Source organism: Rhineura floridana, chromosome 11, assembly GCF_030035675.1.
Source record: "Rhineura floridana isolate rRhiFlo1 chromosome 11, rRhiFlo1.hap2, whole genome shotgun sequence".
NCBI classification, from domain to species: Eukaryota; Metazoa; Chordata; class Lepidosauria; order Squamata; family Rhineuridae; genus Rhineura; species Rhineura floridana.
The window spans coordinates 6,288,927-6,361,015 of record NC_084490.1 but is presented as its reverse complement, the minus strand read 5'-3'; the positions used below and the strand labels follow the sequence as shown (position 1 = coordinate 6,361,015).

General features: G+C 42.7%; 1 gene segment (V, D, J or C); it reads left to right on the top strand.

The window, feature by feature from the left end:
• Positions 1-43,005: 43,005 nt before the first annotated feature.
• On the top strand, positions 43,006-65,369 carry LOC133366828 (Ig mu chain C region secreted form-like). The segment is given in 5 exon segments: positions 43,006-43,069; positions 60,632-60,943; positions 62,024-62,353; positions 63,056-63,391; positions 64,757-65,369. Coding segments are annotated over 5 exon segments (1,437 nt in total).
• The last annotated feature ends 6,720 nt before the right edge of the window (positions 65,370-72,089 follow it).

The following is a 72,089-nucleotide window of genomic DNA, read 5'->3' as shown; positions in this document are numbered from 1 at the left end:
GCCACCATCTTGGTTGGTGGCAATCTTGTGCCCACAGCATGATAGGCCTGGCATGCGTGGCACCGGCCCTGATGACCAGCATTTATGTGATGTCAAGGTGGAACATGTTGCAGGCAGCCATCGCGGGCCTATGTGGCAGTGGGGGTGGTGCCTCAAAGCTCCCTCCCACAATCTGCACTGCATGCGTGTGCAGGGGCCTGCCACTGACCCTGCTCACTTCTCTCACGTTTCTCACTTTTCCAGTCTTAAACTTAGTTCTCCACATTTCTGCAGTAGTTTGCATTCTTTTTTAAAAACAAGAATCGTCATGAAAATTCCTCAGCATTTCAGTGCAAATTTCTCCTAATAAACACATTTTGTATGCATGTTTACTAATGTACACATTTTGGCAAGCAATTTCGCTAAATAGAGTGCATTTTTGATGTTATTTTGACTAATATATTTATTTTTATGCACTCTTTCTCCTAATATAGCCATTTGTGTAAATGTTGTTTGGTTGGAGAACTGCATTACAAAATCCGAATAAGTGCTAATTTCAAAGGATGGCTGTGTTTGGGTTCTCATATTGTTTTGGGAAGTGCAAAATTCTTAGATTCAGCTTTAAATGTGAACTTGATTGAATTTCTCCACCATCACTAATGACCAGCCAGCACTATGGAAACCTGTGATATCTCACTTTCTTCTTCCCACACCCCAGCCCTTCCAACTCAGGATGGGAGAGATCCTTTCATAGAATCTTAGAATAGTAGAGTTGGAAGGGACAGATAAGGCCATCAAGTCCAATCCTTCTCAAAGGGACTTCCTGAAGCAAACAGAAGTATTATTTGGATCTTCAGTGAGTTGGAGGAAAATAAGCCACCAAATCTGTATGAAACCATCTTTTATTTGAAATGAAAATTATTATTGTTGTTGTTGTCTTTATTTATACCCCGCCGTCCTTCCAAAAGTGGAACTTGCGGCGGCTTCCAGATAAAAAACACATATGATTAAAACATACAGAGTCTAGATTAAAATAAAATTAAACTATTTCCAGTGTTAAAACCATTCATACTTATAGCTAAAAGGGAATGAGCTAAAATGAGCCAGGCAAACATTTCTTCCCTCCCTCTTTCATACATTTCCCATCATGTTACAGGTAGGTCCATCTGATGACTCGAGGCATGTAGTGGCTAAGAGTATGAGACAGATAGGCAGATGTGGTCATCTGCCCCAAGTCTCCAGCCCAGAAAGAAAGGACAATGGAATACCAATGGAAATGTGACATCACCATTGCCTCCAAATGCTTTGTGGAGCCGTCTAAATGGTCCAAGCAAATGTTTCATTAAGACCAAAGGAATAACAGCACAACTCAGTGACGGTCAGCTAAGCAACAGAAGCACAGAAAAGGAATCTCACCTGAAGACAGGCCTGATGTCCTCTGGGTGCAGCTACCCACACAGCCATGATGCTTTCCATCTCTTGGCCCCTAACATACCTCACAGGATTGTTGTGAAGATAAAAAGAAGAACCTTGGATGCCATCCTGAGCTCAGAAGGACAGGATACCAATGCAATCAATTGTTCAATATTCTTGGGCTCTCCCAGAGCAAAAGAGCTTTTAAATCCAGCCACTATTTTAAAAAGCCATCAGGGTGCAGCAAATGCATGTTAATTTACCTTCCTCTTCCTCTCAACTTCCACGCCTGCACTTTATTCTGCCTACCAATCTGAAACTCCATCTCCATATTGCTCTCTATCCCAAACTGTGCTTCGTGCGCCACCAAACTGCACTTCAAGTGCTCCTCAGAGTGCCTGTGAAGAACACTTACAATCTGAATTCAAACTGTAATACAGTGTAATACATTAAGCAATTAAATGCAGCCAAGAATCGTACAGCATCTAGAACGGCACTTTACAATGGCTAGAAAAGGCAAGGGAAAAAATCATTGTGGTCCACCAAGACCCTCCACAGTTTTCAAATGGTCCTTGGGGGAAAAAAGTTTGGGCAGCGCTGCTCTACATGACTCCTGACATAACTCAGCACTGAGTGCTCTTTTCCTCACCCACCTGCCCCCTCTGCCTTATCATTCCTCATCTTTAAATGTATCGGAGCTCCCTTGGTTGTCAAATGCCTGTCTAGAGATATGAAGTCAGCTTGCAACCTCCGAGAAGGCAAGAAAGAACAAAACTGTCATTTTCACCACCCATCCCCTTCTATTTCGGCATCCAAAATTAATCTTGGACAGGAAGCCTGTTCTATTTCTGTTTCCTCCCACTGTTGAAGCAGGAAGCTGGCAAAGACCCTGAGGTCGGTTGAGAAGATGAGATGAAGGAAATAATGAATGAAAAGAACATTTGGGGCACCACCCTCTCTCTTTTACCAACGATGAACCAAACTGATATCGGTGACTGCAGAATGAAAAAAATGGAGGGGAGCATTTAACAATCATTTTTAAGGAAAAGTTAGCATTAAGATGAGTTTCCCCTCAATGTTAATATTATGAAAGCATCAGAACCATCCACTGGGCCCAGCATATAAGCTGTCTAAGAGCTCTAGTCTACAATATATCTTGTTTTTTCTACTTGCATTTCAAGTAGAAACTGCTTAGTTTCTTTCAAGTTGTTAACTGCTTAGATTCTGAGATGTGTATACGCTAATAGATGAAAAAATCTGCATCAAAGGTAATTATGTAAATCTGGCCATATTACATAATTTCTTTTTACATTATTTCATTTTACATAATTACATAATTTTACATAATTTCTTTGGCTTCTCCTACTCATGAGGAGCAGCAGAAAGTTAAACCATGCTGCATCACCACCAGTAATCTAATTCAAAGCTTTCTCCATGCATTGGACACACACTTTCAAGTCACTTGTGCCAGGGGTAGCCAACCTGGTGTCCCCCCAGTAGTTGTCAGACTCCAACTCCCATTATTCCTTACTATTGGTCATGTTGGGGCTGGTGGGAGTTGCAGTCCAAAAACATCTGAGGACACCATGTTGCCTGCCCTGGACCTACACAGTCATAAGAGCTAGAAGCTTGCCTTTTAAAAACAGAAAAGACTGGATTAATATTGACAAATCCAATGCTGGCAATGGAAACATGAATGACATGCAGCTCTGCTTATTTTGTAAGACAGAGGAAGAGCTTGCAAATGAACAGACACATTTTTTTTCGTATATGACCAATATTCTTCAGTTGCAGAATTAATCATTGGTGGTTGCAGAATTCCAGACTCCCTCCTCCAGCATCCAATGCTTCTTTGTCTCAACTAGTGCTGATAAATGTTTTTGCACTAGCAGAAGTCATTGTGGGAGATATAGCGGGCACAGTGTTACATTCCAGTACAAAAAGTATCTATAAGGATGGGGGCAATGAAGGTGTTTTCCTGTACACAATCGCGCTCTCCTTTTCTCTGTTTTGGATTGGCATATAAAATTCAACTCTTTATTGCCATCACTTGCCCTTCATGACCATTATTAAAAGCACAGGAAGCTGCTTCAATCAGACCTTTTGTCCATCTAACTCAGTAATGTTGACACTGACTGTCAGTGGCTCTCCAAGATTTCAAGCAGAAGCCTTTCCCAGCCCTGTCTGGAGATGCCGGGGACCTTTTGTCTGAAAGGAAGCACTCTGTTGGCCTACAGTCCCATTGGTTTCATAGAATCATTCCCAGAAAAGGAACAGATAATTCACTACAGGAGAATGTTGGGGATAAAAAAGATCTGCTTTCCATAGTAGCCTTTCTAGATGACAGGGAGCCACATTTGAAAAGGAACAATTGGAAGCTCACTTTAAACTCCCCATTGTTCCTTCGTAGAAGCTTCTATTCCTGTCCCACATGTGATGACACATGTGGTGTGGGGCAAGAAGGCATACCGCATGGAGAACAGCCTCACAAGGCCAACTTGTGGGCCAGGCCAGATAATCATTAGATCCACAGGGCAGAGGTTGTACCACTCTACATTGTCTGCTCTTATGGCAGCAGATCCCCAAGATCACATGCAGAGGTTTTTCTACAGTCCAGAGCTTGGAAAGTTCATTTAAAAAAGGAACTGGTTGGTTCTAGTTCAAGTTCAACATGTCCAAAAAGGAAGTAGTTTGGTTCACATGCAGTTCACAGTTCAGTTTAAGTTCATCCAAATGTTCGGGGGGGGGGGATCAGCACTCAGAAAGTTCTGTTGAAATGTAAAATACTCTTTAAAAAACTAAGAAAACATCAAATCACATAGTTGTTTAAACAGTATTTAAAATCACATACACACACAGTAGGATGTGAGTTAATTTATTTTCCCCAACAATTGTAATCGTTACGCTTAAAGGCCTAAAGAATCTAAAGGTAAAACATGTCTAAGAGAATGAACATGAAGATGAACAAGAAATCAGAGCTTGGAAAAGTTACTTTTTTGAACTACAACTCCCATCAGCCCAATCTAGTGCCATGCTGGCTGGGGCTGATGGGAGTTGTAGTTCAAAAAAGTAACTTTTCCAAGCTCTGCAAGAAATCATTGGAAGCTCCATCCCAAATCGAGCTTAATTCACACTCATTTCCCCTCTGCAATTGTGGACATTGCTCTCAGTGAAGTTCAGAGATTTTTGAACTAATTCAGTGAACTTCAGGGATCTTTGGAAGACAAGGACTGAGACAAAGAGAGGGGGCCCTTAGGGCATTGAACCCAAGGGCTCCCCAGAAACCTGGAATTGGCCCTGGCATCATTGCAGAGAATTCTAGCAAAGAAATAGCAGCAGCAGCAAAAGCAGTAATAACAATTCATACACACACAATAGCAATCTCCGTCTTCTTCCTCAAGACAGAGACCTGGGCCACATTCATACCATACCTTTATTCCACTGTTATGCCATTTTAAAAAGTCATGGCTTCCCCCAGAGAACCCTAGGAAGGGTGATTTGTGAAGGATGCTGAGAGTCGTCAGGAGACTCCTGTTCTCTTCACGGAGCTACCATTCCCAGAGTGGTTTAACAGTAAGTCCCTCTTCCCAGAGAACTCTGAGAATTGTAGCTCTGTGAGGGGAAGAGGGTCTCCTAACAGCTCTCAACACCCTTAATAAACTACCCTTCCCTGGATTCTTTAGAAGAAGCCATGCCCAAAGTGGAATAATAGTGGAATAAATGTATGGAGTGAATGTGGTCCTGGTACACACATCATTCTAAGCCAGACCTTGGCTTACCGTGAGCAAGCAGGCTCCCAAAGAGGTTGTTGTTATTATTTATTAGACTTCTCACCCACCCTTCCCATGAGGTCCCAGGGTGGACTACAACCATTCAAGTTATGGCTCTGTAATTTAGGCTACAGCTCGTGGTTAGAGAGGAAACAGCTTAACCATGAGCTCTGGTTCGGATGGCATGCAAAGACAAACTTGAGGGCATCAAAAAGGGCAAGGGAGGATCAAAGCAGCTGAAAGCTCCTCTATGAGAGCCCACATACTTTTGCCCTAAGCCATGGTTTGGCTTACCATGACATGCAAACCAGGCCATAGTGTCGCTCGGGGAGAGCAACTTCAGAGCTGTTTGTTCCACACACTTCTTTAAAACCCCACCTAGCAAGGAAGGCTGGTTATTGTCCAGTACACCCCTAGAGATGTGAAGGCCCAGGGGGAAAAACTGGAAATATGTGATGGAGAGGGTTGTTCCCCCCACCCTGAAAAATGGGGGGGTCCTTTTTATTTATTTATTTTCTGAGCCTTCACATTCCGTACAAGCCGCTAAGCAATGCACTCTGTTTGAGACGAGGAACAGAGGCTGATAGTAACTCTGTGGATTCCATCAGTCCTGTAACCAAAGAGCTTGCTGGGACTTTATGCAAATTCCCTCACCGGCCCACACTTCAAACAGCGGTCCCAGCGGACTTTCAGCTTCACAGCTGTTCAGCTAAAGGTCTATAGTAGTGGCCCCAGTGGTTAGTTACTATAGTCCCTTCTCAGGTTAAAAAATGGCCACTTTCTCCATTCCTCTTTGCATGCTGGCTCTTCTCCCAGATGAGTGTCTCTTAAAACACTCTCAGCCTATTCTGTGCAAGTGGAAGCTTATTTTGGCATTAAACAGCATCTATATTATTATTTCTCAGAGGAAGCCAATGGTAAACCCCCTCGGAATTCCACTTACCATGAAATCCCTATTCATAGGGTGGCCGTAAGTTGGAATCTTGAAGGCAGTCCATTTCCATTTTTTCATGTTGTTATTGTCATCGTCATCATCGTCATTGTCATTATCGTTATCATCATCATCAGTGATTTTTAAGCAGTGAACATACAGCACCCTTAACAAACCATCGCTCTAAGGATTCTTTGGGAAAAGCCATGTGCTATAAATGAATGTTGAATGTGATTTAAAGGTGTGGAGTGGATGTGACTAGCTACATGAAACTGCTGAATGAGATCATCCGAGGGTATACTCTGAGGCTTCATCAGTACGTTTACAACACCTAGCTCTACTTCTGAGTCAGGTGATGCAGAGCAGGTGCTGAAGCAGTATCTGAAGCAGTTGCTATCATCATTATCATCAACAACAACATTTATTACCTGCCCTTCACCCAAAGGTCCCAGGATGGGTTACAACAATTTTTAAATACGACATTAAAACAATTTAAAAACAACCTAAAATCCCAAAATAGAGTGAGTTCGCATTTCATCATGATTGGGAATCACTCATTACTAAGATTATCTTCCAAGATAAGGTCTTTAACGGTGGGTCCGTAAGTGACTGTGGAGGCCAATTCTGGATCCACACAGCCTCCCACAGTGAGGACTTCGGTTTTCAGATGGAAGATGGTCATGATGAGGATTTGCTTGATGTGCCTTCTGCTTAGCTCATTTGTCCCTTTCGCCCTGTAGTCGTGCTTCTTCAAAGTCCATAGCACCTTTGATAATGGCCGACCTCCATTTGGGACGTTCATGGGCCAAGACTTCCCAGTTCTCGATGTTCATGGTAAAATATATGGCTTAAGTGTCAAAGGCCAGTGTAAAGAGGTGCATCTTCAGCATTCACCTAAAACTGTACAGTGAAGTTGACAGATGCACCTTGGTGGGGAGGGAGTTCTACACCACAGAGTTCTACACCACCCTCTCCTGAGCCACCAACACCCGAGCTTCCCAGAGTGGCAAACGGGCCCCCTCTGCTGATCTCAACACCCAAGAGAGTTTGTAGGGAAGGAGACAGTCTTTCAGATATTTGGGACCTAAGTAGTTTAGGGCTTGGAACAAACCAAGGAATTTCAGAAGGAAATCAACCTGTGCTTTATAGATTACAGCAAAGCTGTGTAGATCATGAAAAACTATGGAATGCTTTAAAAGAAATGGGGGTGCCACAGCATCTGATTGTTCTGATGTACAAGCTTTACTCTGCACAAGAGGCTATTGTAAGGACAGAATATGGAGAAACCGATTGGTTCCCTATCGGAAAGGGTGTGAGACAGGGGTGTATTTTATCACCTTATTTGTTTAATCTATATGCAGAACATATCATGTGGAAAGTGGGATTGGACCAAGATGAAGGAGGTGTGAAAATTGGAGGGAGAAATATCAATACTTTAAGATATGCAGACAATACCATACTACTAGCAGAAACCAGTAATGATTTGAAACGAATGCTGATGAAAGTTAAAAAGGAAAGCACAAAAGCAGGACTACAGCTGGACATCAAGAAGACTAAAGTCATGACAACAGAAGATTTATGTAACTTGAAAGTTGACAATGAGGACATTGAACTTGTCAATGATTATCAATACCTTGGCACAGTCATTTACCAAAATGGAGAGAATAGTCAAGAAATCAGAAGAAGGCTAGGACTGGGGAGGGCAGCTATGAGAGAACTAGAAGAGGTCCTCAAATGCAAAGATGTATCACTGAACACTAAAGTCAGGATCATTCAGACCATGGTATTATGTATGGATGCGAAGGTTGGACAGTGAAAAAAGCGGATAGGACAAAAATCAACTCATTTGAAATGTGGTGTTGGAGGAGAGCTTTGTGCATACCATGGACTGCGAAAAAAACAAATAATTGGGTGTTAGAACAAATTAAACCAGAACTATTACTAGAAGCTAAAATGGTGAAACTGAGGTTATCATACTTTGGACACATCATGGGAAACATGATTCACTAGAAAAGACAATGGTGCTGGGGAAAATAGAAGGGAGTAGAAAAGGAGGAAGACCAAACAAGAGATATTGATTCCATAAAGGAAGCCTCAGTCCTGAACTTACAAGATCTGAACAGGGTGGTTCATGACAGATACTATTGGAGGTCGCTAATCCATAGGGTCGCCGTAAGTCATAACTTGAAGGCACATAATAACAACAAACAAGCACTAGCATGAACGCCTTAAATTAGGCCCAGAAATGAACTGGCAACCAGTGCAGCTGTTTTAAAGCAGCAGTTACATGAGATCTAAAGGGATCCCAAGACAGCAATCTGGCTACTGCATTTTGGACTAGCTGAAGTTTCCAAGTCGTCTTCAAGGGCAGCTCCACACAGACTGCATTGCAATAATCCAATCTGGAACTCATCAGAGCATGGAGTACTGTGACCAAGTCATCTCTGTCCAAAAGGGGCCGAAGCTGGCAAAATAGCCGGAGGAGGGAAAAGCCCTCCTAGCCACTGAGGCCACCTGAGCCTCCAGTGACAATGTTGGATCCAGGAGTACCTCTACACTGTGAATCTACTCCTTCTAGGGGAGTGCAACCCCATCCAGAACAGGTCATCTCCCCACCTCCCGGACATGAGAACTCTGGACATATAACACTTTTGTCTTTTGATGGGATGAAAGCCAGTAAATTGAAGCTCAATCCCAAAAAGCTGAATGTGCTGTTGTCTGTCTTTTAAGGGAGGTGCTATTCAACCAGTTCTCATCCCACATCAGGTGCAGAGTCTGGAGGTGCTCATAAAACTCTCATTAAGAACATATGAACAGCTTACTGGATCAGGACATGGCCATCTAGTCCAGTAACCTATTCTCACAGTGGTCAATCAGATGCCTCTGGGAATAAGCCTGTAAGCAGGACCTGAGGACAATAGTGCTCTTCTCTCCAGCTGTTTCCAGCATCTGGTATTCAGAGGCATACTACACCTGACAGTGGAGGCAGAACACTACCGTCATGGTTAGTAGCCATTGTCCCTGGATCCTCAAGTAACTTCAGTGGTGGAGAGGACCTTAGAATTTTGACTTTTCCTGGACAGGGATGGAGTAGGCTTAGTCATCCATTATAGGGATGGAACGATGTGTCCATTTTGGTTCTCTCCGTTTCTCATTTTTCCACTCTTTCATTTGGTTCTCCACATTTCGGCAGCTTGCAATACTTTTTTTAAATCCTCATGAAAATTCTCAAGCATTTTAGTGTGAATTTCTCCTAATAAACATATTTTTGTAGGCAGTTTTGACGAATGCACACATTTTTGCAAGCCATTTCTCCTAATATGATGCATACTTGCATGTTATTTTCACTCATATATTAATTTTTATGCACCCTTTCCCCTAATATATGCATTATTGTAAACATTGGTTGGCGAACTGCATCACAAAATTCGAATAAGTGTGAATTGCAAAGGATGGCTGTTTCAGTTCTCTTATTATTTCAGAAAGGGCAAATTTGACAGAGCCACCTTGAAATGTGAACTGAATTGAAATTCTTGCCCATCCCTAATCCATTATATGGTAAATGTGATCTATGCGGGGCTGCCTTTGGAGACTGGAAGCTGCAGATTGCTAGAGGTGCTAGTTTGCTAACAGGGATGGGGGGTATGGAACTTTTTTATGCCAGGAATGAACAACTGCATTAGCTCCCTGTCTGCTTCTTGGTTCAAAACAAAGTGCTATTGCTGACCTTCACAGACATACAAGGCTTGGGATCCAAGTCCTAGTTAGATAGCTTTTTCCCATAACCATTTGACTCATGCACTGAGATTGTCTTGTGGGGCTCCCCTCCAAGTGTCCCTGCCATCTGATGCAAAGTGGATGATGACCCAAGAAAGAGCCATTTCAGTGGTGATAGCCCACCTGTGCATTTTCCTCCCTAGGAATCCCGCCTGGCAACTATTTTGTTCAATGCCAAGCAAAGACTATCCCCGCCCCCAGACCAGGCTTTCAAACTTTCTTAAGCTGCTATTGGTTTTCATATCGATTGTATCAATGTTTTTATCTTCTGTATTGAGCTGAACTACAGAGCTTAAAATAGAAATGCCATTAACTTGAATTCCAAACCTTTGTAGGTAAACATTGCCTGTACTTTGTTGATACCAATGTTTCAGCCAGGCCAGTCTTGATACACCTAATGTTGGGTCTACACTTCAAGGCCTAATTAGATGGGATGAATCACTCATTTGGATATGAGCAATTCAGCTGCCACTGACTTAGTCAAATCATGTGTCCGGTGCCAGTTTTGTTTCCTTAGCATCCGTGATTTTCTCTTCCTCCCCCCACCGTGCTAAAATGCTATTATGAGATGAGCACTGCATGTTCAAAGTTTTTCATTTCAAAGTGCTTTCTGGATAGCTGATACAGTTTGTGAATGTTAAGCAACTCCTGAAATTAACAGCACCGGGCAATCACCTTCTCCACAGACCAAAATGGAGATGCACCTGGCAGAACATCCAACATGCTTGGGGGGCTTCATCCAATTTGATGGCTCACACATTGCTCAGGCATGTTCCAGGGCAGCCTTCCCTAGCCTGGAACCCTCCAGATGTTTTGGATCACATTTCCCAGCATCCCTGACCATTGACTATGCTGGCTGGGGCTGATGAGAGTTGGTGTCCGAAACGTCTAGAGGGCATCTGGTTGGGGAAGGCTGCTCTAGGGATATATCCCATGAGACAGTTGAAGGGGAAGCTGGTCGTCCCAGCAACATAAGTCCTGCCAGAGGATCTTGCACAGCTGTGCAGCACTGTGTATAGATGGAGTAGCAGTGGCTACCACAGTAAAATGAAGCCTGTCAAAAACCTGGGCCCACTACATTTGTACTTCTTTGCAACCAAGATAAACAGGCAGTAAAATATATTGGCATACCGTTGCAACTGCAGCAATTTGAAATGGGGGTGAGGAATTGGCAGGGAATCAAATCTGAGTTTTGAATTCAACTGGGAGGGATCCTTTTTAAAAACCAAAGCTTAAATCAGACTTCCTTGCCAAATTCAGTATTTATACCCCTTGTTAGGTCGCTTTGCTTTTTAAATTCCCCCTTTTAAAGGGTGCGGGGAACCTTTGGCCCTCTCGCTGTTGCTGGACTCCAGCTCTCATCAGCCCTGCAAGCACGGCCAGTGCCAAGGTTGGTGGGAGTTTTAGTTCAGCAACAGCTGGAGCGCCAAAGGTTCCCCACACCTGCCTACAACCAACATGATCCATTATCAGTGAGGGCTTTCAAAAAGCAACCGCATCACTATCAATGTGAAATTCTGAAAGCAGACGTGAGTTAAAAGAATGTGCTTGTGAATGTTCTGTGCCAGCCCCAGCCCAAATAATCTGACAGTGGCCACCTTGTGAGCTTTTAGAGGGATAAAAAAATGGTGGACCTTCTCCCCTACTAAGCCTTGGGAAATCCAGTTTCAATGTCTCTCCACACTAGCTATGTATTTTGAAAGTTATGTAAATATTGGGTGTATTGTTTTACTTGAGACATGACAGGACATAGCTAATGAACTAGCTGATGTACTTACAAATGCCCTGCTGAGTCTCTGGTGGGAAAGCATCCATTTCACCATTATCATAATGTGTCTATAGGTACGTACCATAGTGTTTGCTGTTGAAGCTACTACAGTAACAGCATGCCAAAAACTATAATGAACAGTCCATCCACTCATTAATCCTACAGACTTTTCTCCAAGAATAGTATTCATGTACAGTATTTATCTCGTCCATCAGTGCTGGCTTTCTACAATGGAATTTGAAGGAGACACTTGAAAGCAAGAAAAGTGGTCCGATGATTATCATGAACTAGGGATGTTCGAGGGAAACCTTGGAGACCTCCATCAATAACATAAGCAAAAAAAGACCTATTTGGTTTCTGCAGAATCACACTGGAATGCATGGTACCATGCAAGCCTTTTAAGATCTCACCTGAGAACATCAAGTACCTTATTCCCATGGAAACATGAACAAATTTCAGAGCAGATTTCCCTCTCAATGTATTATACAGTATATATATATATATATATATATATATATATGAACAGTGTTCTTGCCAAGACACGTATCATGACGCACCATCATTCCAGCTTAATAGTGTGACGTTGGAGAACATTGATCATTTCCCCTATCTCGGCAGCCATCTCTCTGTAAAAGCTGACATCGATGCTGAAATTCAACATCGTCTGAGCCATGCAAATGGCGCATTCTCCCGAATGAAGCATAGAGTGTTTGAGGATCGGGATATTCGCAGGGAGACCAAAATGCTTATTTACAAAGCCATTGTACTATCGACCTTACTGTATGCCTGTGAAACATGGACCATTTATAAACACCACTCCCAACGCTGCCTCCGGAAAATTCTGCAAATTACTTGGGAAGACAGACAGACTAATGTTAGCGTTTTGGAAGAAGCAAAGACTACCAGTGTTGAAACAATGATCCTTCAATATCAACTTCGCTGGACCGGCCATGATGTTCGAATGCCTAATCACCGTCTTCCAAAACAGCTACTTTACTCCCAACTTAAGGATGGAAAATGGAACATCGGTAGACAGCAAAAGAGGTTTAAAGATGTTCTTAAAGTGAATCTAAAAAAATGTAACATGAACATCAACAACTGGGAAGTCTTGGCCCATGAACGTCCCAAATGGAGGTTGGCTATTACCAAAGGTGCTGTGGACTTTGAAGAAGCACGAATACAGGGCGAACGGGACAAAAGAGCTAAGCGAAGGCACGTCAAACAAATCCTCATCGCGACCATCTTCCATCTGCAAACCTATGTCCTCACTGTGGGAGGCTGTGTGGATCCAGAATTGGCCTCCACAGTCACTTATGGACCCACTGTTAAAGACCTTATCTTGGAAGACAATCTTACTCAGCCACGAGTGATCACTAATGACTCGCTGAGTGCTACCACACTGATGGAAGCTCTGTCAAAAACCTGCTGGGGTAGAACTTATTAATGGCAGTTAAATTGTTAGTAGCCAGAAAGTGGAATAGCCCCTAACCCCGCACCCCGCAACACTTAAGGAATAGTTCAAAACGATTTGGAACCAAGCCTTGATGGCCACCCTAACCAAATATGTTCACATGCAAGATTTTTAAAAAGGACAAAAGGAAACATTTGCAAAGATCTGGACTCCATTTATTACCTTTATTAATTACAAAATGGGTGTCAAAACACAGAAGCATTTTCACTGCTTTTGTAAATTTTAGTTACATAAACCTTTAGATTTTTTGAAGAAACTGATTTTGGTGCAGAGCTAAATATTGAGAACATTCCTGTATCCTTTGCTAAGCCTCTGTGGAGAAAACCATTCATCCCAACATAACTAATGTTTGTGTAAAGGATAACATGGTGCTGCCATGGGTATGGAAGCTACTTTCAATAACAGATAGCAGCAAAAAATGCCATCCATCCATCAAACGTTTGTCCAAGGAGACAAGGCAGATCTATTTAAACCGATGTTGCTGATTTTCTGCACTGGAACATGAAGGATAGACCTGAAAGAATGCAACATGACAAGAAGGAAAACATCAACTATGAATGTTAAGCCAAAATGTTCTTCTCTCAACCTGCCCCCAACCACCAGAGACAGAAGATGGTCCCATTAGCTTCATTATGACCATATTAGAATAAGTGATTTCATAGCCACATGAAGGAAGCCCATCTAAGATCAGGAAATATGCCTTGAGCAAAAGTCAGAATGAATGACCTCTCTTAGTGAAGAAATTGGAGCAGTGGTCCTGAATTGTGCAGATTTTGTCAAACCTTGTATCATGGTGTACTTAGCTGGAGCTCCCACAGTGATGGATGCCACATCAAAAACCTGCTCAGATGTCCAACAGACAGCTGAGGCAAATGATGCTGGGGGTTTCTTGTAAGTTCTTTATTGTGGTGTATATATGGCATGATCCCCTATAGTGGGCCACACTGAAGTGGCAAAGAGACATTGTCATTTTTTAAACATATGCTTTTTATCAAATATGCTTATACTGATTTTAGGCATGCACATATGCAAGCACTGGGCAGTTCCTTGCACTGCATCAAAGGCCAGCTCTGACATTTCCTCAAGTTTGCAGGGTGGCTTCTCCCACTGTGTGTGGATTGCTTCCAGAAGGAAGGGACTCAGATGACCCACTGCATGCACATACCAAAAATCCCTGGATGAGAAGTTAAGACTGCATACACAAAAAAAATGTATATCCCACCCATTCAATTGACATTATCAGGACAACTAACAACAAAATAACAATCTACATAAAATATCTACAATGATACAACTACAGTATAGTATGCAATGATCTCCATTTTTTAAAAATGAAAAACTCATATCAGCTTAAAAAGGTAAAAAGAAGATTAAAATTAAAAAGATAAAAAGTCAGGGAAACCAGGAAGGTCTTCAGCTGGAACAGAAATAATAGGCATTCCAGAGACAGGGAGCCACCACTAAAAGGGCTCTCTTGCCAATCACCAATACCTAATTTACTTTAAATGACAGGGACATCCAGAAAAGAGACTTAATATATAGTTCTCAGCACATGGGCAGATTGACCTGGAAGCCCAAAGGCTATGTGGATCCTAAGCAATGAGCATTTTATCCCAAGGAAGGTTTTTTTCCCCCAATCGAAGTTTTGATATGTGCATGCCTCACCATTATACTGTGTTGCCTGTTTGTGAATTCACAGCACTTTCAAGAGAATTCTATGGCCAACCAACTCTATGGAAAACTGTGAAACAATTGCTCATACTCTCCTTCCCACGTCAAGCCCTTTGAACCTTTTTCTCAGTGCACCAAGAGATTGTCTTTGCTGAACTAGGTTCACACTGGAATTAACGGTCCCATCTCTACCGTTTAGATTCCCATCTGACAATAAAAAATATTTTATGCCTATAGTACCTTGGGCAAAATCAGAGTGGATGAGCTAGCGGAATACTTATATTTGAGTAATAGTCTTCAATCCTTCACATTTTGTTAAGCCATATATCACGGTGCATATTATCCTGGGGGCTACCACAGTGATTGATGCTCTAACTGAAACCTGCTCAGATTATCAGTGGAACACTAGATCAAATTGTGTTTTCTCCAGTCACGTAGATGAAATAATACAAAAAGAGAACCTTGCAATGGAGAAGCAGCTGTTGGTGTTCTAACATATATGTTTACCATTTGAAGTCTAGTTTCCAAGTAAACACCTTTGAGACTGGGGCATAAATAGAGCAGTCTTAAATCTGAGATTAGAGTTAGGATGAAGGGTAAAGTTAAGTTTAAACTTTGAGGGTAATTATACATAAAATCAATCAAACTTGAGAGTAGCAGGAGTTGATTTTCTGTCAGGATCAGAGTATTATTATCAGGGGTTTGCCCAAAGTTCTCCTACCATGGCTTGATAGTTATTGAGTTCATTCACTCACACTGGTAAGTGTCCTCTCAAAATTTCCAAAACGATGGAAAACCTTAATAGTTTCATTTCATTTTGTTTAGTTTATGTACTATTTTTCCAAAGCAGGATTGTGCCTACAGCAATTCCCATAAACGTTACTTTATTATCAATATTTATGTATTTGTCATATCTGTATACTGCTTTTCAAGGGAAAAAAAAAGCATTCTCCCCCAAATAAAAATAATTTGGGGGTGGAAAAACAATGTAACAAAATGCCACCCTGGGCTTCTACTGGGAGGAAGGGCAGGATATAAATCAAATAATAAATAAAATATATAAATAAAGTTAACAAAGTCAATTAAGACTAAGGCTCCAATCCAATACACACTTACCTGGGAGGAAGTCCCATTTAACCCAATGGCGCTTACTTCTAAGCAGACATGGACTGCAGCCATAATCAGCAGTGAAGCCATCAAAATGTCTATTTCGATCATGAACACAGAACCTGTGGCCTTCCAGAAGTTGTTGAACTACAACCTCCATCATCCCTGGCCACTGACCCTGCTGGCTGAGGTTGATGAGAGTTGGAATCCAAAAACATCTATGAGGCTACAGTTTCTCTACTCCTGGTCTAAACAGAACATTCCAGTTGTTTCTCTCCTGATTTTGACTATTTGAGGGAACTAACAATCCCCTTCTGTCCAGGTCCCTCCTTGCACCAGAAAGAACTCCAGTCTGAGCAAGCTTTGTGAGGGTGTAGACCAATTGTATATTGCTGAAAATAGCATAGTGTACAGCTGCGCTACAGCAACAAATGACAAAGTAAAGCTCTAACAAGCTGTGTATGTTCTATTGTGAACACTAGGAGGAAACATAACATACTGTTATAAAACTGATCTAGAGCATGTTATCAGTTTCTTCAGATCTTTCATCTCCAGGAGGTAAAATATTCATGTATATGTGAAGCCACTTTTCTCTGCAAATCAGTGTTCTCTATGGAGCATGGTCCTTGAACCTCTCCTAGTTGTTTCCTATTAAACAGAGTTTTTGTATGGAAATGCATCACTGTGGCAACTGGGGTAACACGGTGGCAAACTTCCTTACAAATATCTCTCACGTTTGGAAAGGAAGGATGTCTATAAAAAAGAGGCAGACCAACAGACTGGTTGATACATCCACCTTAACAAGGCTAATATGTCAATTTTGAACAAATAAAGCAATTGTCTGTCAAACTAAATTGGCCCAAACAAATGTTTCTCTCTCTGTCTTCATAAACATGAACTTAAGCATGAACTCCAAGAGTTTATATAAATCTCCATAATCTTCCACAGAGAGCTATCTGGGAGCTCACCTGATGGGGAAAGAGAGATTCTTCCCAAGTCTTGTCCATAATTTAAACACATACTTATACTTTCCCAGCACACTAAGAGAGCATCTCAGATTTCAAAAAATGTCCTCCGAAGGGTACTTCTAACCCACCCTGGGACCTAGTAGTGAAGGGCAAGTAAGAAATCCAAATAATAATAATAATAATAATAACCACAATAATAATTAATAATTAATAATAATAATTAATAATAATGATGTAGTCACCTCACACAGAAAAACCAATGAGATCAAATAGGCAAAAGGAGGACAGCTAAGGCACCTCACCTGCTGGTTGGGCTGATGTCCTCTAGGTGCAAAAGCATATCATTGGCCTTTCCCCTCACAAAGCAAAATGCCTTTTTAATACAGTCACTGCATTATTGTTTTAAAGCTATCAAGCTGCTGATCCATATCGAGTTGACATTTTGAAAAAGAGCTGACAGGGGAAAATGTGCACATGCATATTATTACTCTTTCTTTCCCTCTCAAAACGTTTTCTCTCACACACACACAGACACACACACACACACACACACACACACACAGAGAGAGAGAGAGAGAAAGAGAGAGTCTATTTCTGTTATCCATCCATAAATATCTAGTGCTGTCTATGACTTCCTATGCAACTCAGGACCAAACATTCTCTTCCTTACACTCTGCTCTGCCTTATTGTTCTTCAACTCAAAACGATGTCACATCTTTATCGTATGTAGCTCTGAACATGTGAAGCCAGCTTTTCCACTACAGAAGCCCTCAGAGAAGGCACTAGGGAATAAAACTGCCACCTCTCTTTTTTCCCCTGTCCCCATTCTCAGCATCTAAAATTAATCCCAGACAGGAAGACTATTTCTATTTCTTTTTCCTCCCACAGTTGAAGCAGGAAGCTGGGGTCACTTGAGGAGAGGTGATGAAGGAAACAAGAATGTCATGAGAGGAGAGTATTTTACTTATTTAATGGATTTTTAAACCACTTTTCAAGATCCTCCCAAGGGCAGTTTAAAATTGTCATTAAAGCAATAGAACTAGATGAGACACCAATAACTAAAATGTTAAAATAACAGCAGCAAATAAATAAATCAGATACAAATATCAGAAAAAGTATCTGCAGCAGATTAAAACACAGCACCATAAATCATCCGAAAGGCAACTGCAATCTTGTTTATTTATTAAATTTATATCCTGCTCTTCCCCAGGAAGGCAAACACACAAACAATGAAACAATTAAAACATCTGGAAAAAGTTCCAATACAAAAACAGGCTGGGAAAGATCTCTACTTAAAAGGCTTGCAGGAAGAGAAAGATCTTCAGCAGACTCCAAAAAGCAAATAGAGATGGCACCTGTTTTGATATTTAAGGCCTCACCTGCAGAGCACAGTGATTGACTGGGTTTATAAGAGGTGAGACAATCTTTTAAGGTCTTTAAGACTGTCTTCAAGGCCAAAAAGGAGGGGTGCTAATATATTTCCCTTGGGAGGGGGATCCAGAGATGTGGAGCCACCAGTAAAAAGGTCCTATCTCTGCTACTCACCATAATAATAGATCTCATCAGTGGACCAGGAAGCAAGGCAGACATCTTTCTTTCTGGTTTCTCAAAAATTAAGCTAAATGGACACTCAGGTTTGCAAAATGAAAACTCTGGGGCAATTCATACAACCATTGTTGGGGTGGAAAACATAAACCACAAAGCTTTTTTCCCCTGAAATTTCACACAATGAGGACAATTAACCTAGGGAAATCAGTCCCTTGGGATTAACTGATGGCAAGCTGGGAACACTCTACCGGAGCTTGGAAAGTCCATTTCAAAAACTTGTCCAAAAAGAAATAAATTCCAGTTCATGTTTCTCCCTTTACAGTTCAGTTCAAGTTCATCCAAATGATCCTCTGTAAAAAGAAAAGCAAACCAACATTCAGAATGATACATGCTGCTGTCCTGGAGTATAAAATAAGAAGACTAAGAAAACATCAAAGCACACACACACAGTAGAATGTAAATAGTATAATTTATTTTTCTCAACAATTGTGATCTTTAAACTTAAAGACCCAAAGAATCTAAACCATAAAAACACATGTAAGAGAATTAACTTGAAGATGAACTAGAAATTGTTCAAAGTTCTAAGCCAAAATGAGCTTAATTCACATTCACTTCACCCAGCAATTACGGGAACTTCTTTCAGGTGTAGTTCAGAAATTTTTGAACTAATTCAGTGAAATTTATATAACTGAACTGATTCATTCCGAGCACTGCACTCGACTGCCAACCTTCTCCTTTTTTTCTACCCTTATTTCAGCTTTTATACTGGCCTGTATACTGCACCAAATATAATGATGCAAATTTAGCAGTTTGATATAATTTGAACTGCTTCTGTTATGAGCTGAGACAGGGCTACTCAGGTCACTCAAGTTCTGCTACAAGCTTTGCCCAAGCTTGTCCTCAGATTTTTGAGCCTACTGTCACATTCATAAAAGTCTAACATTCGACTGTTTTTTTAAATAAACTGAAATTCACAAATGCTAAATTCCAAATTCACTGCTGGCATGGAAATGTGGACAGCACACGCCCCTGCCAATGCTATAAAATGGGAGAAAGAACAGTGCCAGGAAGACAGGCAAAGGTTTGCCCATTTTGCTTTTAGGCAGAATTTATTTCCATTTCAGAATTTGCCATATGTGGTTTGCAGAATACCAGACACCTTCCCCTAACATCCATAATGATCCTGTTTGGCTAAATGAAATAGGAACAATATGTAGTCCTATTTCTTAGCAAAGTATAAATGCAACAGCGGATTTGGGAATAACCAGTCCCACACCTTCTCTCAGACATACTAGTTAATCAAATAAATCAACAGAGACAGTCTTCTTAGGTAAAAGGAATAAAAGAATATTTACTCACAACCTTCATATGTTTAAGAAAACATAGGCTCTAGCTGAGACAGAAATAATCTGTAGTCTCAGTCCATTTTCAGTCCTTGGTGAGGATGCTCCTGGAAGGAGTGTCTGCCTGCTCCCTCTGCTAGAGGTTAATGGAGAATATGCAAAAGGGATCAATGTCCCCAGACAAAGGAGGAGGAAGAAGAAGGTAAATAACCCCACCTTTTAATACAGAGATATCCCCAACACTGGTTAGAGGGAATATCTCCCTATCAAACTGGCGGCATGCAAACTTGCTTATTCCAACAGATCCTTCTCCAACTTATGTTTTGATAGAGGTTTTTGCACTAGAGGAAGCTGTTGTGTGAGACTATAACAGCTACAGTGTAACATCTCCACACAAAAAGTTCTTGGACTGCCCACAAGCAAAGACGATCTTACACAGCCAGGTCCTTTGTTCAGGTTGGCATATGATTCAACTCTTCATTGCAATCATCCCCTAGTCCTTTGAAATCCATCATGCGCTGTCAGAGAACACATTCTACTGCAACTTAAGTCACATCTGCACATTAAATTTAAAGTAGTATTATACTACTTTAACAGCCATGACTTCCCCCAAAGCATCCTGGGAACTGTACTTTGTTAAGGTCTTGCCTAGAGTTAGGAAGCCCCTATTCCTCTCACACAGCTACAATTCCCAGAGTTCCCTGAGAAGAGTGATTGACTGTTAAACCATCCTGGGAACTATAGCTCTTTGAGGGGAATATCTGGAGATGCTGGGGATTGATCCTGGGGCCTTGCGAACGCAAGGCAGATGCTCTACCACTAAGCTAAAGCCCTTCCCCTTCTTTCCTTTACCATGCATTCATCCACTACTTTGTGAAAGTCATCTAGCAGGTCCCAAAGCTGGTGAACCCAAATGGAAAGATGACAAACCCAGCAGGGAGGAGCTGTCCAGAAAAACAGGAGAACCAATTGGTTGAAGGAGGCCCTGTTAGGGCTAAACAAAGTGTGGCTTTAAGCCAATTGGATGAAGTTGTCAAACCCAGGAACCTCACTGGAGTAGCTTGTCTGCAGAGCATGATAACACAAGAATTGTCATGCATGATGGATCAAAGGTCCACCTAGCCAAGCAATCTGTGCATATCAGTGGCCTGCCAGATGCCTCCAGGCAGCCCACAAGAAGAATGCTTGATATGGTCAAGTGTGCCATCTTAACACTTTACCATTTCACTCTGCCTTATGCATGGAGCAGGTCTTAAAATATGCATCAATATTACAATACTTGGTGTGAGTGAATTAAAATGGATGGGAATTGGACATTTTCAGTCAGGCAACTACAAAATATTTTATGCAGGAAATGAGAAATTAAGAAGCAACAGGGTTGCTTTAATAGTGAGAAGTGATGTAGCAAAAGCAATTAGGAGCTATAACACAAGGTCTGAGATAGTGATATCAATGAGATTTAATGGGAAACTATTAACATAACCATCATCCCAGGCTATGCTTCAACAGCAAAAGCAGAAGATGAACTGGAAAGATTTTACGCAGAAGTACAGGAAGAAATTGATCACACAAAACAAGATGTGCTGATAATCATGGGGGACTGGAATGCAAAAGTAGGAAACAAAGAAGAACTAGGAATTGTGGGGAAATGGGGCTTAGGAGATAGAAATGAAGCAGGAGAAAGATTTGTTGAATTCCGTGAAGCCAATAATTTGTTTCTTGCAAACACATTTTTTGAGCAACCAAAAAGACTACTGTACACGTGGACATCACCAAATGGTCAATATAGGAATCACATTGATTATATAATAGGTAGCAGAAGATGGAGAAGTTCCATACTTTCTGCAAAAACAAGACCAGGAGCAGATTGCGGTACAGATCATGGCCGTATCGAAAATCAGAGTAAAGCTAAAGAAGACCAACAACGCAATCATAATGCCAAAATACAACTTAAATAACATCCCAGAAGAATATAAAGATCAAATAAGGAACAGGTTTGAGGCTTTAAATTTAGTCGACAGAGAACCAGAAGAACTATGAAACGAAGTCAGAGATGTTATCAGGGAAGAATGCAAAAAGACAATACCTCTAGTTAAAAAGAGAGAAAGACCTCAAGACTGAAGAAACTCTTCAAATGGTTAAAGAGAGAAGGAAAGCAAAAGCAAAAGGAGATAGAAACACAGTCAGAACCCTAAATGCAACAATACAGTGACTAGTATGTAGGGACAAAGAGAACTATTATAATAGTTACTGTATAGAAATAGAAGAGGACAACTAAAAGGGTAGAACAAGAGCCCTGATCCAAAAGATTAGAGAAATGAAAGGGAAATTTAAACCAAGAATAGGGATATTGAATAATCAACAGGGGAACACACTGACTGACCGAGATAAAATAAAAGGAAGAAGAAAGCAATACACTAAAGAACTCTATAAAAGAGATGCAAGGATGATAGATTCATTCATGGAGGAACTGTATGATGAAAAACCAGAAATTTTAGAATGTGAGGTGAAATCTGCTCTTAAAATACTTGGAAGAAACAAATCACCAGGAACAGATGGCATACCAATAGAATTGCTGCAAGCTACTGAGACTGAACCTGTTCAAATTTTGACAAAAAATTGTCAACAAATATGGAAAACTAAACAATGGACCACAGACTGGAAGCGTTCAATATACATCCCAATTCCAAAGAAAGGGGATCCCAGGGAATGCAGTAATTATTGAACTATTGCCTTAATATCCCATGCAAGTAAAGCAATGCTCAAGATTCTATAACAAAGGCTTTTACCATATATAGAGCGAGAAATGCCAGTTGTCCAAGCTGGATTTAGAAAGGGAAGAGGCACCAGGGATCATATTGAAAACATACGTTGGAAATGGAACAGACCAAGGAATTTCAGAAGAAAATCACCCTGTGCTTTATAGATTACATCAAAGCATTTGATTGTGTAGATCATGAAAAACTATGGAACGCTTTAAAAGAAAAGGGGTGCCACAGCATCTGATTGTCCTGATGTGCAACCTATACTCTGGACAAGAGGCTACTGTAAGGACAGAATATGGAGAAACTGATTAGTTCCCCATCGGAAAGGGTGTGAGACAGGGGTGTATTTTATCAACCTGTTTAATCTATATGCAGAACTTATCATACGGAAAGCAGGATTGGACCAAGACAAAGGAGGTGTGAAAACTGGAGGGAGAAATATCAATAATTTAAAATATGCAGACAATACCATACTACTAGCGGAAACCAGTAATGATTTGAAATGAATGGTGATGAAAGTTAAAGAGGAAAGCACAAAAGCAGGACTACAGCTAAATGTCAAAAAGACTAAAGTAATGACAACTGAAAATGTATGTAACTTTAAAGTTGACAATGAGAACACTGACTTCCCAGGAGGATCCCTCCGCCTGTGCAGCCTCTGAGACGGGCTCCCGTCTTGGATGAAACTTTTTCAGTTTTAAATCCAGTCAGAAGGGTCTTTTTTGACTGGGGATAATTTCTTCCGGATAAGGAAGAAACGTGAGATTTCCCACACAGCTTTGTTGTGATTGTTGGAGACTGGAATTCGTCAGAATTGTCTGTGAAAGAAGGTCTTCCAGCAGCTCGGACGGAGTGAGGATTTCTAGCTAGCTCAGCTGAATAAGTGACCCATTTTTTTTTCTTTAAAGAAAAACGGACTAACAGGCAAGCATTCTCCTGTCTATGCTTATTACTTTCTTATCTATACAGCTAAAGAGATTTGTCAAAGAACCAGCAATTAAGAAAACCTGGGTGAGTCAAAACTTTCCTTCTCTTTTACTCACGGAACTAAGGGGGAAGAAAATAAAAATAGCCTATTTTTTATTGCAAAAAGCTGACATGGAAAATAGCATTATAAAGATTACAACGGATGAGGGGTTTCTGATTGGAAGAGAAAAGAAAAATCTTTTTGATTTATAAGACTTTTGTGTAATATATGTCTGGGACTATTTTTTCTGATCTACTTTTTTTTTTGACGAATCTGCTCATCCTTTCTGCTACTACTTATTTGGACGCTGTGAACTAAAGCTGTTTTTGCACTTCTGGGCATATAAGAGATAAGGGCTGTCTAGAGTGTGACGCCAGTTGGTTTGAAAGATTAACTCCTTTGTAACTGGATAAAGAAATAAACTGCTCTTTGCTTGGGACATTGAAAATTGAAGGAGTTTTGTTCCTTTGGCTTTAAGAATGACAATTAAGAAGATCATGGATGTACAAGAAGGGACTTTATCTTTAGACATGTTTCAGAAAATAATGAATGGGATTAAGTCAATAAAACAAGAACTGAGAAATAATAGTCAAGCGTTGAGAATTGAATTTGACGAAATGAGACAGGAGTTGAAAGAAATTCAGGATTCTATGAGAAAGGAGAATAAAGATAGATCTGGAAAACCAAAAAAGGATGAAAGAGAAATTAAAGGCAAGGTTCAAACTATGGAGATTGGATTAAATATGGACATGGAAAAAGATTTGGATTTCCTGGCTGTGATGGATCCTGGAGACAAATATTACAGTTTGGAACTCAGCGCTGTCCCTGAAGGAATTGAAGAGATTGGAGATAAAGATATTATCGGTTCAAAAAAATTCCTGGACTGGAAGGATTTGATGGAACTTGAAATGGAGAAAGCTAACAGAATTAATCCCTGCTTTGTGTCAATGGAAAAATCTTCAAGAGATGTGCTAGTGTATCATGTAAAAAAGAGGAACAGAGATGCGGCTTTGCAACAATACTTCAGTGATACGTTCGGAATTGATGGCAAGAAAATATCTGTGAAAAAGGAAATTCCTATCAGACTCTTATTATATGACTATGACAGCAAGATTATTGGGTGCGTAAAGATGGAAGATGGAAGATGGAACCAATACGGATAATGGAAGAAGAGCGATTTGAAATTACTGGACTTAGTAGACTTGATGAGCCGGATTAATTGACATGTTTATCTAGAAAAAAAAATGATGGACATATATCTCAAGGATTGGAAACTTCTCTTTGACTTTTTGTGGAAGAATAAAATGATATGATGTTAATGAGATTTGAAACCAATTAAGATAACCGCTGGAGGAAGGTGATTTTATAATATATTAGGAGACAGGCTTGTTATATATTATAGATTTATAGCTGAACTACGACAAATCGGAAGTCAATATTTTTATATTTTTTTTCTTTTTTTATTGTATTAGTTATTGATTTGTGTTTTTTCTTTTTGTATTGTTTTGGTTTTGAAAATTTGAATAAAAATTAATTGGAAAAAAAAAAGACAATGAGAACACTGAACTTGTCAAGGACTATTAATACCTTGGCAGAGACATTAACCAAAATGGAGACAATAGTCAAGAAATCAGAAGAAGGTTGGACTGGGGAGGGCAACTGTGAGAGAACTAGAAAAGGTCCTCAAATGCAAAGACGTATCACTGAACACTAAAGTCAGGATCATTCAGACCATGGTATTCCCAATCTCTATGTATGGATGTGAAAGTTGGACAGTGAAAAAAGCGGATAAGAGAAAAATCAACTCATTTGAAATGTGGTGTTGGAGCAGAGCTTTGCGCATACCATGGACTGCAAAAAAGACAAATGGTTGGGTGTTAGAACAAATTAAACCAGAACTATCACTAGAAGCTAAAATGATGAAACTGAGGTTATCATACTTTATTTATTTATTTATTTGTTTATTTATTAAACTTGTATACCGCCCCATAGCCGAAGCTCTCTGGGCGGTTTACAACAACTAAAAACAAATACAATTTAAAATACATCTTTTAAAAACAATTTAAAAACACAATTTAAAAATTTAAAACAATATAGAACACATGCTAAAATGCCTGGGAGAAGAGGAAAGTCTTGACCTGGTGTTGAAGAGACAACAGTGTTGGCGCCAGGTGCACCTCGTCAATAAAATCATAATTTAGGGGCCACCACTGAGAAGGCCCTCTCCCTTGTTGCCATTCTCCGAGCTTCCCTCGGAGTAGGCACCCGGAGGAGGCCCTTTGATCTGGAACAGTGTACAGGTGGGTTCGTATCGAGAGAGGCGTTCCATCAGGTATTGTGGTCCCAAGCCGTGTAAGGCTTTATAGGTCAATACCAGCACCTTGAATTGAGCTCGGAAACATAAAGGCAGCCAGTGCAAGTGGGCCAGAATTGGTTTTATATGTTCGGACCGTCTGGTCCCCAAGCACCACCTTCTGGAGGCTACCTGCCAAGTAGGAGTGGAACCACCGCAATGCAGTACCTCCCACTCCCAACTCAGCTAGTCTCCCCAGAAGGATACCATGGTCGATGGTATCGAAAGCTGCTGAGAGATCAAGGAGAATCAGCAGAGTCACACTCCCCCTGTCTCTCTCCCAACAAAGGTCATCATATAGGGTGACCAAGGCTGTTTCTGTGCCAAAACCAGGCCTGAAACCCGACTGATATGGATCCAGATAATCGGTCTCATTCAAGAGTGTCTGGAGCTGGCCTGCAACCACTTGTTCAAGGACCTTGCCCAGGAATGGAACATTTGCTACCGGCCTATAGTTATTAAAAAAAATTGGGTCCAGGGAGGGTTTCTTCAGGAGTGGTCTCACTACTGCCTCTTTCAGGCAGCCAGGGACCACCCCCTCTCGCAGAGAGGCATTAATCACCTCCCTGGCCCAGCTGGCTGTTCCATCCCTGCTAGCTTTTATTAGCCAAGAAGGGCAAGGATCCAGCACAGAAGTGGTTGCACGAACCTGTCCAAGCACCTTGTCAACGTCCTCAAGCTGCACCAACTGAAACTCACCCAAGAAATTGGGACAAGGCTGTGCTCTGGATACCTCGCTTGATTCACCTGCTATAACACTGGAGTCTAAGTCCTGGGGGATGCTAGAGATTTTGTCCTGGATGTGCCTAGCAAATTCATTACAGCGGGCCTCAGATGCTTCTACCATGTCCCTGGGGCCAGAGTGTAATAGCCCCCGGACAATTCTGAAGAGCTCCGCTGGGTGGCAGAGTGATGATTTGATAGTGAAAGCAAAATATTGTTTTTTTGCTGCCCTTACTGCCCCTAAATACAGCTTACCATAGGCACTTACCAGTGTATAACTGCATCCAATCAGGGCCAGCTCCAGGTATGCCGGGGCCTTTGGGCATCAGCCTGCCCCGGGCCCCTCCGCTCCCCTTCCGCAATCCATGGCAGGAGCCGTGCTACATATCACAAGACAGTCCAAAGCTTTTGAGCCATCCGCCAAGCCGCCCGCCATGCCCGCCATCCCCCCCTCACCTACCTTGCTCTGTTGTTCTTTGCGGCTGCGCGCGCAGCACGTACAGGGTTGCCATCAAACAAGATGGCGGCTGAGGTTTTCGTAAGGGCCTGAAGCCTCTACTGCCATCTTGGTTGATGGTACGCAATGTGCGCATTGCTGCTATCAACCAAGATGGTGGCAGAGGCTTCAGTCCTTTACTGAAACCTCGGCTGCCATCTTAATTGATGGCAACCCTGTGCGTCCAACGCGCGCGCAACCACAAAGAAAAGCAGAGCAAGGTAGGTGAAGCGGGGGGATGGTGGGCATGGCGGGTGGCTCCTATCCTGCACTCCGCAGCTCCTGCCGCGGATCGTGGAAGGGGAGCAGAGGGCCCCTCAGGAGCTCCTGTGGCTCCGGGGCCCTCGAGCCAGTGCCCAACCTGGCCGCCCTTTAGAACCGGCCCTGTTATTGAGCCTCCTCTTTTTGCTGACTGACTTACTGCCTGGACTGCAAACAAATCAAAGCAAAACAGGCGGATTGAGAACCACGTACAGTTTTATGAATAATATATTTTTGTGTGGTTTAAAGTAATGGATGTTATTGTTTTAAATATAGAATTCTAAATTCCAACATATTAAAAAAAATCCCATTATCAAAAACAGCAGGAAAATAAAGAAGGAAAAGCAAAGGAAATGAAAAGAAGACCCAGTCCTCTCAGAGGACCTTTTGGCATTTTTAAAAAAAACATGACTGGGAAATGATGATATGGAAATCCATACATGAATGTAGGTAATATATATCTTGTATTACAATATATAATATATGGAGAGCCAGTATGATGTAGTGGATAGAGTGTCAGATTGGAACCTGGGAGCTCAGGGTTCAAATCTCGCTTGGCCACAAAGCTCACTGGGTGTCTCTGGGCTAGTCACTCTCTCTTAGCCTAACCTACCTCACAGGATTGTTGTGAGGATAAAATTGGAGGAACCATGTTTGTATGCCACCTTGAGCTCCCTGGAGGAAAAGTGGGATATAAATATAACGATAAAATTAAAATAATTTATAAATGAACGTGCACATTTATCTGCCTGTCAATTGATCATAAGGAATGACGTCTGCCTTGACCCATCCCTTCCACTTGGTCTTAGTGTCTCAGTGGATATTACAGGCTATGGTCCAGAGCAGAGGGTTATCTTTTTTTGTGAGGGTTGGTATCATTGTGGACACACCAGGCACAGTGATTTCTACTCATACAAATACCAAGAGTAAACTGTAGGATGGTGATAATCTAGAAAATGCAGAGTGGGATCAAAAAGGAGACAGAGACCAGGGATATCGGCCTGCCTGATGATGCTAAACATTGCCCTTTCCCTGCAATTTGTAGTCCAAAACATCTGAAGGGCACCAGGTTGGGGAAGGCTCCTTTCATTGTTACTAACTTCCTCTGGATCCAACCAATTGCTTTGATGTTAGGCCCATTAACACCAATGCAGAGCTTGGAAAAGTTACTTTTTTGAACTACAACTCCCATCAGCCCCAGCCAGCACGGCTGGGGCTGATGGGAGTTGTAGTTCAAAAAAGTAACTTTTCCAAGCTCTGCACCAATGAGGCATGAGTACAATGAATGATCCCAGCGTAGACTTCAGGAAAATGGATTTCAGACTCGGAATGCACCTGAGATTTCAAAGAATGGAGGGAGCATCCATATATATGTACATGTATATACAAACTAGCGAGGATCAAATAGAGAACAGAAGGACAATAGAGGCACCTCACCTGCTTATAGACCTGCAGTCCTCCAAGTGCAAGCTGAGGTTGGTTAGTCTCTCATCTCACAAAGCAAGAGAACGCTGGAATTCAGCTTTCATTATTTTGCAAAGCCATCAAGGGACAGATTCACACTCCCTCTCAACAACATATTCATCATAATAAACAACAACACATGTATACCCCTCTATTAGGGATGAGCAAGAATTCCACCCAATTGGTACTTTTCCATTAATTCACATTCGCTATTGCTGCGGATTGGATTTTTATGTAGTGACTTTCCATGTCTATTTTCAAAAATGGATTTGTTTTCGTAAAAAAAAAAAACCATATCTAAAATACTGATATTACTATTGATATTTGTATTGATAGGGTCTTCCATTTATCGATATTTCCTTTTAATTTGTCAGCATTTCCTTTCAAAATATTGATATTTCCTTTCAAAATATCAGTATTAATATGAATATTTCCAAAAGGAAAAAAACCCTTCAGCTACCTCTTCATCTCTCCTCTGTATCTCTTCTCATAAATATCTATTTATTGTAACTTCCCACTTAACTCCACACTGAGCACTCTATTTCTTGCTCCCTTCTGCCTCCGCCTTACTTCTTTATCTCAAAATATTCCATGTCCGCCTTGACTGTCGTGGCTTCTCTGGATAGTCGAAGCCAGCTTTAACACCAAAGAAGCCCTCAGAGAAGGTGCTAGGGAATAAAAGAGCCATCTCTCTCCCCCACCCCCTTTCTCGGGGTCCAAAATTAACTCTGGACAGGAAGCCTGTTCTATTTCTGCTTCCTCCCACATTTGAAGCTGGCAAAGGCCCTGCGGTTGGTTGAGGAGAGGAGATGAAGGAAATAAAAGAATGTAATGCTGAAAGCTTGGGGGAGGGGCAACAGAAAGAGAGAACCTCCTCTCAGCCTTCTTGAGATCAACTAAATGGACACCGGAGATTACGGAATGGGGCTGTGGGGCAAGTCAGGGAAGGGCCATAGGTCAGTGGCAGCACATCTGCTTGGCATGCAGGCTCAATCCCTGGTATCTCCAGGCAGGGCTGGGAGAGATTCCATCTAAAACCCTGGAGAGCTGCTGTCAACCAGGGTAGACAATACTGAGCTAGATGGATGAGTGGCAGTTTCCTATGTTTCTAAGTTCAACCAACCATTTATGAGGTGGAAAAGTCACCACCAAGTAGCTTTCCCTTGAGCTTTCATGCAATGAAAGCATCTTAACTAGGAAGGGCAGTCCAATATTTCGAGTGACTGGAGACTATAGAGTTAAGACTCTCTTCCCCACCACCACCACCACCCTGATTTCAGCTATTCTTCTGAAGTGCTTTATTTACTAACTTGTTTCTTTCTACAAAATTCTACACCAAATGCTATGGTGCAAATGTCGTCATCTTGCATGGAAATGGAAATGGACTGCCTTCAAGTCGATCCCGACTTATGGCTACCCTATGAACAGGGATTTCATAGTAAGCCATATTCAGAGGGGGGTTACCATTGCCTCTCTCTGAGGCTAGTCCTCCCCAGCTGGTTAGGGCCTGCTTAGCTTGTCACAGCTGCACAAGCCAGCCCCTTCCCTGTCCACAACTGGGCTCCTTTGGACAGTGCAGCTTGCCCACGGCTGCACAGGTGGCAGGGCACGTAACCCCTGAGCCACTCACTGTGGGAGTGATCTTTACCTGGCCCTTTACACTCAGGAGACACGAGCATGGAGTTTAACTCACAGACCCTGGACTCCCAGCCAGGCTCTCCTCCCGACAGTGCTATGCCAGCTGTGTCATTTTGCATAAGTTATCCTTCTGCTGCTACTCATCAGGGGGACTGGAACTATCCAAAGCACTCAGATTCAGCTACATGACTTCTGAAAATCTTGCTTCCCTCCCCTAGCCCTCCACAATCCCACCCTAGCTACTTCTGAGATTTCTTTGTGCACTGCTCATATTGCACGTTCAGTTGTACTTTTACAGTCCCAAGGGCGAGAAACGTGCCCTTTTTAAAAAGCTATGATTCTGGAGATGCTAAATCTCCACACGCATGGAATTGTGGATGATGAAGAGAATGATTTATTTTATAAGTCAAGAGAAAATAGCCATGTGAAGGACAGAGAAATTTCTCCAACATGTATTTGTTAATTTCTAGGGCAGAATTCATCTTTTGGGACTACAATAATACAGACACATCCAAGACAATACAAGCCATTGTGGGAAGATATAGCGGCCACAGAATGACATCCCAGAACAAAAACTGCTTGCTGGGATGTGTGCAGAAAAAAAGGATGCCCTCTTCTGAAGCCACCAAAACCTCCCCTTTAATAATGGCATGCCAAAGTCAGGTCTTTGTTGACATCATCATCCCAAGATAACCCTCTGAAAAGAATAATACACACAATTCATTCTGATGCAACTCTACCACTGAACTATTCTGTCCACTCATCTGCCCCTTTGAAAAAGGCGCTGAGTGCCAAACATCACGGTAACTGCCCTCATTTACATCAGCAGCTTATTAAAAGCTTGGTCCATGTTAAGCAAATGTGGTAGGGTGGCCTTTATTTATTTATCTTATTAAAGTCTGTTTTAAAAGCAAAGATCCCTAAGACAGGGGAGCAGGGACCTTGAATTTGCCCATCAAATTTACCACCTGCACATCAGACTGGACAAGCACATGAGTGACAATGGTCACAGTCTTCCCACGATGGTGAGATATATTATATTTCTGATAAAATTATAGAAATTATTTCATTGTAGCCATACATATAAATCAGCACATGCAAAGTTCATGCCAAAATGTATCCTCTTTTTAGGGTGTGATGTGCAAACAGCTACCCTATAGTCAGGGTGCAGAGGGGGAACTGTCTTTCTATAGGAGTGCATGAATGGCCTCTTTTATTTGAATGAGGCTGGGAGAAGCTGTTCAGCAATCTAGGAAAACCTGTGCAGGAAAGGCAGCCCAGGTCTAGGCCAGTTAGTAGAGACCACCACGCTTAAGAATCTCCTGATCTGGGGTAATGAGGGCAGGGGATATTTACTTCTCTCCCATAATATCAAATGCCTAAGTCAAGCCTGCAAAGATAGCTTTTAATAGCATGTATTTACTTCCAGAGCAATCTGATACATCCTTACAACAACAGAAATTGGCTTTAGAATACAATCTTATGCAGTTCTACTCATAAGTAAGCACTCAATTCAGTGGAACTCCCAAGTAAGTGTGTGTAGAAATGCAGCCTTAATTTCTTAGGCTGCAATCCTAGCCCCACTTACATGGGAGAAAGCATCACAGCTGAAATCTGGCTCCCATGTCAATGTCTAGCGATAGAGCCTTAATGGTTTATTTATTTTATTTTATTTATTACATTTGTATACCGCCCCATAGCCAAAATTCTCTGGGCGGTTTTACAACATGGTTGATCCCATGTGCACTGGTAGGCTGGCCCACAGGACCATGTTTGTTGCAAGGGAGAGAAAGATTAAAGCAGATATTCTCCCATCCATCACTGATCCAGCCTGAAGTTTAACACCGCCATTAAGGCAATCTGAGAAGCTCAAACATGGTTTTGCTGTGGTATATGTCACAGCAAGACACTAGCTAGAGGGCACCCTGATAAAAGGGTGAAATAAAAGACATTGCTTGTGGGCAACAGAACATCTTCAGAGAGTGAATGATTATTAAAAGTCACAGCTGATTAGGGTTGCCAGGTTCAATCCCTGAGACGGATCCTGTATCTTTAGGAGAAGAAAGTCAACCAAGTGCAGGTGTTCTTGCAACCCTGTAATAGGAAAAACCACAAGGTGAAATTGTCCCTTCCCCCTGCACAACTTTTAAAGGCCCAGCCTCCAAGAGGTCTTCTGTATCTTTAAAAGTTGTGCAGGGGGGAGGGAGAATTCCACCTTGTGGTTTTTCCCATTACAGGGTTGTAAGAACACCTGCACTTGGCTGACTTTCTCTTCTCCTAAAGATACAAGATCAGTCTCAGGGATTGAACCTGGGGGCAACCCTACAGCTGATGGACTGCAGCCAAAGTCTGCCAAGAAATTGAGCATACTAATCTGGCACAGCTGAGTCTCCATCACAGCTGGTGCATATCAGTAGGGCCAGGATGCCCACAATCATGTTTACATTAAAGAATTCTTACACACTGAGAGGAAACAGTTTTTGTCAAGGCTTCACCCATTGTGGATGGGGGGGACCTCACAGTGGTACATTCCCATACAAAAACCCTTTTGGAGACAAAAAGAGTAAACCTTGTCAACCTTAATCTAATTCCATCTGTGGTGCAATACAGATGACTTTTGTCGTCTTCTGGATATTGTGGGTGACCGTAAGAACAGAAGAACTGCTGGATCCAGCAAAGATCCATTCCAACATTCTGTTTACAATAATCAGCCAAGCAGGTGATCTCTGGAAGTTCAGAAGCAGGGTGAAAGGAGGGAAGGGGCATCTGGGGCTCCAAGAAATATTGCCTCTGAATATGTTCCATTTGCCTACCCTGACATGGGATCTGTCTAGATGAAGAGTGGTTGTGATTTTTTAAATAAATATATTTAATTAAGATGCACACGAACATAAGAAGTGCCTTGTCAAATCAAGGTACTCAGGTACCTTGTCAACCTTAACCTAACATTTTGCTTTGAGTAGTGGCAAACAAGATATATTTGGAAGTTCACAAGCAGTCCCTGAAAGTGAGGAGCATTCAGCTCAATATCTCGTTGTCAGAGTACCCTTGCCTCTGCACAAGGAGATTCTATTTAGGCTTTTCTTCCATAAATTTGTCTAACCTAGTGCCAATCACTTTCTCTCAGCCTAACCTACCTCACAGGGTTATTGTGATGACAACATGGGGAAGTGGAAAGACCATGTACATCACCCTGAACTCCTTGGAGGATAAGTAGAATATAAATGTAAAATAAATAATGTATTTATTGGAGGGCTAAATATACTGAGGTGAGGGTTGCCTATTATTGGAGGCCATTATTTTCCCACATGTAAAGGGCATTTCTTCACAAAGCAGTTTCAGTGCACCTAAATGACTCACTTCGGTACGTACAAAGAACTCTGAAAACTCTCCAGTGGGCTGTGCTGTATGCAGTGCTTGGGCACAATGGAACATCCTCTGATATTGAAGAGAATGGGAGAGCACCTGGCCATGCAGACCTCCATGTGCACAAAGGAACTCTGCAGAGATTTATATCGTTTAGAGTGTAAACTTTTGACAAAATCATATACATTGCAACATAGTGGAAGTGCTTTCTACTGTGTTCTGTGAAAACAAATGCCTTAAAATTAGGGAAGGAACTTCCACTTCCCAAAACATTATCCAAACCGAAACACTGGTATTCCTTGAAATTTACACTTCCCTGAGCTTTGCAAATAATGTGTACAAAAATGTATGTACTAGAGTAAAATAACATACAACATACGCATAAGGGGAAATTACTTTGCAAAAATGCGTATGTGAGGCAAAATTCCACAAAAAAGCAAATATTAGAAGCAATTCATTTTGGAATTTTCATGAGGAGTTGTTGTTTTTTAAAAAAAATGCAAACCGGTATGGAAATGCGGTGAACTGAATTCAGATTAGAAAAATGATAAACAGAGAAAAACCAAAATTGACAGATTTGTCCATTCCTACTCTGAATGCAGCAAATATTTATCTGTCTTCACACAAAAACCTTTTACACACACACGCACTTTCTAATTCAACAGCAGTAGATAGTTAAATCCCAACCAACTTCCTGGTGAGTTGGGAAGGCAAAATGTGGTACATGAGTAGCTTGCAAGCAAAATCCAGCACTCCTGAATTCTGATGGAGGCAAACATCCTTCTCAGTTTCATCTGGGGTATTATTTCCCATAACATTCTGGCTAGGTTCAAAAGAGCAACGACCCCTGAGGGCTTAAGAATACCAGTGGGATTTTTGGCAATGTACACACCTATCATACACACATCCCATATCATAAACTGCTTTTGAATGTCAGTTTTTGCAAATAACAGTTTCAAATTCAGTTTTTTATGCGGCGTGGCAAGGGGATCTGCTGATGGAAGAACTCCAGTCCAACATCTCCCTTCAGATGGATAGCATTAGCTGTTTAGATCCTGACCTACATCTGATGAATTTCAGATTTCTCAACAATTGGAGTATGTTCCTCTCAGAAATCTGAAACTTTTCAAAAATTCAACAATGGAAGGGCGGGAGAAGCATTATTATGATAACACCAAAATACACAAGTTTTTGTTCTGTTGTTCTAAGGAAATAAAGACAATTCCAAAAGCTGTGATGACATTTTCATTGAAGTAGTTTACATTTGATGCAATAAGCCAATTATTTATGCATTTGTTATACTTTTAAGCCACCCTTCATACTAATGCATATATTAGGATCAGGGATGGGGAAGAAATTTGATTCAGTTCATATTTAAAGCCAAATCTATCAAATTTGAACTTTGCAAAACAATATGAGAACCAAACCACAGCCATCCTTCGAAATTCGCATTATCTGAATTCTCCAGCCAAACAATGTCCATAGAAATGCATATATTGGGGAAATATGTCCATAAAAATGAACATAGTGAAAATAACAAATAAAATGTATTAGGAAAAAACTGCTTGTAAGAATGTGTAATTAGTCAAAACTGCACACTAAAATATGTTCATTTGGGGAAATTCACACTAAAATGCTTGAGAATTTTCATGAGGATTTTTTAAAATTAAAAAATCGGAAATTGCTGCAGAAATGTGGAGAACCAAATTTAAAATTGGGAAAATTAGAAACTGAGAAAACTGAAACTGACAGATTCTTTCAACCCTAATGGGATTCAGATGCAAATATGATTGTCGCTGACTCAAAACAAAATAAAATAGTCATGAGGCCCTTATCTTACAAAAAAGGGGGGGAAAATTCCTTCCTGTATATTATATACACAGAACAAAGCTATGGCAAAAAGTAGGCATTTTAGAGCCTCCCCTTAAAAAAAATTAATAAAGGAAGCATGATAAATTCTAGATAAATCTGTGGCGAGATTGTTCAGACCATGCCCAGATGCTTCTTAAATATGTTTTAAAATATTTATTTATTGCTTGCTATTAATAGCAAGAAATCTATCACGGTACCATGCAATGACAATATCTATAAAGGTTCACTTTCGCTATATCTGAAGTAACTCAGCAATGACCATTACTGATCAAAGGAGGTCTCATTCATCCTCTTCTTTTCAAAAGTATGGCTTCTGCTACCACATCTAATGCCTCAATGGTACATGTGGCTCTCATGTCTTCCCACTTGGATCCCTCCACTATCTGCCAACACTACATACACAATCATTTCCCTCTTTACCACACTTTCCAAAAATTGCTTAGAATAGGATTTCTTGGAATCTTTTCAATGCAAACAAGTCCTGTTTTTAACAAACAGCTGTACTCATTTTGACTACTAGGACCAAGGAACAGAAGTTTCTGCAACCTAGGCATGGGGGAGAAATTCAAGTCAGTTTTAGTGTGTACTTTTCAAAACTGTTCAAAAATATGTGAACTGAAACACAGCCATCCTTCAAAATTCTTGCTTCCCCAAATTTTGCAATGCAGTTCTCCAGCCGAGCATTGTGTACAGAAATGCATATATTAACGTAAAATGTGCATATCAATGCACATATTAGTGAAAACAACATACAAACAAGCATTATATTACAGGAAATTACTTGCAAAAATGTGTATATTTGTCAAAACAACATACAAAAATGTGTGTATTAGGAGAAATTTGTACTAAAATCCTGAAGAACTTTCATAAGGATTTTTTTTAAAAAGTTGCTTCAAAAATGTGGAAAATTGAATTTAAGACTGGAAAAATTAGAAATGAATCAAAATGAGAGATCCAAAAACTGACAGATTAGTCCACCCCTACCGCGACCACAGGTAAATCAGGCTAAGCACCATCCCCTAATTATTATTGTCAATGCAAAGATAACCATGAGAAAGATATTGCGGCTAATGCAGCAAAGATTATCAGGATCTTTTGCGTAACTGAGGAAGTCGACTAAGGAGAAACACAGGAGAGGGGGAACCTGAAGGCACAAAGAGAGTCACTCTGCAATTTTCAAGGGCTGGGGATTGTTGGAGTTCAAATGTATCTGAAACAGACACCTGTAAGTTGTTGCTTTCTGAGCAAATGGCAGCTTCATCATCAGGAAAAGAACATGGGGTGTGTGTAGAGAGAGCTGCTATTCAGTTGTTTAAAAACCATGGGGAGATCCCATCATGGATCTCCTGCCCTCACATCCAGTTTGGATAGGAAATGCAAGCTACAGTAAATACAGAGCTTGACAGAAGGGCCCAAGAGCTATGGTAGCTGGGGTCTGGACTATTGGGGAAGAGAAACCTCAGGTCAGAGGCTTGCTGTTTTGATCATGTTCATTCTCTTTACTCCATTCATGAACCTTTTTGTGGTTTTGTTTTGGTTACTTCTTAAATCCTGAGAATGATTTGTTCTCCTTGTTTTTATCCTTCTAAAAGTATAATAAGCTTTATTTCTCAATCACCTTATGACACAATGCTCTTTTTAGGGTGACCAGATACAATCCAGGAGCGCCAGGGTCCTCCTGAATCTTGGAGAAAGGAAGGAATTTCAGCAGGTCCAACTGCCCCTGGACTGCAGGGGTGACATGGCATCTACCAAAATTCCCTCTGCATGTTCCAGGAATCTCATCCTAGGTTGCTTCTAGGTCTTTGTAAGATGAGTTGAATGCACAGCAAACTAAGCAGCATCTGATGCCTTTGCTCAAGAAAATCACATCTGATGCATCTGTTAATAGCGCTTCCTCACAAAATCCAATGTTTCTGATCTCTTGAGGTCGGAGATTAATGGATGTGGCACACTGACTGCTGGGGCAAAATAGGTTTTTTAAATAATCATAATCATACCAACCTTGTTTTCGGTGGTAGAATTTTAGGGACAGATGCATTCAGTAGCTTAAAAAGGGGTTTTGCATGTCTAGCAGATGAAAATTGAATGATGTACCATAACTACTTCACCTACTGGAGGAAAGCAACCCTGGTCACAGTTATGTCAGATAAATATATACCATTTTTCCTTTCTGACTTAATTGGGATCCTTCCCAAAAACCAGTTTTCATTACGGATGATTGTTAAAATCAAAGGCACCAGCTGAAGTTCAGTCAATTGTAACTGGTTAATCACACACACCCCGGCCCTTAAGCATCTACCCCTCACCATTAGCTTCATAAATAAGGGCCACTCTGGAAAAGCGTTTTTGGACTCTTATTGGCAGTTATTTAGGCCCCATGAAATAGACTAAAATATATATTTTCATGGAATAAATTATGTTGGCCAAACATAAAATTATGTTGGCCTGAAAGGCTGTGCATCGTTACAACAACAGTTGGTCCAATAAAATACCCTGCTTACAGTGCAAGCCTATGCAGGTCTACTCAGAAGTAAGTCCCATAGAGTTCAATGGGGCTTACTCCCAGGTAAGTGTGTATAAGATTGCAGCCTTGTTTTGAAGCTTTTAAAAAGTGAGTCAAAATCATGGGAAAAATTCACAGTAGACCATTCCCATCCATTGACCGCTCAAAATAATTCTGAATTTGATACAAGTGTCATCTATGAATTCAAACCAGGAAAACAGAGTATTTATAGAGGCCCAGTTAGGATAGATACAACTGTTACTACTATGATGCCTTTGATTATCGGGCCAAGAGACAACAGTCATTGTTACTTCAGGTAAAACAAAATATTCCTTTTCCTCACTGCAGCTTCATAAGTTCATGCAGACTGATTTTTTTTTTTTGCAGACACACACAAAATGAGTCACTGTTTTTTAGGATGGAATGTGTTCTAGCCCTGTGGTTCCCAACCTGTGGTCTGTGAGCTTCATTCAGGTGGTCCATGGCCTGTCCGCATTAAACATTATTATTGATTTTAATTCTATTTTTATTCCTTCATTTATTTATTTATTTATTTATTTATTTGGCACCTGGGTAGCCACTGTGAGAACAGGATGCTGGACTAGATGGGCCACTGGCCTGATCCAGCAGGCTCTTCTTATGTTCTTATGATTTATATCCTGCCCTTCCTCCCAGCAGGAGCCCAGGGCGGCAAACAAAAGCACTAAAAGCACTCTAAAACGTCATAAAAACAGACCTTAAAATACATTAAAACAAAACAACTTTTAAAACATTTTTTTAAAAGCTTTAAATAAAATGGGTTAAAAAACATATTGTTTAGGGAAAAAAGGTTTAAAAAACATTAAAAAGCAATTCCAACAAAGACACAGACTGGGATAGGTCTCAACTTCAAATGCTTGTTGAAAGAGGAAAGTCTTCAATAGGCGCTAAAAAGATAACAGAGATGGCACAAATTCCACAGGGTAGGTGCTGCCACACTAAAGGTCCATTTCCTATGTTGTGCAGAATGGACCTCCTGATAAGATGGTATCTGCAGGAGGCCCTCACCTGCAGAGTGCAGTGATTGACTGGGTATATAAGGGGTAAGACGGTCTTTCAGGCATCCTGGTCCCAAGCTGTATAGGGCTTTGTACACCAAGACCAGAACCTTGAACTTGGCCCAGTAGTAAATGGGCAGCCAGTGCAATTTTTTCAGCAGCACGGTGACATGTTGGCGATACCCTGCCCCAGTGAGCAGTCTCACCACCACATTTTGCACCAGCTGCAACTTCCAGACCAACCTCAAGGGCAATATTGTATTTCAGTTTGAATTCTACAGAGTGCAACTGTAATACAATAAAATACCACGTAAGAAACCAAAGAAGCAATAAAAATGCCATAAAAAACCATGCAGCATCTAGCACAGCACATTGCAATTGCTGCAACAGGCAGACAAATCATTAAGTGGTCTGTAAGACCATCAGCAGTTTTCAAGTGGTCTGGGGGGGGCGGAGTTTGGGAACCATTGCTCTAGCATCTTCCTAGGTCCTAAACGTGTGCCTATTTGCTGCTTTTTATTATTGTTGTTGGACTTCATCCATGTGTTGATGCAACATGGCTTAGATACCACTCTACCATAGAACCCGTATTTTAACTATTCGAACAAGGGACATAAAAGTAACTATCAGAAAATGTACAGCCGGAAGTCTCCAGGCATAGCCAGTTCTGTTCAGGGTCTTAAGCAAGAAGCAGACACTGGCTTCCGTGGATACATTTTTGTGCAGAACCCTAAAGGGCGAGTGTTACTGTGTACTGGGGAGCTTTCGACTACTGGGGACAAGGCTCTCTTGTTACTGTCACATCAGGTAAGTATTTTGCTTTTCAATCAAATTTCATTTCTACATATGTTGGGTTTGGGGGTGCACACTTCCATAAGCATTTGAACAGAATGGTTTGGGGCATAGATGACTGTGCCACAGCTGGTATGATTTTGATTACTGGGGACAAGGCACCCTGGTTACCGTCTCCTCAGGTAAATATCTAACCTCTCAATCAAGCCTTTATTTCTAGCATGAACTCCAAAGGTATTGGGTTTTAGGAGTATCTGAACAGTGTAGTTTGGGCAATAGATTACTGTGTGTCATTTCGGATGCTTTTGATGACTTTGATGATGGTCTGCATGCTCGTGAACACGTGGATGCTGTGGTGATTTGGAATGCTTTTGATCACTGGGGACAAGGCATCCTGGTGACCATCACATCGGGTAAGCCTCTACAATACGACTGAAAACTTTTGTACAACTTTTCAGTTATGAGAACTTTCATAGCAATTGTCAGTGGCAACCAGATCTTGGTGCCTTTTGTTTTAAAAGCACATGCTTGCAAGTTATTAAACAGTAATTGAAATGTTATTTTCTTGTGTAAATATTAAGATCTAGGTCGCTTTTCCTTAGGGATGTTCATGTTGATCATCAAGTTAAACTTTCAGTCTTTCATTCCATTGAAATAAATGGAGGACCTCAACGAGTCAAATACAGATCAGGTTAATTAAAACAAATATGAAATAACTGGACTTCTTTCGGTGGGGGGGGAAAGACCCATGGGTTACTTCCAGGGCTAATTTTCATTGTCACAGAGCTTAAAAACTATATCAGAGGCATTTTGGAATAGTCAGATTCACGTCAATATCATACCAGTTTCAGGGAAAGACTACATAGTGGAAACATGAGTATCTGCCTTTTCCAGAACACGTGAAGGTACCCTAAGTTTCTTTTCTTTTTCTGAACCTACCTACACCTTGACTTTTAAAATCTTGGTTGAAAATAATCTATAAAGTAGCCCATAGATCAGGGGTAGGGAATCTGTTGCCTTCCAGGCGTTGCTGGACTACAAATCCCAACATTCCTGACCACTGGCCATACTAGCTGACGGGGCTGATGAGAGCTGGAGTCCAATACTGTAACATGTGGAAGGCCATGGGTTCCCCATCTCTGCCATAAATAGACCAAGACTGTGTCACAGTTTATGAGTAGACAGAAAGGCTGCATTCAAGAGAGGGGCATAGAAGCAAGGAGAGAGAGAATGGAGTTGAGCACAGTGCCCAATATATCAGTGAAGCCAACAGATGTTGAAATGGTCTAGAAAGGCTTTAAAGTATCCCACCCAGCCGTGAAATCTTTCAGCGAATTCAGTCCTGAAATTCTTGCTGAAATTTATGGAAGCACTCTGCAGACAAGTTGAAGCCTAAATTACTTCAACCTATGATCAAATTAAATAGAGGTGTCCACATTACAAGGCTTTTGTACAGAGGAAATGCAGAACAATGCTAATGTGCAGCCCCTTTGATTATTGGGGCCAAGGGACAATGGTGACCATAACATCAGGTAAAAAGCTTTTTCTAATCTAATCCATTTAATCTTGGAACTTTATTTTCTTAAGACATCTGTGTCATGTGAAATGCAGTCATTTTGAGACATTTGAAAATTGTTTTGAAGCCAAAAGGGGAGGGGATTTCATCATTGGGCCGACATATGTCCAGAATGAGGTTTCTGTGCCAAGTTCCCAGTTAGAAATGTCTGTGTGTAACTGGAATTTTGACTATTGGGGACAAGGAACTTTGGTGACCGTCACTTCAGGTAATAATTTTTATTTCTCAAATGCAATAAATGTTTGAACTAGATCAGGCTAGCAAATATGATACTTTCTGTCTGTTCTCTTAAATTCTGGATAAATAGGACTCTGTTAACTCCAAAAGAAGGATTTGGAGCCAGTTGTTTCATTAGTTTTCTTGCAAGAGCTACAAGGTTAAATACATTTTTTTTTAAAAGGAATATAATTCTTTGTGAGGTTCCATAGATAAATGCTGCAATTTACAACCTGTTCACTGTAGACTAGAGTATCTGACCTTGTCAATGGGGGTTGCACCAGAGTAACTGGTATATGGTCTATTCCGGGTTAAATCTGAGAATTTCCATTTATGTGAGTTGCAATGCCGATGAATGAAATAATTATAGGCGCATAGGTATTATTTAAAAGGTAGCAGCATAAACCCCATGTCTAAGCACTCTTACTTATGAGTAAATTCTCTCCTTGAATATTGGGGGTTGCAACCACTGAATTCGGGAGTTCATCTTGAAGTCCTCCAATTCCCTGTATAAATTGCGGGTGAACTTTTTGTATAACATGGAAAAGAGATTTAATCAGTGTGATTATGGGATATTCGACTATTGGGGACAAGGGACCCTAGTCACTGTCACTGCAGGTAAAAACAAAAAATCCCCATTATTTCTATCTGTAGAAAGTTACTTAGAATTCCTGTTCTTAACTTACCGAGTTTCGTTCATTCTTCTGTTGCTGTTTTCTGGCTTCTTTAATCTTTGAAGGAAATGTGCTTCATTCCTGTGAGTGTAAAGTCTTGTCTCTCTAGTGCCACAACTCCCTTCTGTCTATAGAGCAAGCAAGGTATCTGATCTTGATCTTTACTGGGTGTACTCAAGAAGAAATTAAGTATAAACATGATCCCCCTTAGTTTGGTGAGCAAACCCTATGGGTTGCATCCAGTGTTAGTCCTGCCCAGAGTAGACCAAATGAAATTGATGGGCACAACTAGCTTGGGTCCATTACTATCAGTGGTTCAACTCTGAGTATAATTTAGTTGGCTACATCCCTACATTCCCATGCCGGTCAGCACTTCCCAATACGCTGGATGTGGACCATTGAGTGGAAAGTTAATATTCAATGTGCTTCTTTACCTGCTTTGACTCCTGGGGCCCAGAAACTCTCCTCATGGTCACAACAGGTGAGAAAAGAGAGAAAAGATCCTTTTGCAGTTTCTAATCAGGATTTTGCACACCTGTCAATAGAGAATTAAATGCTGTGTTACTATGGCTACTTCGATTACTGGGGGCAAGGAACTCTAGTGACCGTCACTTCAGGTAAAAAAAAAAGATTCATACTTATTTAAATCTGTTTACTTGAAATGTTCATTTAAAAAAAGGTAGGGTTGTCACCAAAGCCAGAGATACTTATGCTTTGAATCAGACCTAACTATACTATAGATATCGCTGTTTGTTTAGTTTTAAATGAAAATGTTTCATAGATTCCAGGAAGAATGGAACTCCAGGCAGGATATACATTTCATAGTTTCATTATTCTGTGCGGGACATGGAATAATGGGCTCAAGTTGCAGGAAGCCAGATTTCGACTGGACATCAAGAAAAACGTCCTAACTGTTAGAGCCATATGACAATGTAACCAATGACCTAGAGAAGTAATGGGTTCTCTGACCTGGAGGCATCCAAGAGGCAACTGGACAGCCATCTGCCGGGCATGCTTTGATTTGGATTCCTGCATTGAGCAGAGGGTTGGACTTGATGGCCTTATAGGCCCCTTCCAACTCTCCTATGCTATGATGCTATGATTCTGCATCATATTTCAGAAACTGATTTGGTACAAAATTGACAACTATACAAGGTAATCCAGTAAGTCCTGTGTACATAGATGTCAGAGAAAATGGCAAATACCCTTCCTTTGGTAGTCTTAGCAGCAGAACAGTATTATTTAGTTATTATTCATGCAGCATAGGCAGATTAACCAATGTGATTACTATGCTGCCTTTGATTATTGGGGCCAAGGGACTGTGGTGACCGTAACTCCAGGTAAAGGTTTTCCATTCAATGTTTCCTTTGATTTAAGTAATGAATCCAGATCTTTGCCAGTAAGATACTTGCTGTTTGTTTGTTTTTTAATGTCCTAAATGCAAGATACCAGGATACCTGAAAGACCGTCTTACCCCTTATATGCCCATCTTATCAGGAGGTTCGTTCTGCACAATATAGAAAACGGACCTTTAGTGTGGCGGCACCTACCCTGTGGAATTCCCTTCCTTTGAATTTTAGGCAGGCGCCATCTCTGCTATCTTTTAAGCGCCTTTTGAAGACTTTCCTCTTTCAACAAGCCTTTTAAGTTGAGACCTATCCCAGTCTGCATCTGTGTCAGAATCGTTTAATATGTTTTTTAATAATGTTTTTAACCCTTTTTTAAGGTTGTTTTTTAAAATGTTTTTAATGCTGTTTTGTTTTAATGTATTTTAAGATCTGTTTTTATGATGTTTTAAAGGGTTTTGGTGCTTTGTTTGCCGCCCTGGGCTCCTGCTGGGAGGAAGGGTGGGATACAAATTAAATAATATATAAATAATAAGATGGGGGTAGGTGTTTTCTAAATGGACAAGGCAAGAGGAAACACAATTTCAATTAAAAGAGAAGGAAAGTATAGTTGTGTGCATAAATATAATACAGAATGGGAGGGCAACATAGGAAACGGGACCTCTGGCATCTTGAGTTTTGGGACCAGTATGTTTTTAGTCATTAGAGGCAGGGATTAATACTACTGTGACTACTACGCTTTCGACTATTGGGGCCAAGGCACCTCGGTTACAGTGACCACTGGTAAGTTCAATTTGCTTTTTTCATTCTGTCCAGTTGTGTGTGATTTTTCTATTTTTTTCCCCAAAGTGTTTCTCAGAAAAACAGCAGCCTTGTGTCTCAAATTGGCTGCATAGATTACCTTACTCCAACTAATTATGTCAGAGTAATAAGTTTAGGCTAAAATAAATATCTTAATTATACATCAGTTCAGCCAGTGACACAAACAAAGTTTATGACAAGGCAGGGAATTCAGAGAAATGCATTCTTAAACTTAAACACGTGCTTTCTTAAATTCTGTAACTTTTTCATTAAAGTATCTTATACTAGGCCAGTGACATCTGGCATCTTAAAGGTTAATATTTATTGTGGTATATGCCACAGAGTCTAGAAAAGCTTTTGCCACAATAAATCTTTCCTGTCTTTAAGGTGCCAAGAGGCTCTTTGTTGTTTTTATTAAAGCACTCAGTTAGTCCCGAGCAATCAAGATTTAATTCCGTTCTGTATTGTCGGTCAATTGAAATCCCCTCCATCGATATTGGGGAGGGAGGCTGAAAACTATCATTCGAAGGATAGCCACAGTTTTTGTGGGTTGTAAAGGACAGAAGTATTCCTCGTTAGGTTTTTGTGCATGGCATAGAGAGAGTTGAGGCAATGTGATTACTTTGATGTCTGGGGACAAGGAACCATGGTCACCGTTACATCAGGTATGATTTTAATTCCTTTCTTCGCTTATTGTCTTTTAGTGCACAATTTTTTCTTCTTTTTGTGAGATCTTTGGAAAGTTAGTCTTTCCTATTGTTACCTTTTTGGATCTTAAGCATTCCTGTTGGGGACCATGTTCCGGGAGCTGAAGGAGGGTTACAGTATTACTTCAAGAGGATCCAATTCAGTTTAATGAGACTGTTCCAGAGTAATTAGAATGACCACTTGCTGAAGGCAGCAAGGAATGGAATGGATTAACCCTTGGTCAGATCTGTAAAGACCATTCTTAGGTTCTTAGAGAGTCACCAAGCTGAAATCTAAAACTCACTTTTTTAGAAAGCATACCTTTTTAAATTGGTGTGGAGTTTACTTCTAATATTTGTGTTTAGGATTGAGATTTAAAGTAGGTTTAGAACTTTTTTTTTCTACCCATCCTCTGAAAAATCTTAAACTTCAAAGAAAACTTTTCGTACAGGCATATTTTACGGATGTTTACTTGGAATTAAATGCCATAGAATTCCATGGCATTTACTCCCAAGTAACTGTGCATAGATGTGCAGTCTTAAAAACCCATTGAGCATAATTGAAGATTTAATAAATTATCTGAGCATAAAAGAACCCTGACTGAGCAACTCAGAAATACAACTGATCAGTAAAAGTTCTTGTAGCATTTCCCCATAAACATATATCAATGTGATAACTGGTTTGACTACTGGGGACAAGGCACCCTGGTCACCGTTACATCAGGTAAAATTATTTCTTTTTCTAATGTACTCATTTAGAATTATCTTCCTTGTAATTATTGATAGCCTAAGGCAACTTTCTTTGGATCTACTGAGCTCCATTTCAGTGAGAATTCAAAATATAATTTCCCATATAGTTCATAAACCAGAAACCAAAATTATTCTGTCACCCACTTTTCTCCATCTCTACAATTATCTTTTCCTTTTGCTGAAAATGTTTTACTATGTTTTCTATACATTTGCAAGAGTCTAGAAAGGTTGGTGTTGACAAATCTGTTCTTATAACATGCTCTTACAAAAAGACTTGACTAACATAGGGGAATACATATGAAGAACTTTTCTTAGAATCAAAATCCATTAGATTCATTCTAAGAGATTAAAGAAAAACTCATCCGGAGGGATTTAAGGAAATGGAGGGGGCATTTAGATCTTCTGGTAATGTTACCGCTGTCCTTAGTAATCTGGAATGTTAAGTACAGTATCTTCAGACAATTGTGTTAGTGTGTAACTATGGACTCGACTACTGGGGACAGGGGACAATGGTCACCGTTACTTCAGGTAAATCAATATTCTTCTAACTCAGAGCTAATTTCATCACTGAATTGATAGGATTTCTCTTGGGGAGGAGAATGCTCAGTTTTCCCATCTCCAAAGCATTTTAAGAGTCTGTATGAACTGCAGGCTGAAATCATATGTGTTATAGATTTACTAAGGGGAAAATAGGACATTTGTCCCTCGGGAACTTCTTATTTTCTTTGTTATTGAATCAAAAGTTTAAATGCAGAAATGGAACTGCATTTTTATAACAAATGCATAATTTAGAAACTTGTCTATCCACCATATTTCTGTCTGTGTGTCTCCACAGTCGCTCTTTCTCAATCACTTATTCTTTAATCTGTTTGTTTCATTCTGTTTACCCTTCATTAGTGACAAAAGTGACTCTTGTGACTCTTTAAAGACTCAGAAAGTATTGCAGAATGAAGCTTCACAGGAAAGTTCCTACTTTGCCAGATCAATGAAGTGATAATGTGCCTCGGGTTCAGTAGTTTCGTTCCTAAAATTCATGCCACAATAAGCTTAAACATCTCTAATATGCCACTAAATTATTTCTTTGTCCTTCATTCTTTCTAGATTATTTCTGAATTCTTTCTGGATTATTTCTTTGTCCTTCATTCTTTCTGAATTTGACTGTTACCCATCTTACTGACTTGGAGGCGGGTCTACTTATTTTCCATGGTGAGGGGAAAGCACTTTTAACATGTGTAGAGACTTACTCTTTTTTTTTCTTGAGGCTGGACCCTGCCATTGAATTAAGATTCTGGAGGCATCCAGCTCAGATTAAGCCTTTGGGTAAATAGCATCTTACTCCTGATGCTCAAACATAGTGAAATTAACAGCAGGCTCAAGTGTACTGATTAATATTCATCAGAATCTATAATAAACAGAGTAATCAATAAAAGATTTTAAAGGGTTGGGTTTTTTTCTTTTTTGTGAAACTAAAATGGCTGATCAGAAAATAGGAATCTGGGGGGAGTTAAGATGGCTAACAGCAGATGGCTAGAGATTCGTTTCTCGGTTTCAGTTCATTTTAAGACCTTATGTTCCATTTGATGATTTTTCTGGCAGCTGGAGTGGTTTCACATGATTGAAAATAGCCCCAAATGTTTCGAAAACAACACAATAACACCTGTCCTCCCCTCTCCACAACCCCCCCCCCGATTTAGTATGTTTTGGTTTAAGGAAGAAAAAATCCAGCATCTGTTCCGTAGGCAATTGGTTCTGGAACTCTAGCGGTTTGTGAATCTTTTTCATGTAGAAATCATAAGGTTAAATGGTAAGAAAAAAACACTTTGATTTTTCTCTATAAGTTTTAAAACGTGTTTGATATTTTTGCTATAATTTAGAATATGTCAATTATTATTTGTATCCACTACAAAAAAAGTGAACATTTATTAATACTCTGCATTAATATATAGAGGTATTTTAATAGTGTGTTCTTTTGTTGCTTATTTTTGTGAATTCAGGAGGCATCGTTTTTAACAGAGACTGTATTTGTGGCAGGAAACTATAGTTTATTATTGCTGTTTTTTCTGAGTAACCAGGGTATTCATTTTTATGTTCTCAGTGAATGGGGCGGGCTGGTGGCATCTTTTATTTTTCTATTTTAACTGGGTTTGTTTTATCCTTTATGCTATGCAGTCAGGGTTTTAATACATTTGATCTTTGTGGAGTACATCCTTCCCTTTGATTGAAATTTCCATCTCTCTTTGTAGTTTAGTTTGATTGATTGATTCAGATAAGTGGTCAGCTCTCTTGGAATTTTGACTAACAAACTGAATTATTTTTCATTATCCGAATTTATAGACTCAGGGAAGCTTTTTATTTGATCACTGCTAGATGATTTATCCATTTAACAGTGAATTAATCATGTACGGAATTTTTTTTTAATGTTTAATTGGCTTTTCCTAAGATGAGGATTCATACGTGCTCAGTTCTTTAGTGGGGTGTATAGAGCAGTAGTTTTCCCTACCACCCACCCTCCACAACAGACTAGGGTTCCTGGGATCCAACACGCCACCTTTTTCCCAATTGACTACTGGCTCTGGAGTGTCCAGGTGGTCCACTAGACCCACCAGGGTTCCCCCAAATTTGACAAAAAGGAACCCACATTGTTCTGCATTTTGGGAGCCTTGGACGGAGCAAGCTTCATGCCTGGTGCTCAACTGGTACTGGAAGGCATGCCTCCCATGCCTCTAGCAGCTTTAGATCCAGTTCTACAGCAGCCATAATCCAGGGCAGGGGAAACAACTGGAATATCCCTGAAGCCTGGTGCTCAGCGGGGGGAACAGCAGGAGGGCTCCCTGCTCAGATTCAGCTGTCATAGTGGTGGGGGGTGCTCCTGGCAGCCCCTAGATTCTCTGAAGCCCACTGCCCCACTAGGAGACAGGAAAACATTTCAGAGCTATAGCGGCTGCAGCTGGGATGGAGATGCAACAGTAGTCTCTCTGTGTAGCCCAGTGTGTAGCTAGGGAGGAACTGGGCAACTTAGCCCACTCGGTCCTGGCTTGCGGAACGATGGGGGAAGCTTCTGGCAGCCCCCTAGCTTCTCCAAAGCCCAACGCTAAGCTAGGAGAGGAAAGCATTTCAGAGCTATAGCAGCTGTGGCTGGGTTGGAGATCCAGCTATAGACTCTGTAGCCCAGGACATAGCTGGGGAAGAGCTGGGCAGCATTCCCCCTCAGCTCTGGCTTGGGGAACGATGGAGGAAGCTTCTGGCAGCCCCCTAGCTTCTCTGAAGCCCAGTGCTAAGCTAGGAGATAGGAAAACGTTTCAGAGCTACAGCAGCTGTAGCTGGGTTGGAGATCCAGCTATAGTCTCTGTAGCCCAGGACGTAGCTGGGGAAGAGCTGGGAAGCGTTCCCCCTCAGCTCTGCCTTGGGGAACGATGGAGGAAGCTTCTGGCAGCCCCCTAGCTTCTCTGAAGCCCAGTGCTAAGCTAGGAGATAGGAAAACGTTTCAGAGCTACAGCAGCTGTAGCTGGGTTGGAGATCCAGCTATAGTCTCTGTAGCCCAGGACGTAGCTGGGGAAGAGCTGGGCAGCGTTCCCCCTCAGCTCTGCCTTGGGGAACGATGGAGGAAGATTCTGGCAGCCCCCTAGCTTCTCGGAAGCCCAGTGCTAAGCTAGGAGATAGGAAAACGTTTCAGAGCTATAGCAGCTGTAGCTGGGTTGGAGATCCAGCTATAGTCTCTGTAGCCCAGGACGTAGCTGGGGAAGAGCTGGGCAGCGTTCCCCCTCAGCTCTGCCTTGGGGAACGATGGAGGAAGCTTCTGGCAGCCCCCTAGCTTCTCTGAAGCCCAGTGCTAAGCTAGGAGATAGGAAAACGTTTCAGAGCTACAGCAGCTGTAGCTGGGTTGGAGATCCAGCTATAGTCTCTGTAGCCCAGGACGTAGCTGGGGAAGAGCTGGGAAGCGTTCCCCCTCAGCTCTGCCTTGGGGAACGATGGAGGAAGCTTCTGGCAGCCCCCTAGCTTCTCTGAAGCCCAGTGCTAAGCTAGGAGATAGGAAAACGTTTCAGAGCTACAGCAGCTGTAGCTGGGTTGGAGATCCAGCTATAGTCTCTGTAGCCCAGGACGTAGCTGGGGAAGAGCTGGGCAGCGTTCCCCCTCAGCTCTGCCTTGGGGAACGATGGAGGAAGATTCTGGCAGCCCCCTAGCTTCTCGGAAGCCCAGTGCTAAGCTAGGAGATAGGAAAACGTTTCAGAGCTATAGCAGCTGTAGCTGGGTTGGAGATCCAGCTATAGTCTCTGTAGCCCAGGACGTAGCTGGGGAAGAGCTGGGCAGCGTTCCCCCTCAGCTCTGCCTTGGGGAACGATGGAGGAAGCTTCTGGCAGCCCCCTAGCTTCTCTGAAGCCCAGTGCTAAGCTAGGAGATAGGAAAACGTTTCAGAGCTACAGCAGCTGTAGCTGGGTTGGAGATCCAGCTATAGTCTCTGTAGCCCAGGACGTAGCTGGGGAAGAGCTGGGCAGCGTTCCCCCTCAGCTCTGCCTTGGGGAACGATGGAGGAAGATTCTGGCAGCCCCCTAGCTTCTCTGAAGCCCAGTGCTAAGCTAGGAGATAGGAAAACGTTTCAGAGCTATAGCAGCTGTAGCTGGGTTGGAGATCCAACTATAGTCTCTTTAGCCCAGGGTGTAGCTGGGCTTGCGGAACAATGGGGGAAGCTTCTGGCAGCCCCCTAGCTTCTCTGAAGCTCAGTGCTAAGCTAGGAGATACGAAATCTTTTCAGAGCTACAGCAACTACAGCTGGGGCAAGGAGGGCAACCTAAAGGCTATTGCTTAGCTGGGGAAAAGCTGGATGGCTCCGTGTTGAGCTGTGGCTTTGAGAATGATGGGGGAAGCACCAGGAGCCCCCTGGCTTTCCCAAAGCTGGCCGCTCAGCTAAGGATCTTCTCAGAGCTATATAGCAGCTGTAGCTGGGACAGGGAAAGCGACCTAAAGCCCACTGCTGAACCAGGGAAGAGCTGGGCAGCTTCCACCCTCAGCCCTGGCTTTGGGAATGATGGGGTAAGCTACTGACAGCCCCCTTGCTTCTCCGAAGCCCACTGCATAGCTAGGAGATAGGAAAATGTTTCAGAGCTATAACAGCTGTAGCTGGGATGAACATGCAACTGTAGTCTCTCTGTAGGCCAGTATGTAGCTGGGAAAGAGCTGGGCAGCATTCCCCCTCAGCTCTGCCTTGGGAGACAATGGAGGAAGCTTCTGGCAGCCCCTTAGCTTCTCTGAAGCCCAGTGCTAAGCTAGGAGATAGGAAAACATTTCAGAGCTATAGCAGCGGTAGCTGGGTTGCTGATCCAACTATAATCTCTATAGCCCAGGGTGTAGCTGGGCTTGGGAAACAATGGGGGAAGCTTCTGGTAGCCCCCTAGCTTCTCCGAAGCCCAGTGCTAAGCTAGGAGATAGGAAATCTTTTCAGAGCTACAGCAACTACAGCTGAGGCAAGGAGGGCAACCTAAAGGCCATTGCTTAGCTGGGGAAAAGCTGGATGGCTCCATGTTGAGCTGTGGCTTTGAGAATGATGGGGGGAGCACTAGGAGTCCCCTGGCTTCTCCAAAGCCCACTGCTCAGCTAGGAGACAGGAAACCTTTTCAGAGCTATAGCAGCTGTAGTTGGGATGAACATGCAACTGTAGTCTCTCTGTAGCCCAGTGTGTAGCTGGGGAAGAGCTGGGCAGCTTCCCCCCTCAGCTCTGGCTTTGGGAATGATGGGGAAAGAGTTTGGCAGCCCCCTAGCTTGTTCAGCTAGGGGATAGGGAATCTTTTCAGAGCTACAGCAGCTACAGCTGGGGCAAGGTGGGCAACCTAAAGGCCATTGCTTAGCTGGGGAAAAGCTGGATGGCTCCGTGTTGAGCTGTGGCTTTGAGAATGATGGGGGAAGCACCAGGAGCCCCCTACCTTCTCCAAAGCCCACTGCTCAGCTAGGCGATAGGAAACATTTTCAGAGCTACAGCAGCTACAGCTGGAGCAAGGAGGGCAACCTTAAGCCCAGTGCTCAGCCAGAGAAAAGCTGGGGTTCTCCATGCTCAGCGCTGGCTTTGAGAGTGACAGGGGAAGCACCTGCAGCCCCTAGATTCTCTGAAGCCCACTGCTCAGCTCACAGATAGGAAAGTGTTTCAGAGCTACAGCGGCTATAGCTGGGTTGGAGATCCAGCAATAGTCTCTGCAGACCAGGGCATAGCTGGGGAAGAGCTGGGCAGCGTTCCCCCTCAGCTCTGCCTTGGGGAATGATGGAGGAAGATTCTGGCAGCCCCCTAGCTTCTCCAAAGCCCAGTACTAAGCTAAGAGATAGGGAAGCGTTTCAGAGCTACAGCAGCTGTAGCTGGGTTGGAGATCCAGCTATAGTCTCTGTAGCCCAGGACATAGCTGGGGAAGAGCTGGGCAGCGTTCCCCCTCAGCTCTGCCTTGGGGAACGATGGAGGAAGATTCTGGCAGCCCCCTAGCTTCTCTGAAGCCCAGTGCTAAGCTAGGAGATAGGAAAATGTTTCAGAGCTATAGCAGCTGTAGCTGGATTGGAGATCCAACTATAGTCTCTTTAGCCCAGGGTGTAGCTGGGCTTGCGGAACAATGGGGGAAGCTTCTGGCAGCCCCCTAGCTTCTCTGAAGCTCAGTGCTAAGCTAGGAGATACAAAATCTTTTCAGAGCTACAGCAACTACAGCTGGGGCAAGGAGGGCAACCTAAAGGCTATTGCTTAGCTGGGGAAAAGCTGGATGGCTCCGTGTTGAGCTGTGGCTTTGAGAATGATGGGGGAAGCAGCAGGAGCCCCCTGGCTTCCCCAAAGCTGGCCGCTCAGCTAAGGATCTTCTCAGAGCTATATAGCAGCTGTAGCTGGGACAGGGAAAGCGACCTAAAGCCCACTGCTGAACCAGGGAAGAGCTGGGCAGCTTCCACCCTCAGCCCTGGCTTTGGGAATGATGGGGTAAGCTACTGACAGCCCCCTTGCTTCTCCGAAGCCCACTGCTCAGCTAGGAGATAGGAAAATGTTTCAGAGCTATAACAGCTGTAGCTGGGATGAACATGCAACTGTAGTCTCTCTGTAGGCCAGTATGTAGCTGGGAAAGAGCTGGGCAGCATTCCCCCTCAGCTCTGCCTTGGGAGACAATGGGGGAAGCTTCTGGCAGCCCCTTAGCTTCTCTGAAGCCCAGTGCTAAGCTAGGAGATAGGAAAACATTTCAGAGCTATAGCAGCGGTAGCTGGGTTGCTGATCCAACTATAATCTCTGTAGCCCAGGGTGTAGCTGGGCTTGGGGAACAATGGGGGAAACTTCTGGTAGCCCCCTAGCTTCTCCGAAGCCCAGTGCTAAGCTAGGAGATAGGAAATCTTTTCAGAGCTACAGCAACTACAGCTGAGGCAAGGAGGGCAACCTAAAGGCCATTGCTTAGCTGGGGAAAAGCTGGATGGCTCCATGTTGAGCTGTGGCTTTGAGAATGATGGGGGGAGCACTAGGAGCCCCCTGGCTTCTCCAAAGCCCACTGCTCAGCTAGGAGACAGGAAACCTTTTCAGAGCTATAGCAGCTGTAGTTGGGATGAACATGCAACTGTAGTCTCTCTGTAGCCCAGTGTGTAGCTGGGGAAGAGCTGGGCAGCTTCCCCCTCAGCTCTGGCTTTGGGAATGATGGGGGAAGAGTTTGGCAGCCCCCTAGCTTGTTCAGCTAGGGGATAGGGAATCTTTTCAGAGCTACAGCAGCTACAGCTGGGGCAAGGTGGGCAACCTAAAGGCCATTGCTTAGCTGGGGAAAAGCTGGATGGCTCCGTGTTGAGCTGTGGCTTTGAGAATGATGGAGGAAGCACCAGGAGCCCCCTACCTTCTCCAAAGCCCACTGCTCAGCTAGGAGATAGGAAACATTTTCAGAGCTATAGCAGCTACAGCTGGAGCAAGGAGGGCAACCTTAAGCCCAGTGCTCAGCCAGAGAAAAGCTGGGGTTCTCCATGCTCAGCGCTGGCTTTGAGAGTGACAGGGGAAGCACCTGCAGCCCCTAGATTCTCTGAAGCCCACTGCTCAGCTCACAGATAGGAAAGTGTTTCAGAGCTACAGCGGCTATAGCTGGGTTGGAGATCCAGCAATAGTCTCTGCAGACCAGGGCATAGCTGGGGAAGAGCTGGGCAGCGTTCCCCCTCAGCTCTGCCTTGGGGAACGATGGAGGAAGATTCTGGCAGCCCCCTAGCTTCTCCGAAGCCCAGTACTAAGCTAAGAGATAGGGAAGCGTTTCAGAGCTACAGCAGCTGTAGCTGGGTTGGAGATCCAGCTATAGTCTCTGTAGCCCAGGACATAGCTGGGGAAGAGCTGGGCAGCGTTCCCCCTCAGCTCTGCCTTGGGGAACGATGGAGGAAGATTCTGGCAGCCCCCTAGCTTCTCTGAAGCCCAGTACTAAGCTAAGAGATAGGGAAGCGTTTCAGAGCTACAGCAGCTGTAGCTGGGTTGGAGATCCAGCTATAGTCTCTGTAGCCCAGGGCATAGCTGGGGAAGAGCTGGGCAGTGTTCCCCCTCAGCCCTGGCTTGGGGAACAATGGGGAAAGCTTCTGGCAGCCCCCTAGCTTCTCCGAAGCCCAGTGCTAAGCTAGGAGATAGCCCAGGGCATAGCTGGGGAAGAGCTGGGCAGCTTTCCCCCTCAGCCCTGGCTTTAACAATCATGTGTGGAGCTTCTGGCAGCCCCCTACCATCTTGGAAGCCCAATGTTAAGCTGGGACCCATGCAAGCCTCTCCAATCTCTAGGAGCTACAGCTAAGGTAGAGGAGCAGCCAGATTCTCTCTGAAGCCAGATACTTAGCTAGAGAAAAGCTCCATTGTTCCCCGCAGAGCTGTGGCTTTGAGGACCATGTGAGTAGCTCCTAGGACCCCCTCACTTGCTTTGAAGCCCAGCACCAAAGTGGGGCTCAATGCAAGCCTCACCAATCCCCTTCAGTTCTCCACCTATGGCAGCTACAGCTAGTGTAGGGAGAACAGCCAGCAAATACCTGAAGCCCGGTGGCCAACTGAGGCTGAGCTGGATGGCTCCCTCCCCGGCTGCAGCTTTCAGCATGTCTGGGAGGGGAGACCTGGCAGCCCCCTAGATCCTCTGACTGCCCAGCTGGGGGATCTGCCAGTCTTTCAGATCAATAGTAGTTGCAGTAGGGGTCACGGAGCAAACCACGGTCTCTCTGGAGCCCAGCACTTAGCTGGGAGAGAGTGGGGTAGTTCCCTACTGACATAACGGCTTTGGAAACAATGACAAAAGTTCCCAGCAAGCCCCTAGGTCTTCTGAAGCACTCTGCTCAGCTGGGGAACCTGCAAGCCTTTCCGAGGTCTAGCAGCTACAGCAAGGGTGGAGGGGACCACGAGAGTCCATGTGAAGCCGAGTACTCGGCTTGGGAAACACTGGAGGGCTTGCTGCCCAACCGTGGCTAGGAAAAGCTTTCGGGAAACTCCTTTGAAAGCCAACCCTGACCTGGTGTATTCATGCAGGCCATCCAGATTCAGAGCTGCTTCAGCTGAGTTGGAGGAGCACCCAGAGTCTCTCTGGAGCCAAGCGCTCAACTGTGAAAGAACTGGAGAGCAGGTGGGCAAAGCACCAGCTTCTCTGAAGCCCACCGCTCAGCTAGGAGAAGTCTTCTTGGCACTACAGCAATGGTAGCTGGGGTGGAGATGCCATTGGGATCTCTCCGAAGCCCAGGGCTTAGCTAGAGAAGAGTTGCACGACTGTGCTTTCGCTTTGGGGATGGGGGTAACGTCTGGCATCCCCAGTCTTGGGAGCCTGGCATTGAGCTCTAATGCATGCAAGCCTCTCAAGTCTCTAGCAGCTACAACTTACATGGAGGCTCCCTGGAGCCTCTCCGAAACCAAATGTTCGGCTAAGGAAAGAACTGAGGGCTCCCTGCTCAGCTGAGAATCGTGGGGAGAACACCAGCAGTACCCCCTAACTTCTCTGAAGCCCACCGCCCAGCTTGGAGATGCGCAATCTTTTCAGGGCTAGAGCAGCAGTGGGTGAGGTGGGGTTTCCTAGGGAAGATTTGGGCAGCTTCAGCCTTGGCACTGACTTTGGGCACAACGGAGGCAGTTCCTGGCATCCCCTAGTTGGCTGGAAGCCCAACGCTGGCCAGAATGCACAGAGGCCTCCCAGATTTAGGGCAGCTAGAGCAGGGAGTGCAACTGCAGCCTCCCCTGAAGCCCAGCACTCATCTGCAGGAAACCAAATAGCTGCTGCAGCTTTGAGAACGGTGGAGGAATATTTCCAGGCTCCCCAGTAGCTTCTCTGAAGCTCCACTGCTCAGCTCGGTGTCATGCATCCCTTCCAGATATATATGCCAGCATCAGCCAGGACAAGGAAAGCAACCTGAAAAGCCCAGGATTTAGATGTGGAAGGGTGAGCCGCTGACCTCAGAGCTCTGGAAAGCTCATGGCAAGCTGCTAGCTTCTCTGGAACTTCCCATCCAACTGGGTGTCCTGCAGCCACTTCAGGTCTATAGAGAGTAAAGTTAGGACAGGGGGAGCAACTGGGGTCTTTCTGCAGTGGGCAGCTGGGGACATGTGGTTCCACTGCTTGCCAAACCTGTGAGAAGGGAAAGGCTGGGGGAAATGTCAGCCTGAGCTTCTCTGAGGCACAGTGCTCAGCCGGGGAGGGCACGCTTTGAAACTCAGCAGAGCTTCAGAAAAGCCAAGGGGGTTCTAGGAACGTCTGTGCCTCGTCCAAGTGGCATCCAAAAGCCAGAGCGCTTGCAAGCCTTGGGAGAACTGAAGCAGCCATGAGACTCTCCTCCCCGGCTTTCTTGAAATCAAACCTTCCGCTAGATGAGCTGGTTTGGGGGGAGAAGCAGCTAGGCTTCCCCGCCAACCTTTTCAGTAGCTCAGCACCCATTTCCCTGAGCGTTTAGGGTGCTGGGAGGCCGGCTGAGGAATGCACAGCTCTCAGCTGACCTCCAGCTCGAGAGATGCTAGCGGGGAGCACCTGGAGTTCACCTAGTCTGTCTCCTCTCCATGCAAGCTCTCCAGCTCTGTGCCAGCTTTGGGATGGGCTTCCAGCCACCCTGAAGTCAAGCACTCCACTGGGGGAGAGCTGCATGGCTCCCTGTTAGGCTGGCACAGCTTTGGGAAACTGGGGGGGCACAGTGGCCCCCTGAACCCCACTGCTCAGCCAGGAGGCATTCAAGTCTCCAGGATCAGCACCGGCTTTCAGAGGCCTGGCCTCTCCTCCTCATGCTCCCCGAGTCGAGACACTCAGCCGAGGAACTGGGTGATTCCCTGCTGAGAACGGTGCAGCATCAGCTTTGGGGAGGCTAAAACGGCAACTAGCCTCCCCCTCAGCCCTTCCTGAAGCTTAATGCTTAACCCAGGCTGTATCTGTGCTGGAATTGCTTTTTAAGATATTTTAAAGACGTTTTTAAGATGTTTTAATATGTTGCAGCGTTCTTTCATTTTTAAGATGTTTTAAAGCTCTTTGAGTGATTTTTGTTTTCTGCCCTGGGCCCCTTCTGGGAGGAAGGGTGGGATATAAATTTAATAAATACATAAATAATAACCAGGAGCAAAGCAGCAGATTTTGGAAAAGTTGAGGAGAGCAATTGGTTTCTCTCAACAGTCTAGAGGAAAGGCTGTAGCTCCGTGGTGGAGCATCTGCCTTGCATGTAGAAGGTCCCAGGTTCAATCCCCAGCATCTCCAGGTAAGGCAGGGAGAGAGTCCTCCCAGAAACTCTGGAAAGCTGCTGCCAGTCAGTGTAGACAGTACTGAGCTAGATGGACCCATGCTCTGACTTGGTACAAGGCAGCTTCCTATGGTCTTTTGTTCAGTAAGTAACAACTGTGAACTTCAGTTTAATCCAGGTTTTAGAATGGCTATGGGGGGCAAGCAATTTGTCTCCATTGCACTCACCTCCATCTGCCTCTCTCAAACCTGATACTCAGTTTGAAAGTATCCAATCCTCACAATTTATTAGCATTCTTGGGAAAGCAGGAGGAAGCCACCAGAGTCTCCAGCACTCAGCAGTCGCCTGCCTCATTCCCAAGTGATACTGAGCATCAGCAACAATGGGAGGTGGCATTTGAGAAGCATATCTAAGCATAACTTTTGGGAAGTACGGTGGATCAACTGACTTCCTCTTGGCTCTCCCAGGCACAGTGCTAAGTTGGAAGGCATATAAGCCGCTCCGTTCTCTGCTGCTTAGGAAGGCTGTTGGTGGAGGAACAGGTGCCTCCTAGCCAGGTTGCAAATCTCCCAGCTGAACATAGGTTCTGGAGATACTTTAGCTTGCCGATACTAGTGCAAGTCTAGCCGGAAAAGGTCACTTGCATAATCATCAAAGGGACTTTGAACTAGTATGAAATGCGGAGAAGAACATGTACCATTTCTCGGGTGTTTCAAATGCTCAAGTTAGTTAGGAATGCTTGCTCTAGATGACATGGGCCAGCCCGGCTGTGGCTGGCCTGACACATGCATGCCTGCAGACCTCTCTCCCTCTAATAACAAGCTCAGGTGGTAAGAGTTGTCAACATTGGAGCCAAAACACAATCACTGAGAAATAAGAGGGAGGGTAACAGCAAGTTTGGAGGAACCCCAAGATTTCCAGAAGTATAATCTTTAAAAGGCAGGGCAAAAAATATCTAAACACGCAATGAAGACTGAGCATGCTCAGTAACCACAGAATGTTGAGAGTCAGTTGGACAAGAAATGCCCTACTAGATCTGCTTTCAAGTTCATAGCATCTAGAAAAAGAGCATGGCTGGTTGTCAGGAACCCTGAAAAGGAGCACTCCTGCTCGGAGATTAGGAATACACTATAACATTTTGTTAAGGGTCCCACTTGTATGTCACAAAGGTCAGCCATCCAACTGACAGTGTGCCTCATGCTTTGAGGTCTACAGGGTCTTTATGATAACCAGAAGCTAAAGCAGTGTTTCCATGTGAGGGTCTTTTGTGGGGGATGGGGGTGTTCATTGACATCAGAAGTATTAATTGGCAACAATGCAGATTCCTTTTGATGGTTCAAAAGCAGACTAAAGGATTTCTCTATGACTGGAAAAGACAGACATAGCTAAGGAGTTTTTTTTTGTTTTAATAAGGATAATTCAATGAAAGATGTTCAACTTCTGTCTCTGAATTTTGTATTTTCTTTGCTTTTTAAACAAGCTTGAATTTTTACAAAATCATTTCAGTTCTTCAAAGGATTGGGCTGGCATATGCTGAACTGGATTGGATGGACATTGTATTATATAGAGGTGTTCAACAGTAATAGGAATATCAAATGGCTTGTGAGTGACTTTTGATGGAGGAAATGTGTGTGCTCACTGCATGTTGACATTAGCATCCCACCAAAATCTTTGCTCCATTTTACTGGGCCTGAAGTTGCCCACATTTTTAAAAATGTGACTATTTCAGAGGGAGCAGCTAGCTTTCTAAAAGTGTTATAATGAAGCAAGTAACACAACAATACGTCAGATGTAAAGTCTACAGAAAGCAAAAATTACCACCATGTTTCTACTCCTCAGTACATTCTCTTCACTGCCAACTTATTTTAGCTGAAATTTTATACACACTTCCGTAGCCGCAACCCCCACTGAGTTCCATTCAACTTACTACTGAGTAAACAAGGATATTCAAAATCCACATGCTCAATTGACATAGTTAGAATGGTTCCCAACATGGATTCCGGCAAAAATGACCTCTGGAGAAGCAACATAACAAAAAAGCTTCTCCAATGGCCCTTGCTCCTTCACTGAGGGTAAACCTCCTTTGTAATGGGTATTGCAAGCAAGCTGACCACCATTTTTTCCAGATCTTTGGTAGATTGCTGTTTCTCAGTGATGAAAGCGGGAAAATAGGCATGGTTTGCCCTTGTTCTTTCAGTTGAGGTCTTTCAGTAATAATGCTATATGTATGTATGTAAAAAAAATGAAATGGAAATGCCTTCAGGTTGATCCCGACTTATGGCAACCCTATGAATAGGGTTTTCATGGTAAGCGGTATTCAGAGGGGGTTTCCCATTGCCTCCCTCTGAGGCTGAGAGGCAGTGACTGGCCCAAGGTCACCCAGTGAGCTGCATGGCTGTGTGAGGATTCGAACCCTGGTCTCCCAGGTCATAGTCCAACATCTTAACCACTGCACCACACTAACACTTCCTCTAAGTGCTCAACATGATTTATGTGTGTTAACTGAGCAATCCTGACAACAATCTTGTAACGCAGACCAATCTCGTTATCTCCATATCACAGAAGGGGGGTGCAAGGCTGAGAGGTAGTGGTGAAACTATAGTCATGTATGTCTGCACTGACTAGGCTTCCTGGTTCATAGCTCAAATTCCTAACTACACTACACTGGTTCACAGTAGATCAGTTTTGCCATGGGAATGAAAACTAGAATGAAATAAATTCTACAGAAAGAGAGAGAACAGTGAGTATATTTCATATAGAACAGGTTTAAATATGAATACATCTAAAATGTCATCCTTGTAGCCACCTAAGGAATACTGGAGAGAGAGAGAGAGAGAGAGAGAGACTCTTGTCTTTCTTTCCCAACAAAGCAATGGCGCCCTTCCTTTCAGTTTGTTAATCCCAACTGAACATTTAACACCTTCCAAAAATCCTGCATCCTTTTGCTTTTCTTCTTCCTCAGCTTCCCCAACTGCCCCCACTCTTTTCCCCCTCATTCCTCCTCCTGAGAGCATCACAGAAAGTGATAAAGTCACCATCGGGTGCATTGCCAAGAATTACCTGCCTGACTCAGTCACTTTCTCCTGGGAAAATAAGAACAATGTCAGCGACAGCACAATCACAACCAAGTGGTTTCCGTCTCTTCTCACCGCTGGGACTTACACCGCAAGCTCCCAAGCAGCCGTCTCTGCTGCTGAATGGAAGAATCTGCAGCCGTTTTACTGTAAGGCTGTCCACTCTGCTGGAAACAAAGTGGTTCGAGTTGCTCGTCAGGGTAAGTGAATTTATTTGTCTTCTCTTGTTCAACATCCGCAACAGTACATAACAACAAAGGGCCAATTTAAGAAGATTAGCAACAACTAGGTAGAGAATAAGTGGGCTCAAGTTGCAGAAAGCCAGATTTCGACTGAACCTCTGGAAAAACTTCCTAACTGTTAGAGCCATACGACAATGGAACCAATGACCTAGAGAGGTAGTGGGCTCTCCAACACTGGAGGCATTCAAGAGGCAGCTGGACAGCCATCTGTTGGGAATTTTTGATTGGCATTCCTGCATTGAGCAGGGGGTTGGACTCGATAGCCTTAGAGGCCCCTTCCAACTCTACTATTCTATGATTCTGTAAGTGGCATGTACTTTAATAGGAAGCAGCCTCTTGCAAGAACTGTACATTCCATACCACAATTAGGTAGTCCCTAAAGTGCTACACAACATCTATATCTTCTTAAGGCAATGAATAATTCCTGAAGTCTAGTTCAAACCTAACGTTTTCCTGCCTAGGATGATTTATTTCTGAAAGAGGAGCTCAAAGCTGCAACCTCTACCCTGAAATCCCACCCCTTAATCAGAGATATGGCTCTGTAGGACATTCTTCTCCTGTATCATGGGAAAGGTGCACTGCACATGTTCAGCAATGCCTTTTCCATTCATTTGTTCTGAGACTGAGCCATTTCTCCAGTGTGGGTCACAATACTGCTAGAAGACAATCATTTAAGTTGGTTGAACACAGATTCCTAGATAGATCTGAATCTCCCCATGTATGTAATTTCAGTTCTTGCATATTTACAATTCACTAGAGAAGACAATAACGCTGGGAAAAACCGAAGGGAGTAGAAAAAGAGGAAGGCCAAACAAGAGATGGATTGATTCCATAAAGGAAGCCACAGACCTGAACTTACAAGATCTGAACAGGGTGGTTCATGACGGATGCTCGTGGAGGTCACTGATTCATAGGGTTGCCATAAGTCGTAATCGACTTGAAGGCACATAACAACAACAGCAACAACATATTTACATTTTGCTTTTAAGGTGTTGTATCCACCTGCCATAATTCTTGTAATTTTCTTTACTTCTCAAGCATCAACATCCAACTGCTGTGATCCTGAAATGTCTGTGCGTGCACCACCCCTTGGAGCATTTTCTGGTCCTTACCTAAATGCCACCATCACCTGCACTGCTGCTAATCTTTGCACCAAGCAGGCCACACTTCAGTGGTTGAAGAAGGGACAGATACTTGATTCTGGCTTCACCACCACCACGCCAGTCTTAGGGGGCAGCAGTAACAGCATCAGAAGTGAACTCATAGTCACTAAGAACGACTGGAATGCTGATGTTCACTTCACATGCACGGTGAAAGAGAAGGATTTTACTGGGACAATGGAGATCCACAGGAGCTTGTTTTGTCAAGGTATGAGAAATTTGAAAATTCAGAAGAGACTTTTTTGTGTAGAGGTTCTTGCAGTCATGGAGTTACATGATTCCCTGCTTCCTGCTGTGTAACCAAATAATCCCATTCTTCAGCCCCACTACTCAGTGCAACCTTATTAAAAATAAACTTATCCTTTAACATCTCCTTAGGAGAGAGCAACATTAATTGCAGTGTTGGGTGGGATCTCAATTCATCCATGTTCTGATACTAATCTGCCAAGTTATATCATCTACACTCAAGACCCATGGTGACATTATTCTAGAAACAAAATGAATTTTAGGAGGGAAAGCAAAGTCTCCTAACTCAGATTTACCAGTTAAAAGGACCATGATTCTGAAAGCTAGTAGCTAGTCCAAAACCAGGCCAAACAGAAAATCTGTACACTGCATTTTTCCAAATATCTCAGGCAACTGTGGAACAGTCCCCCAAGAGCCCCATTCTGTGGTGCATAGGTGGTAAGAGGAGATTCTCAGTTGAACTTAGGGCCAAACTACATATTAGACATAACCAGTAATTAGCAACTGCTAAGAGGTTTTGATCAGGCATAAGGAAGGAGACTCTTAAGTAAGTTGGGTGTTGGAAGCATTAATTGCCAGCAGTATATGAATTGCCAGGGTGTGCTATTTTTTTATTTACCATGGAACTGAACATTGTTCTCACACCTCTTGTGTTACTCCTCAGAGGATTGCAACACAGATGTCCATGTGAAAACCATCCCACCATCCTATGCTGACATCTTCCATAATAAGTCAGCCAAGCTGACCTGCAAAATTTCCAACATACCCTATGAACAGGATCGTAAGGCACTGAATGTCACCTGGAAACTGGAATCTGACAACAAAGTACTGAACACTGAACTGGGACAGTTGAAAGATCAAGGAAATGGCCTGGGATACATTGAAGCTACAACCATCGTGTGTGCAACAGAATGGAACAAAGGTCAAACCTTCACGTGCAAAGTTGCTTTCCCAGGATTACTTCCTGAACCTATAGAAAAAACCCTGAAAAAGCTTAATGGTAAGTACCTGTTTTACATCACCCCATGAAAAGATTAAGCTTTAGTGCCATTTGTTTCAGTGGTCTGGCAGGCTCCATGTTCAGAATAATCCTAGTGTACCCTCAGAATAATTAGCATCACCTGCAGCAAAAGCATTTGGTAGAAGATAGGAAGCCTTCAAAAACTCCTTCAGCATACCCAAGGATGTCCTTACTTCAGTAGATACTGAGGCCAACAGGCTCCTTTTATGATATCCCAATGAGCACCTTTCTTGCTTATTATTTTGATAGCTGCTGTAGAACACTTACCATTATGAACCTTTGAGCTAGGCCAAACTGAATGTGATTGGATGAAGGCCAACCATTGAGCTTGAAAGGATCTGAATACTACATCCTACATCCAAATCAAGCACACTAATTTTCAGCACTTCTTTGTGGGCTCATACTGATCCACACACAGTTTACTTTTAGTCCACGCTCCTCTGCTGTAGGACAGAACCTGTATTCTCTCTAGAACAAGCTTGCACACAACTTGTGGCCCACCGGAATGAAGGCCGCCACCTCCCCATTCATGGACCACATAGCCGAAGAGCTGAATGGGAAGGACACGCTAAGCAAGACTCTCTCTCTTCCTCTCTTAAATGAATAACCACTAGACAAGGGGTTTCCAAACAGTGGCCCATGGACCACCAGTGGTCCACGAGCTTCATTCAGGTGGTCCACGGCATGTCCGCATTAAATATTCATATTGATTTTTAACTGTATTTTGATTGCTTCTTTTATTTGTTATATTGTCTTTTATTTTATTACAATTTGATGGAAATTATAATTACAATAAAATACAATATAAGAAAGAAAAGAAGCAATAAAAATACAATTAAAAATCATACGGCATCCAGCACAACGTGCTACAGTTGCTACAACTGGCAGAAAAATCATTAGGTGGTCCACTAAGACCATCAGCAATTTTCAAGTGTTCCGGGGGAGGGGGGAGTTTGGGAACCACTACACTAGGCTAAAAAAATACATAAACAGATGAAATGATATTGCCAGCAATGTGAATCTTCTAGTCTAGAACTGTCTTCTGTCCCTTAGGGAAAACCATCTAATCAAACTGATCAGTAAAAACTGATCAATAAAAACTAGGTCCATTTATGGTCCATAGAAGGCCATTGCATCAAAACTGTGACTTGGTCAATTTTGCTATCTCACCAATTGACTTCTCCAGTTCACCTTTTGAAAGGGTCTACGCTCCTGCCTCTCTCAAAACATGCTACCCTAAATATCCAAGAGGTGAACATTTAAGTCAGGTTTCATGAAACAATTGTAAGGAATGCACATTTGACATTCTCTTCATTCCTTTTCTTTCTTTTTTTCACCTTCCAGGTGCCCCCCTATCTCCCCCATCTGTCTACGTCCTTCCCCCTCCATCAGAACAACTAACTTTGCAGGAAACTGCCACCATCACTTGCCAAGCGAACCATTTCTATCCCAGTGATATCTTTGTGCAATGGCTTCAAAATGATCAGCCAGTGAATAGTCAAGAATACTTCACCAGCGAACCCACACTGGAGCCCAAGTCACGCGACAGGTACTTCATCTACAGTGTCTTGAACATCAGTGCAGAGGATTGGGCTGCGGGAACCACCTACACTTGTGTGGTGGGACATGAGGCGCTGCCCATCAGCACAACTCAGAAGACTGTGGACAAGAACACGGGTAAACCAAGCATTGTCAACGTCTCCTTAGTGCTCTCCGATACTGCCAACACTTGCTACTAACCATCGTGATAGTTTCTCTTAAGCAGCCTCCATCCCCCTATTACCACCAGCATCTGTTTCCCTTGTTGCATCTCCTCCTGCTTCGTGATTGATCCTTCAGTGGAAAGCTGGGGGTTGGTGGTGGATCTAAGAAAAGATGTGTCTTAAATGTTAAAAGCATTAACTGGCCACATCTTTTTGAAAAAATAAAGTGTGTGTTTTTTTCCAAAGAAAGAAAATCTGGCTTGTTGTGAGAAATGTTGATATGAGAGTTAATACTAATTTTCAATTGCACAAGCGTGGAATGAGACAACCAACTCCCATTGGAATACAATGGGAAATAAAGCTTCTTTGAAAATTCCACCCACAGCATCCTTTCAGCTATTATATGGGATTTCCAAAGGATGCTATAAGCATGAGATATCTGAGACTGAATGGTGTGTGAGAGTTTGCATCGACTTCCTTATTGCAACCATACCTTTCTCTCTCTCCCTACCCCCCTTGGTCTTTTCTCTCATGGCTCTTTCTTCCAATGCTTCCTTTTTCACTTCAAATACTCCCACATACACAATTAAGTCCTTATTTTAAATTGTTCAGTTTCTACATCTGGTTAAGAAAGCTACTTATATCCACTCTCATGAATTTTCTGGCTCCAACATCATTATGTAATTTAGAGTCATTCTCAGCTCATCCTCCCCCTAGCATCTTAAGGACGCAAGGAAAATACTCTGTACATGCAGAAACTGGGGTCTTATATGAGCAAGGAGATGTCTCATTTGTTGGGTGTTCACAAGCAACCACCTATATCTACACTGCATTCTTTACACACAATAAAGAAGTTGTTAAGAGAGATTTCAGAAAGAATTTGAAACAAACTAAAAGTGATGTGCAAGGTATCTGATCAGAGCAGAGTTCTTTCAGTATTAACACAAAGGGTATGGTCTTAAAGTTTAGTCTCAGATTAATACACAGACTTGTCTTGGGAAAGCTGATCTAGCATATCTTTATTTTTCTCATACAAATCAAAGCAAAGACAAGATGTGCAGATAAGCAATCGTATAACTGGACAATAGCAAGGCAGCTCTTCCAAGCATGCTAGAGGCTTCCATTTGGGTACACCACAGCACACAGTTCTCAGGCAGCAAATGCGCAATAAAGTAAAGTGGTGTTGAAGCCATCCCATGCATCAGTGGATGACACCTGCGAGATTTTCTTGCAGCCACAGGTACATATCTAGCGACAAAGATTCTCAGTACACAGATGTTAGCCTATACATTAAGAAAAAGAGCATAAAAAATGCACAAATAACTTTACTCATCAAATCTCATATTGATGAAAGAATGTAGAGCTTTGGTAACATGAAGAGTTACCTCAACCATTACTATTATTGAAGACCCTCCGTGGCGCAGAGTGGTGAGCGGCAGTAACGCAGCCGAAGCTCTGCTCACAGCCGGAGTTCGATTCCAACGGAAGGAGGAAGTCGAATCTCTGGTAAAAGGGGTTGAGGTCCACTCAGCCTTCCATCCGTCCATGGTCGGTAAAATGAGTACCCGGCATATGCTGGGGGGTAAAGAAAGGCCGGGGAAGGAACTGGCAATCCCACCCCACATATACGGTCTGCCTAGTAAACATCGCAAGACGTCACCCTAAGAGTCAGAAACGATTCGCACTATAAGTGCGGAGACACCTTTACCTTTTTTCTCTCATTATTATTAGCTTCAGAGGGCAAAAATCCATGCAGCTGATTTTGACCAAAAAAAACTTGTTGAAACCATTCACACACACACACACACACACACACACACACCCCTGGCCAGATCAGGTCATCATCCTTATGGAGAGCAGCAATCACTCATAGGATCATAAAAAAAATGGGAGCGACTCAGAAGCACTGCTCATCTGAACCTCCACACTGAACATACTATTCTAAAAGCATCCCTCAAATACTCATGACCATAGGATGGCAATTACACCTCATTTAGAGAAAGCACCCAGGAAGCATTCACTGCAGGTGACTCTATGCTAGCAGGAGCCGGGCTGAGGGTGGGGGTGGGAGGAGAATGGCTGCAAGCACAAGGTGCTCATTTGGAGGCATAGGTCATTCGTGTACCATATATTCTTCCTTCTCCCTCAACCCATGCGGAGGAATGCTTGACTATGGCAAAGGCAAGCAATTCTTCAGTTGTTCTATTTATGTATAATTAAATAATGATCAATAGGCATCAGAGTGCAATAGTATCAATAGGAACGGATGACTATGTTCCATTTCTTCCCAGCAGTGGCAAGCTGGGGAAAAGTGGTGCAAAGAAACTAGGATGGGCCAAAACCTCACCCTTGTGCAATGTATAGGAACCCCGGATGGCTCATAAATGACTTCCGCATTTTGTTGAGCTGGAACCCAGTACCATATTAGGAAGGCTCACTGAATGGATTCTATTTAAGTTCAATTTCCTTACATATCTAGAATGGGCATCTTAATACATAGCATCCACTCTGTGGGCAGCTGAGGTTTAGATTACATATAAATCAACCAAGGTTTACATTACTTATGTTTATAACCAGAGATAAATCCAATGGGATTCTACAAAATGATAGACTGGTATGCTCATATGGACATCATAAATGCACACACACGAAATAGGATACGCTGCATGGTAATATGGTAGAGGGCTGCCTTTTATGTCCAGAAGATCCAAGTGCAATTTTCAGCCCCAAATCTTAGCAGGTGTCTTTGGGCAAACCACTTTATTTCACATTGTGACTGACCCAGAGTTGTGGTAATAAATGAGATATTAATTGTAAGCCCCTTTGTAGGCTCATAAAGTAGTATATAAAATACTAAAATAACTCTCAATATCTGCAGAATGTAAACATCTGAACTCTGTGGAAGCTTATTTAATGAAAAATTCCAAATGAAACCCATGAGTGACACATAAAGGAACTCCCAGCCAAAGGCATCCCAAAAATAAGACATCTTCTCTCATTGCAAAGACATCCCAAAAATAAGACATCTTTTCTCATTCTGTCATTCCCTCATTGCAGAGTGTGTTTTCCTCAACTGCTTCCAAAAATTGAGCCAGACCATATTATAGCTCTGTAATAAATAACTGTATTGTAACAAGCCATTTTTGCAAGTTGAAAGGTTCCTTTACAATACTTTCAAGGGCTTAACAAAACCATCAGGGTCAGGAGGAAAATTATTACCAAGTTCATGGTTAAGGTGTGCACCATCTTGCAGACATCTTATCCCCCTTTCATTAAGTAGGCCTTTCCATGCAGAACTCATAAAGAATCTATGGCTCCATCAACATGACTTCAGCTCTTTGGGCATCAGCTCACTTGCTTATTCCTCCATACTGATAACACAACGAAAGGTGGATACATGAAACCATTCACAACGTTACCATTTTGCCCCTCATCGCAGCATGTAATTACCTTCATTCCCATGAACTGAGACAGACAGACAGACATATTTTAGATGTTTGTATCATTTTTCATTTGTTTTAAGGGCAGGAGATTAGACAGACAGACAGACAGACAGACAGACAGACAGACAGACAGACAGACAGATAGATAGATAGATAGATAGATAGATAGATAGATAGATAGATAGATAGATAGATAGATAGATAGATAGATAGATAGATAGATAGATAGATAGATAGATAGATAGATAGATAGATAGATAGATAGATAGATATTCAGTTTGCCTCCCCATCACCACAATTGCAGGATTCTGGTGTGTCTGAGGCACCGTTAGCCAAGGAGTAATTCATCATTTGCTTAACAATAATTACACTATTTAACAGCTCCCATGTCTTCTCTCCAGTGGATGGAATGCTTTTGTTCATTCTTCAAGACAGTGTTAAGAAAAGCCACCATTCCGCCCTCATCTCCTCTCCCCGCCCTCCCATTCCACATGTTTATTGTTGCCTATCTAAACTTCCTAGAGTATCTTTTCCCTATTCCCTTCTCTGTTCCTTGCCCCCTTTGTGTAACCCTCTCTTGCCCTCTGTGTCATTTGACTTCATTGAGACTTCACCATCTTTCTAAACTCCAGAAGAAGCTGGCGTCCATCTATCATTCCTGGATGGGATCGTGGACAGTGATGATTATGAAGAACTCCAAAACATCACATCGATCCTTTCCACTTTCATCATCCTTTTCCTCATCAGCCTGTTCTACAGTGCCACCGTGACTGTCATCAAGGTAAAATAGATGGAAGGGGAAGGGAGGGTACTGAAGCTAAATGTCCTTGATTGTGCTTGGAAAACTGAGGAGAATAGTCATTCACTTATAGTAAGCGGGACTGAGAGAGCCAAAGCGCAAGTGAGCTTCACAGGGAGGGCCAGACCAAGCCAAAAACAGACAACATTTTATGAAAACCATTGTTGGTCACACTTCAAACTGTTGCTGATGCTCACTCATCCTCTGTTTTCTTGTATGTCCACTCCCTTCTCTCCTATCTCGTCTACCTTGGCTCCTCTCCTAAGATGCTATTCCCAACCTTCATTCCTCACTCAGCAACCCTTGTCCATAATGTGTCAGCTTCTCCCCCGTTCATTTCTCTACCCACTCCAACTGTCACCAACTGAATTTGCCCCCTTTGCTCTTTCCCTGCAGTCTGTGCCCCTTATTAAGCCTAACCTTCTTATGACTTCACGGGAGTAGTCAACATTCCACAGGATGACAAAGAGGCTGCAAAGGAGTAAGCTCTTGCATGAAGTGCTTCCTCAGAAGTCACATTAATTCTCCTCCTTTCCCACTTCCAGGTGAAATAGCAACATGAAGAGTCTTCTGACAACGGACAGTGACTATTCTTAAAGACGCCACATTCTTTCACTCTCTTTCATCAGCAACATAATAAAGGATTTGATATCTTCGCCTTCTTTTGCAGAAGAGGGAGGATTTATTGGGGGAGTTTGCATTTTCATCTTGCTTCATATCATGGCCTTAGGATTTCCATTGGATTGGACTAGATTTTGGCCAACTGTTTACATTTTAGATCCATGGTGCAATTTTTGCTTCGCTTTTCTGTGTGTATATATGTGTGTGGATATTTTTCTGTATCTCTGTGGTAGTCATGTTTTATTCCAGCTACATCAGTGCACCTGGTCTAAAGCCTTCAAGATAATATTGCACTTTTAAGTTCAATAGACAGAGGACTGTTGCACAACATGTGCCGACTAGAATGTTTATGATTTTATTGAGATTACTATATCATATGGCAATAAAGATATATTCTTCGTCAAACCTTGCCTTACTTGTGGTTGTGAATTGTTACTGTCACTGTAGTTGCTACCTGTAATCAGAGTGGAATCCCAAACTGCTATTTCAGCCAGAGGCAATAAGGGATGGAGGGGACTTGGGGGGGGCTATTTGGGGGACTTTAAAGTGTTCAAAATGATTTTGGAAAGGATTCATAAATTTCAAGATGGTGGGTGTGCTTCCTCCATCCGATGTTGGGAGGTTATTGAAAATGGAAATGGACTGCCTTCAAGTCGATTCCAACTTATGGCAACCCTGTGGATAGGGTTTTCATGGTAAGTGGTATTCAGAGGTGGTTTACCATTGCCTTCCTCTGAGGCTGAGAGGCAGGGAATGGCCCAAGGTCACCCAGTGAGCTTCATGGCTGTGTGGGGATTCAAACCCTGGTCTCCCAGGTCGTAGTCCAAGACTCTAACAACTACGCCACACTGGCTCTCAGGTTATTAATACTATAGATAACCATCTTTATTTTTGAGGAGATTCCTCAGTCACCATAAAATTCTATTTAGGATGGAAGGTGATAAAAGTTGGAGATGCTGTTGAAGGGCAAGAGAACAGAGAAAAGCTATACTTTGCAGGGAGGAAAGTCAAGGGGCTGTTTCTAGCATATTTGTATTTAGCTAGTCTTGGGGATCATTTTTGTTTATGATTTGGTGAGGGTTACGTTTTGAATTAGGGGAGCCATGAAAGTGAAGTTGTTGGCCTATGGGGTAGACCTGCTAGTTGTGGGATGACTAGTTACATTGACCCAAGCTCTCATGTTCCATTTTTAACGAACCACAACTCCATCTTGCAGCAGAGGATTCCTAGAGGTGGTTACTAAGCAGTGGATTCCTAGAGGTGGTTACTACATCTCATCATTCTCAATTGCCCTTCCTGCCCAGAAGTGTTCCCTGCCATCAAAGGCTTCTCAAGTCATGAAGCCAAGGAGGCAAACACACCCATTTACAAAGACCTAGAAACATTTAATTATTGATTTAATTATTGATTAGCATTTATATATCACCCAAAATTGGCCAAGTCCTCTAGGCAGTTCACACATTTTGGGTTCATTTGAATTAATCACAGCATGTAACTGTAAACAGGGCATTGTCCTCCATATACAATTGGAAGTAACTAGATCAACATTCATTTGTGGAAAACTGTATATAAGTTGTGTCTTAGCTCCTGGGAATGTAGAGCTTCTTTCTGTATCACAAAGGGTGACCATTCTCCTGCTCCTGTGATCTGGACAACAGTTGTGTCTAAAGCTCAGATGAGAAATTGATCGTGAACTGAAATCACTCCTTCCTTGCCCCATCAATCACAGTCCCTGATTCCCAATTAGCCCCTTCCTGGTTTCTGTGGGATGTTTCCTGACACCAAGTGTGCGGTGTTTGGCATCCCAAGATTACAAAGGGGGATTGTGGGTGTTGACAGAGGTTGCTATGGTTTGGTGTACTCCTGGTGAAGTGTATGGTCTTCCCTCCAAAAGGGGATTTATGTGACATAAGGCATATGAATTCTGTGGGGCACAAGCATGTGCCCAGTTTTCTTCCTGCCAAGATTTCAGCCACAGATAATCTCCACTCTTAATTATCTAGCTTTCAATTAAATTAATAGCTTTAAAATGGGCTTTCAAAAAACGGTGGGGCTCCTCACAGGCTTATCGGGCGGGTTGCAGTTTGAGGACCAGTAATAGCATGCTAACA